The sequence below is a fragment of the Glycine max genome, chromosome 11 (genome assembly GCF_000004515.6).
Source record: "Glycine max cultivar Williams 82 chromosome 11, Glycine_max_v4.0, whole genome shotgun sequence".
Taxonomy (NCBI): Eukaryota; Viridiplantae; Streptophyta; class Magnoliopsida; order Fabales; family Fabaceae; genus Glycine; species Glycine max.
This window is the reverse complement of record NC_038247.2, coordinates 17159529-17210011: the sequence shown is the minus strand read 5'-3', so window position 1 is coordinate 17210011 and position 50483 is coordinate 17159529. Positions and strand designations below refer to the sequence as shown.

The window sequence follows — 50483 nt, the reverse complement described above, 5'->3', positions numbered from 1 at the left end:
TTATCATATTATAATTGAAAAATATTTATTATGACTTTATTGATAATTAATCTTAATAAAAAAAATACACTAGTTGTTTTTAATTAGTAGAGTTTGTATATATTCAATCATATTAAGATCCTTGTATAAGAGATTTGAGTCTAATTCTATTAAAATCTATATATATATATATATATATATATATATATATATATATATATTACTGGTATCTAAAGTTATATTTATATATGTATATGAATATTTTAAAACTCATTATTAATTTTATATCAAATCATTATTTTTATTTTGTGACTTATATGTATTGATTTATTATCTATAAATATTATAAAGGAAATAATCTCATTTACTGTCATATTTGTTTTTAACGTTTTCATCCTTAACTTTTATAGCTACTATATCATTTTATTTTAATTTCTAACAACTGTTAAACTTTTAAAACAAGTTACGCTCAATTACCTGTATAAGTAACTTTTAAATAGTGCTTTTTTGCACAAGTACATATAAATTTGAAAATCAAATAAATTTATACAAATAATTATTTTTTTTATTAAAACTTAAATAAATTTGCATTAAAAAAAATTAAAACTGATTATTTTTTTTAAAAGAGACGAATGTTTTTGGTCTTAACAAATACACTAGTTGTTTTTAATTAGTAGAGTTTGTATATATTCAATCATATTTTTTAGTCACTGAGATTTGAACCTAAGATCCTTGTATAAGAGATTTGAGTCTAATTCTATTAAAATCAATATATATATATATATATATATATATATATATATATATATATATATATATATATATATATTACTGGTATCTAAAGTTATATTTATATATGTATATGAATATTTTAAAACAATTTTTTATGCAAGCTTATATATGACCAAAATCTAATTGTCCAAATCTTAATATTTCCAAAAGCTTAGTTAAGTTTTTTTTTTATGTACAAGAAAAATTGAAATAAATTAAAATGATAAATTTATTCAATATAATATTTATATTGAACATGACTCACAAAAATTAAGTCATAATTTATGATATAAAGAGAGATGAGTTGCTCTTATCCCCATCATTCATTTTTTTTTTTGTAATTTAATTAATTATACGAAAATGAAAAGTGATCGAAGATAGAAAGTAACTCATTTAAAGATACTCTTGAGTTGTTATTTTCAATTCTGTAGATCTTGAATTTAGTGTATGTTTGGACTGAAGATGAAAAGAAATTGAAGAATATTATGAATGTGCATGTTATTTTTTAAGGGGGAGATGTTGGTGCTGGTCTTCAGAAATTTACTGTTCTATACCAGTAGTAGTTTTAACGATGTAAAAATTAAAATGTTCTTTTTCTGTATCGTGGGATTTACATTGATTCTATATATGACCAATGTAATAAAAATCCTGAAAATAACTTATGTTAAATAGTGCTTCTGCAATACTGATTGTTGTATTCCTCTGACATTTCTATGAGCTTCTCATTTTCAAGGCAGCATGACATTTATCTAGGTTGACCTTATAAATACCTCACTCTACAAAAGTATAGCCAAGAATTTTTTCGGCTTTCACCCCAAATGTGCACTTGGCCAGATTGAAGCTCATATTAATTGTTCTTATGAAACGGCCTGAACTTCGGTCAAGTCCAACATGTGAGACTCAATCGTGCACTTTTCATGATCATATCATAGTCATAGACTTCCAGATTTATCTTTTTCTGAGCTTCAAAAACTTTATTCATTGTCCTCTAGTAAATATGCACCAACAATTCTTCAAGCTAAAGGTCATGATAGCAGCAGAGGTTCGAGGGGAGAGGAGAGAGGTTCAAGAGAAAAGAGAAAAGCTGTCCTTGCTTCGAGGGAAGGTACCTCCTAGGGTAAGAGTTTTCTTACGTAAACTTTGCATATCCTTTTTATTATGTGCGTTGATGTATTTATACATTGCAAGGTCTGGTACATGAGTTCATCGTTATGAGCTAACAGCTTCGTAACTACCCTAACGAACTCGTAACTACTAACTGACAAGCATGGGTGGCATTATTACAGTTACAACACGTAATCTTTCAAGTAACTGGGCTTGGAGTTTGTTCGTTTGGGTCTTGCCTCTGCATGTTCTAGTGTTACGCTGTTCGCAGTGTTAGCTTTTGAATCGTGAAGGCTATCAATACCCTCGCCCGTGAAATGCACCTTGTCCTCAAGGTGATGAAGATCGCGGATCTCTGACCAAGTCTCCCATGTGGTATCTTCTAGGGGTTGTCCCTCCCACTGGACCAACACAAGGCGTGTCGGGGGTTGTGATGATGTGTCTAGTTTTGAATCCAAGATACAGAGAGGACGAGCAACTGGTTTCTGAGCCATGAACTGTAGAGGAGAGGTGTCCGTTGGAGATGGAGGTGGGCCGTGGTGTTCTCGGAGCAACGAGCAATGGAAGACGGGATGGATCCGTGCTTCCTTGGGTAACTCTAGTCGATAAGAGACCTTTCCCACGCGCTCAGTGACACGAAAAGGTCCAAAGTATCTTTTTGATAGCTTAGGGTGGATATTGCCGGTGACGGAACGTTGCCGGAATGGCCGTAACTTGATGTAAACCCATTGTCCGATGGTAAAATGGACGTCACGACGCTTAATATCTGCCATTCTTTTCATGGTTTCTTGTGCCTTATGGAGTCGTTTATGTAGTTTCTGATGAATCTCCTGTCGTGAAGACAAGATCGAGTCCACAGCTTCATTTGCGGTTGCACCCTGAAGGTATTGAGGTAATGCTGGAGGTGGTTTACCATAGATAACTTCAAATGGTGTTAACCCAGAGCTTGAATGTAGAGATGTGTTGTAGCACCATTCTACCAAGGTGAGGTAGCGATACCAGGTGGCCGGTTGCGCGTGGACGAAGGCCCTGAGGTATTGTTCCAAGATCCTGTTCATAACTTCGGTTTGCTCGTCAGTTTGAGGGTGATACGCTGTACTCATACGGAGACGCATCCCGCTTAACCGGAAGAGTTCTCGCCAGAAAGAGCTGAGGAAGAGGGGGTCTCTATCGGAGATGATGCTCTTTGGAAACCCGTGATGCTTACAAACAATATCGATGAAGAGAGATGCTACCTTGAAGGCTGAGTGGTTTGTAGGTAAGGCTCCAAGGTGGGTTCCCTTGGAGTATCTATCTACAACAACAAGGATTGCTGTGTAGCCGTGAGATGGCGGTAGTTGGGTAATGAAGTCCATGGAAATGTCTTCCCAAACTCCGGTAGGTGGCGGAATGGGTTGAAGGAGGCCGGCGGGACGCTGGGTATCAGCCTTGGTTTGTTGACAGACAGCGCATTCCTTGATGAAGCGCTCGGTATCCTTTGGCAGGGAGGCCCAGAAGAAACTTGATTCCAATCTGTGGGTTGTTTTAGCCACGCCCAAGTGTCCACCTAATGGAGTTGCGTGAAACTCGAGCAGAAGAGCGGGTATAGAGGGGTTGTCATCGTTTAACCAGATACGATTCTTAAACAGGAGCAGTCCTTGGTGAATACGATAATCAGGGTGATTCTGAGGGTGGTCTTGTACCTTGGAAAGTAGTGCCCGAAATGCCTGACTAGAGTGGAGAGTGCGTCGCAAGTCGTCCATGAAGTCAAAGTTAGGCACTGATAATAAGAGGAGTTCGCCGGAAGAACTTGGTGTTGATCGAGACAAGGCGTCGGCGACGGCGTTGGACGATCCCAGCTTATACTGGATCGTGTAGTCGAAGCCCAAAAGCTTGGAAAGGTAATAGTGTTGTTCAGGGGTTTGTACCACCTGTGACATTAGCTCACGGAGGCTTTTATGATCGGTAAAAATGGTGAAAGATTGGCCCAAAAGGTATTGGCGCCACTTTCGTACTGTTGCAACTATCGCGTGGAGTTCCCTCACGTATGTGGATGCATGAATCATACGGGGCCCGAATTGTTTGCTAAAAAATGCAAGTGGATGGCCCTTCTGCATCAGGACGGCGCCCATGCCGGTGCCGGAAGCATCGGTTTCTAGCGCAAATGGCTCATCGAAATCGGGTAATGCAAGCACGGGAGCATTAGTCATAGCTTTTTTTAATGTTTCAAATGCAGATTGCGCATTCAAAGACCATTCGAATGCATCCTTGGCCAAGAGTGACGTAAGGGGGGCCGCGAGCTTGGCGTAATTCTGGATGAATTTTCTGTAAAACCCAGTAAGGCCCAGAAAGGATCTGAGTTCTTTGGGTGATAATGGCGTGGGCCATTGGACTATGGCTTGAAGCTTGGAGGACTCAGGTTCGACTCCCTTGCCTGATACGATGTGACCGAGGTATTCGATTTGAGTTTGGGCGAGGAGGCACTTTGATCTCTTCAGGTGATATTGACCTTGAAGTAGGGTGTGGAAGATGACCTCGAGGTGTTCCAAGTGAGAAGATAAGGTTGGGCTGTACACTAAAATGTCATCAAAGAACACTGTTGCGAACTTTCGAAGGAACGATGCTAGCAGGGAGTTCATGGCGGCCTGGAAGGTGGAGGGGGCGTTACACAGACCAAAGGGCATTACGCGATATTCGTAGTGCCCTTGATGTGTTCTGAAGGCCGTCTTCTCGACGTTTGGGCCATGCATGAGAATCTGATGAAACCCTTGCCTGAGATCTAACTTTGAGAACCAAGCAGCGTGTCCCAGCTCATCTAATAATTCATCTATCGTCGGTATCGGAAATTGATCGCGTATGGTGACTGAGTTGAGGGCACGGAAGTCAACACACATTCTCCAGGTGCCATCTTTCTTCTTCACGAGGAGCACTGGTGAAGAATATGGACTCATGCTGGGTTGTATTAATCCTACAGAGAGGAGCTCCGATACCTGCCTTTCTATCTCTGATTTCTGAAACTGCGGGTATCGATATGGCCTTACGTTAATGGGATTTATGTTGGGTAAAAGGTTAATGTGGTGGACGATGTTTCGTGGAGGGGGAAGGGAGGATGAAGTTTGGAATAAGAGGTGGAAACGGTTAAGAAGGCACTGGATTGCAGGTATCGGGTGAGGAAGAAGAAGATTTGGGTCGGGTTGTGGGTTTTGAATGAGGTTTAAATGGAATAAAGCTGATGCGGACCCGGTTTGGATTAGACGTTTTACTTGAGGTGCTGTTATTGGCTTTGGTCCAGTAGAAATGTCCGCTTTTAGCTCGATGGGCCGACCCAAGTGGGTAAACTTCATAGAGAATGCGGTGTAATCAGTAGTTACAGGCCCAAACTGTCGTAACCACTCTATGCCCAAAACTGCATCTGCTCCACTGATTGAGAGTAAGTGGAATGTCACCGTGAATTTGTGGCCCTGGAGGGATAAGGTGGTGTCGGGGCAGACTTGGTTGCAGTCAAGGACTGAACCATTTCCTACCAAGACGCGGAGGGGGTTTGTATTTTGGGCTTTGAGGTGAAGAAAGTGGGCTATACGGGGTTGTAGGAAGTTATGGGTACTTCCACTGTCTATGAGTATGGTGAGGGGGGTGTGGTTGATGATGCCTTCAAGGCGGAAGGTTTCGGAGGAGGGAAGGCCTGAAAGGGCATGGAGGCTTACGTGAGGAGGGTTTAAGTCTAATGGAGGGTCATATTCGAGGAGGTTTTCTGGTTCTTGATCTGGTGATGGTGGTGAAGGGAGGTTGGGGAGGTTTTCTTCTGTCGTGAGTGGAGGGTTATCGGCTATGAACAAGAGCACGCGTCCCTTGCAGCGGTGAGTTGAACTCCACTTCTCATCGCAGTTGTAACACAACCCTTTTTCACGCCGGAGAGCCATCTCGTCGGGAGTTCGCTGGACATATGTGGAATGCGGTTTTCTGGGAGGGGGAAGGTATGGGGTTGGCTGGGTATTGTGGGAACGGAGAGGGGTTTGTCGACGATCCCGTAGCTTATCTTCTTGCAGTTTTGCAAGAGCCATAGCCTGCGGTAGTGAGATGGGTTGAAGTGCTAACACTTCCCGACGTATATCTTGAGCTAGCCCTGAAACAAAGCAGCTTAACAGGAAAGGAGGAGGTAAACCGATCACGCGGTTAGCTAACCGTTCAAACTCGGTTAGGTACTCATTTACCGTGCCACGCTGGGTTAACTTGAAAAGTGCTCCTTTCGGGTCTTCATAATAGGCTAGCGTAAACCGTGATTCCAAAGCTTGTAAGAAGCCTGACCAGGATGTTATAAACCCATTTCGAAACATCCATTGATACCAGCTCAATGCAGCTCCGTCGAGATAGAAGGAGGCCACAATGATCCTTTCTTCTTCCGGTGTATGTTGGTATTCGAAAAGCTGTGAGATCTTGAAGATCCAGCCCATGGGGTCACGGCCGTCAAACCTTGGAATATCTAGTTTGATTGTGTTGCGTTGGTGGACTTGGGTGTTGATACCGGCGTGGTCGCGTACTGGAGAGCGTAAGTGGAGGTGATCAAGAATTGAATCAACCTTCCCGGAGATCTCTGAATACTTGTCAACGAGGTCACTGTGTTTGTCTAATAGGGTGGCGTGGCTGTTAGATAGACGAGTGATTGCATCCTCTAATCTGTCAATGGTTGTCTTCCTTGTGGTGTGGTCTGCCATGGTGGTTCGTGACGGCGCCAGGTCGGACCAGTGATAGCAGCAGAGGTTCGAGGGGAGAGGAGAGAGGTTCAAGAGAAAAGAGAAAAGTTGTCCTTGCTTCGAGGGAAGGTACCTCCTAGGGTAAGAGTTTTCTTACGTAAACTTTGCATATCCTTTTTATTATGTGCGTTGATGTATTTATACATTGCAAGGTCTGGTACATGAGTTCATCGTTATGAGCTAACAGCTTCGTAACTACCCTAACGAACTCGTAACTACTAACTGAAAAGCATGGGTGGCGTTATTACAGTTACAACACGTAATCTTTCAAGTAAATGGGCTTGGAGTTTGTTCGTTTGGGTCTTGCCTCTGCATGTTCTAGTGTTACGCTGTTCGCAGTGTTAGCTTTTGAATCGTGAAGGCTATCACATCACCTTATAAAAATAGTGGGAGATATAAGATTGGTTGGTTGAGTTCGACTTCTCCTACTAAATAATACCTTGAACCGCATACGCGCCAAAGCTAATAATACCTTAAATGTGGACAGAACTAGACGATGCAGGAGACTTGGAGTCGAAACATTAACCTTGTTAAGAAAAAGGAATCCCACAAAAAATCACCATTGCCTGCCAAAAATAGAGGAATCCCACACATTAAGTTATTTTTCACCGAGACTATTGTCTCCAACCCTAGTGTTGGAGATTAAGCAGGGAGACAAAATGTTGCTTTGTAGTGGAGATGAAATTTTGACACGACGAATCAAAGTTGTTTTGCTGGAAATAAAACAATTCAGGGATGTTTTGCGCAAAATCAAAATGAGTGAAATGTGTTTTCTGACAGTAGAAAATCCACTTAAATCTTAACATCATTTTTTTAAACTAATAGGAAATAGAGACCCTAAAATATGTTTAATATTCTCTTCTTTCTTAAAACTTAATACTATAAGTTAAATATAACCAACATTAAATATCACAAATTTCTTGTAACCTGAAGGGCTCAATCCATTATTTACACACACCACTTTTAACAAATTATTAAGAAAATCTTAACAGTAAAAGCGCGCGTACTTATTGCTGGTCATTTTTATGAGGTAGATTTGATATGATTATTCTACTTATTGGTGTTTCCCAACATTCGATCAAGTTGGACAGACCACATACATTTTAAAAAAATAGGAAAGAAATCAACGATACAATTAATTCTACCTATATGAACAATGTCCCTTCATTAGGTGGAATTTCCCTATTTGGTCCACATAGAAAAACAGACAACCATATCATCAATAATTTTTTAATTAATAATTTTAATGGGCATCGCACTTAATCTTGGCCTCAGAGTCAACGGTTTCAACCCCACCATGATATTATTTGAAACTGACTTCCCAATTCCCTATCTCACATTTAATTCCATTCCATATGCCCCTAGCTAGCTCGCTCCTATTTAAGCTGCTTGAACCTTCTCCTTTCTTCTCCGTGTATAGGATCACACAGAAAGGTACATATAGCATCGTCGGGTAAGTTAACTTAACGTGCTGCTTGTTTCTTGAATGATTGTGTTTTTTATTTTTATTGATAAATATTAATTGTTAATTTGTTAATTTTTATTATCAAGAAAGTAAAACCTTTAACATTTTTTCCTTTTTTTTAATCATCTAACTATTCTTATATCTCCTTTTCTTGAATGTGTATATATGCACTACTAAAAAATATGCATATTTAGTTAACATTAGTTTATATGAAAACCAATGTTAACAAATGTATCGCGGTATTTTTGTTAATAACTAAAAATTGTTAATATCGATTTTAAGGGAATCAATGTTAAATGACCCTAAATGTCAAGTGTTCAGTTTTGCTCACATTCAAGCTCTCACGCCCAAACCTCTCACACGGTCTTTCTTTTGTGCCCAAACCTCTCAAGCCCTAGCCTCTTGTTGTTGTTGTTGTTGTCGTCATCACTGTTGCCTCCATCGTCATGTCCAAACCACTCTCAAGCCTTCACCTCTCAGTCATCATTGTCGTTGGTTTCAAGTTCTTTTGTTGTAAATTGTGAAGGTTGTTACCACTTCTGCTGGTCTCCTTTTTCATCTCATTCTCCTTCTTCATTTTCTGCTTGTAGTTACAAAGGTCAAAACATTACTCCCTCGCGGATTTTGGTGATCCTCATTCACCTTGTTGCATTATTGAATTTCATCTTGCAATTGATGTACTTTGGACTATTCTTTCTCAGGAGGCTAGTGCAGCAATTGCAAGAGGCAGTGTCTTCGGGAAACTAAAATTTGAGAGTGGAATTCATAGGGTCCAGGTTTTAGTTACCTCCTCTTAGATATAATCTATATATCTACAACTAAATCTACTTTTGGTAATCACTAACATTCTTTTTTAATAGCGAATTCCTGTGACAGAAAAGTCAAGACAGATTCATACTAGTGTTGTTTCTATTGCAATCCTTCCTCATGCTGATGAGGTAATTAACAATCACACTTTATGAATCAATGGCCTTTGATCAGAATCTTGAATGCTTTTGTTTTTAAGAATATAAAAAAGTGTGTTCAACTGTTGGTTACTCTAAAATAATTATAAAGGATGTCTAACAGGCAAATGTGTTCCTACTTTTTCTCTTGTTGGTGTCTCGTAGATATTATGCATGTGCCCATATGCAGGTGGATGTTCAAATAAAGAATGTGTGGTGATGGAGAATGTTGAAGTCCCACATCGAATAAAAATAATGCCGAGATAAACTATATAAGTGAGGAGTAATCCTTACCTTACAAGCTGGTTTTGTAAGATTGAACTAAACTCATGAAAAACCCACTTTTTGACATGGTATTAGAGCCTATCCATGGATCCCTAGCGTTGTCACACTCTAAGTAGGTAGCCTATCTAGGGATGATGATTACTATACAAGATGAGTGTTTGCAACATATGGTTAGTGATCCAAAATATTTGGCATGATTCACATTTAATATTGTTTTTTTGGAAATGTGTTCCTGAATAAATTTTACCTATACTTAAGAAATTAATTATTTAGGCAATATGTTTTGGTAATTAATATATTTATTGTAAGGGTTACTCTTAGATATTTGATGAAGGAGGCTTGGTTGATTATGATATGTGATAAATTCACAGTTTTATTTCCTTTGTTCTACATTTTTCTTCTTACATTCGATATCTGCCTTTTCATTTTTACTTAGAACAAGGCCAAAGCTCTTATGGTACTGTGTGCAAAACTATATGAAATGGAAAGGCTCAGACTTCGAACTAGTCAATTAAAGCTTTCATTAGAGCTGGAAAAAGATATTCATTAATTAACTCAAGTTATCTAATCTAGTTTTGTGTAATATGCCTTGAATGTATGTCACCTTTAATATGTTGATAGGACCATTTTGTGTGCCTTTTTCTGTGTGTTTTAAGTTATCTATCAGTTATTTATTTGTCATTACTGCTAGGACAATTAAGGCCTGGTGATCCTTAATTGTTTTATCAAACAATCTATTCTCAGCATAACATACAAAGTAACAACTAACACAAGCATGAGGCATTGCCATGACAATCCTAGTCAGCAGAGTCAAAAATTTAATTAAGACTACTTGTTCACATGCTAATTATCCACATGTTAATAATTAAGTTAAGTTTAATACAACGACTTATAAGCTCAAGTTAATTTTATGCTTTCAAAAACAAAAGAAAAGAAAAAACTAGAACAATAGTCTAGACTGAAAATGAAGTCTTTCCTACACAATAATTTAGTTTAATCAACAATATTCTATAATCATATTAGTTGTTTCAATTTACATGCTTTGATAGACACTAACAAGGCATACACATTTTAATTAGAAAATCATGAAGCAAGACATTTACATTGTTCAAGTTGGGAGTGTAACGTAAAAGACAAGATAGGTGTTAGCCAAGTTTTCTAACTTTGTCTATATGTGATGATAATAACTTCCATAATCATCATCATGCAAGCCTGAACTAGTATAAAAGTTGTTGCAAAATCTCTATATAAGATTGTTAACTTTTGTTATTAATTGTTGTAAAGTCACATCTAGAATGTTATTTAATTAATTGACCATAGAAAAATCTTTACACTCACAATGTGTCAAAGCTAAACTATTATTTTTATTCTTAGTTTCTCTTTAGATCAGTTGTAAGAGAATTATCTCTTTTTTTAGGTCCCCTTCTGTGTGTATATATACATGTTATTGAAAATTCAAGTCTAAGTTCTAAGTGGATAAGTGCATAAAAATTCCAAAATTAGGACATTATAAATAAAGTGAGGAGGTGGAAGGATCCAAATACATACTTAAGTTTTTAATTGAAACATAATTTCTATTTGAACATATTGCAAGTGTTGAATCCTGATCATCTAGGTAAATCATCATTTTGCAGGATTTTTGTAGGTTTATGCACACACACATTTACACACCTATAATTGACTTTTGGATAAATCGTCATTTTGTATATAGAAAAACATCTAATCTTCTCTTTTGTAATGATTAGGTACTGCATAAGATCAAGTTTGATACCTAGCAACATTAATGGAATCACTTTCTTAAACTAAAAACATTTAAAAATAGTACCATATATAGTTAATTAATTTTTGAATGCTTGTATTCTTCCCTTCTTTTTCTTTCAACGGATAATTTGTTTACTTAAACCTTGTTTATGTTTTTCAGAGATTCTTCAATCCATAGATTTTTGCTCTTTGAAAGGAATTCTCAGGGATGTATATGTTGCTAAGACATAGGTATCTTGTCCAACATTCATTCAAATGCTCAATTTGCATCAACTATACAACACCTAATGAATATTATTTTCAAAGCTTCACATAGATATAGTAAGCTAATATTTCATTTTTTGTATAAAGCATATACTTAGAATGACACATTTGATAACACACACGCACATGTAACATTAGTAGCAGATTTCCCCTAGGTTCAGATTTTGGCATTTGGCCTCGGCGAAATCGCTTGATTGTGTGTTGGATGAATGTTCCTATCTTGCTGAGCTTCCTATTTGTTGACATATATAGAATCTCTTTTATTAATCTTGAACAACCAATATCAGGAAAGAAAAAATTAAATGAAAATGAATTTAAATTTTTAAAATCTCTCATGTCATGCTATGTAGTGAAGTCATTAATTTTTTATGATCCTTTAATTGTATTGGCGATGCTTTATTTTTCTTTACTCTGTTCCATAGCTCAGGTTTGGCATTGTTGAGGATTAGTTGGGACCTTATTTGTGTAGGAAGCAACATTCCATTGCACTGGTAGATATAAAGTGGATGCATACTTGTATAATTTTGCTGGCAAGCCTAAGACACTAATGACTAGAAAATGGAACGAGGCTATGAATTATCAACTTTATGACTAAGAGGGAGAACCACATACTTCTAGGTATTGAGCTGAAAGAGACGTGTTATTCAACTTTTGTCACTATTACACCAGTTTTTATTGATTATAAATGTTATGCTATGACTTATAACAAGTCACTTTATTCTATTTATTGTCATTTTAACTCTTCCCAAAATTCTAGTAGAGATTAGTGACTTTTCCAAAAATATTTGTGTAAGCATATATATCATCCTTAAAACTATCCTTTTAATAGTTTTGTACACTTATTAGTTTTTATGCATAGAATAAATATTTTTTGTAGTAAGTGTCTATGTTTGTTTTGAATTTGTATGTTGAGTTCATTGTGAAACAAAATAAATATTAAAAAAAAATACACTTAATTTCTACATTGGTTGTATCTACAATCGATGTAAAAAGGTGATTTCAACATCGGTTTTTGAATTGTCGTTGAAAGTTGTCCACTTTTAATGATGGTCGATTCAACATCGATTTTAAATCGATGTTGAAGGCTTTTTCGGTAGTAATGATGGACATGGAATGGATGGACCTGGCAAATGTACAGCCGATGATGATTTTAGTAAATATTATTGACATCACAATCCTCACAAGGACTAAGGCACACCTTAGTAGATGAAGGCATGTGATGTATATATATATATATATATATATATATATATATATATATATATATATATATATATATATATATATATATATATATATATATATGCATCACATGTTGTATATATGCACAAGTCTTGGAGTGTTTGATGAGTTATGAATGCTAAATGTGTGTGTTGGTAAGATATGTATATATGCAAGGAAATAAATTACTGAGATTAGTATTTCAATTTATGTGGAGAAGTATGTGTTAAAAAAAATAAAAGAAATAAATAAGAAAAAGATGCAAAGCCTCAAACTACACAAAAGAACAACAGTAACAATACAACTTTAGAATATGACAAAACATGGATTAACAATGCAATACAACATGCAATAAGCACAAAGGAAAATAAATTTAGAGGAGAAGTTTTAAATAGTCTGGGTTGAAGCGTGCATGTGCTATCCTTAGAGAAAACACCCCTATTGTACTAGTAAGAGAATTTTGATTGCGCTTTTCTCCTAAGATATGACAACCTGTTGATCCCAATCGTGTGCAATGACAAGATCCCTGAATCTTCTAAACACCAATGTTCTTTCTCTCAAAATGTAGTTTTTTATAAGAACAGGAAGAAAATAAATCTAAAGGAAAATATTATTGTTTTTAGTGCCTAGCAAAAATGTTTTTCTGCTTGTGTTTATTGGCTAAAGGAAAGAGATATATATAGGCATAGATCCTTTATGCAACAACACAAAAAATTCAAAGTAAATTTGCCACACCCTTGTGAATGTTGGAAGCCAACATGTAGAATAAAAAAACTTAACAAAACAGAGTTACAACTAACTACTAATGCATGAAGTAAAAAACTTGTAACATTACTAAAAAATATAATAACAAACTATCCTTGATTTGAAAGGCTAATAACACGTAAAGCAAAAAATTGTTCCAATAAAAAGAAAAATCCTAAAAGATAGGAATTTAAACTATTATGGTTTTAGTTTTATGGAACAAATTTAAAAAAAATTACTTTATAAAAACAAAATTGATATAAGTAATATAAATTTTAAATTATAATACAAATATTTACTAACATTCCCCCACATAATTTAAAATTGTAAAACATTTTTAAAAACACAATTTGTATAAAAACATAAAAGAAAGAACATGTGATATTATATTTTACTATAAGAAACTTTCTGGGTTTGAGCCTTATACCTAGTGTTTATGAACTTTCACTCGAGAAAAATGTAGAGACTTAGTTGTTTTGAACTATACCTTTTTTAACCAGGCTTTAGTACACAAACCCTACAATATTGATGTTCGTTTAGGTTTAAATCAATGGTTGTGCGTTACACGGTCTTGCACATGTATCTTGTTTCATGGGTGTCACTTAGAGAGTAACCCATATCTTATAGTGGTGGTCCCACCACCACACTCACTAGGTGAATCATCAAAGGGTGGTTTACGACCCCTACCCTTACAACAATGGTCATCAGATCCATTAAAAGGTATTTTTTTATTAATTTTTTAAATAAAAAATACACATATATAAATACCTCAACCTTAATATTACCATAATTTACTATACACCTCATCTTAGCAATGAGAAACAAAACAACTCCACAAAATAAATATTTTGGTGTACTTTTATCAACAAACAATTTCATTGTTACCCGTTGAACTCCATTCATGGGATCACCAATCACACGGAGACAGGTGTCTATTGTTGTGACTAAATAATGAACTTTAGTATCATTCCCTTCAACGACTCAAGTACTTGTTGGCGTGTCAATCCTTTTGTAAGCGAATCCACAATATTGTATTCTAACTTGACAAAGTCAAGAGAAATAGCACTATAAGAAATCAAATTTCTGATAAATTTTCTCACTCTTAGGTGTCTTCTTTTTTCATTAAATTTTGTGCAAGTAACTTTAGATATAGCAACTTGACTATCACAATGCATTGAAATTGGGGGTATAGGCTCATTCAACAATGGGAAATTACATAGAAAATTTTTAAGAAACTCAACCTCACAAGTAGCAGTATCTAAAGCAATAATTTCTGCTTCCATGGTAGAATGAAACATAATAATTTGCTTAGCAAGTTTCCATGATATTGCACCACCAGCTAAAGTAAAGGCATAATCACTTGTCGATTTTGTTTCATCATAATAAAAAATCCAATTTGCATCACTAAACCCCTCAATTAAAGCAAGAAAACATGTATAATAAATGTCATAATTAATGGTTCTTTTTAGGTATCTAAAAACCCTTTCTATTGCAGTCCACTGAGAATGATCAGGATGATGAGTATACCTTTCTAATCTACCAACTGCATATGCAATGTTAGGCCTAGAGACGTTTGTCAAATGCAACAAAGAACCAATATTTTGAGAATATTTATGACAAGAAATTCCTCTACTCAAATTTTTCTTTAACCTAATGGACGTGTCATAAGGCGTAAAAACATGTATCACATCAAAATAATTAAACTTCTTTAATAGCTTTTCAACATAATGTGATTAGGTTAAAACCATGCCACCGTGTTTCTTTATAATCTTAATACTCAAAATCACATCTATAGGACCGAAGTCCTTCATGTTAAGAAAGACTTCACATTATTTATGACATGCATATTACTACTAAATATCAATATGTCATTCACATACAAACATAAAATGACACATCCACTATCATCAAATAGATTCGCATACACACATTTATCACTATTATTGATTTGAAAATCATATGAAAGAACAACTTGATCAAACTTTTCATGCCATTGCTTTAGAGCTTGTTTCAAATCATATAAAGATTTAACAAGTTTGTGAACTTTTTTTTCTTTACCCGGTTCTACAAAGCCTTTAGGTTAGCTCTTATAGATTTCTTCTTCTAAATCACCATTTAAAAAAGTAGTTTTTACATTCATTTGATGAATTTCCAAATTAAAACCACAAGCAAGTCCAGTTAAAACTCCAATAGTAGTAACTTTAGAAACAAGAGAATATGTATCAAAAGAAATCTACATCTTCTACTTGTTTACAACCAATCACAACAATTTTTGCCTTAAATTTTTCTATAGATTCATCAGTTCTTAATTTCTTTTAGAAAACTCACTTACAACCTATATTCAAGTTTTATTAGTTTTAAGAGAATTCATTTCATCATTAATATTTTTTTTCTAAAAAGGTGCATCAATAGACCTCATGACCTCACTGTAATTTTTAGGATCATCTTAAGAAGAAGAAAACAAAATTCAAAATCAAAATCCTTAACATTTTTAGATCTTTTACTCCTTCTAAGTTTAAAAACAACATCCTTATTAGCAATGCTACAAGATGGTAAATCAGAACAAGAAGTATCACAAACATGTTTAAACAATTTATTTTTCAAAGGAAAGATATTTTCAAAGAAAGTGACAACTCTAGATTTTATAATAGCATTATTAGAAATTTCAGACACTTCAAAATTAACTACCAAGAATTTATAAGTAGTATTATGCAAGGAATATCCAACAAAAACACAGTCAACAGTTTTTGGTCTAATTTTTCTTTTCTTAATAATAGGGATGTTGACCTTTGCAAGATATGCCCACACTTTAAGATATTTCAAATTTGGTTCTCTTTTTCTCTATAACTCATACGAGGTTTTTTCAAAATTTTTATAAGGAACCCTATTAAGAATGTGACATGCAGAATATAAAGATTCACCATATCAAGCAAGGCACGATTTTTTCTTTCTATAATACCATTAGATTGAGGAGCATACGAAGGTGTCACTTCATGAATAATACTATGCATTTCACAAAAATTACTCATATCTAAAGATGTATATTCTCCACCTCTATCAGAACATAGAATTTTAATTTTTCTTTCTAATTGACTTTTTACTTCTGTTTTATATGCTTTGAACTTATCAAATAATTCACTTTTGTGATTAACTAAATACACATAGCAATATTTTGAGAAATCTTCGATAAAAGTAATAAAGTATCTCTTACCACCACGTGTTAACACATCATTACTATAACATACATCACTATGAACATTCAAGCAAGTTAGTTTCTTTTTCAATACATGTAGTAAAACCCTTTCTTGGTTGCTTTTCTTGAATGCATGTTTCACATTTTTGTTTCAAATCAACGCAAGCTTTAAGAATAAGATTAAGAAACATCATCCTTTTGATAGAATTCAAATTCACATGTCCAAGCATACCATGCCACATATCAAAACATTCAACATTTGCAACAAAAGAAGAAATGCTAGATATTTTATTAATAGAAAGAGACATAAGAATTAACTTAAACATAACATCACAAATGTAGCTTTTACCAGTAAAAATACCATGTCTAGTAATAACAACTCTATTGGATTCAAAAACAACCTTGTACCCTTGTTGGACTAACAAAGAAGTACTTATTAAATTTTTCCTGATACTAGAAATGTGATAGATTCCATCTAAAGCAAGAAAATTCTCTGAAGACAACTAGCTTCACTTGACCTTCTCCTAGCACATGTGTCAAACTCCCATTCCGCATGCTCACATTATGTGTGCTTGATTCCTGATATAAAGAAAATATTTTTTTATCAGCACACGTATGAACATTAGCCCCAAAGTCTATAAACCAATCATTTGAGTTAAAAACACAATTTAACTCAAGGCTAGTGACATAGTACTTGTCAGAGAGGGAATCAAAGGCAACACAAATGGTAACAACATTAGCCTAAGGTTTAGGGAAAGACATAGGTTGGCGAAGGCGTTGAAAACAATTGTTGGCCAAATGATTAGCTCACCCACAAAAAAAGCAAAAAACTTCATTCCCTAAATTTTTATCCTTAGGCTTATTGTTGTTATTAAAAGCATTGTTCTTATTTTTAGAAAAAGGAGGATTTCTACCAAACTTATTTTTGTTAAATCCATGCTTCTTGAAGGACTTAAAGAAAGGCTTACTCGAGCTCTCAACAAGATAGGAATTAGAATAAGAATCAGATTTTTGTAAATATTTTTTAGAAAAATGATGTTTATCCTCAATGTGATAACAAGCAAATCATCAAAGGTGAAACCTTCATGTTTATGTTTCAAACTTTGAGCAAAATGAGTCCACGAAGGGGGAAATTTTGAAATCATGAAAGCCACAAGCATAATGTCAGGCAAAACAATTCCTTTCAATTTCATGTCATAAACAATGTTTTCAAATTCATGGGTCTGATCTGAAATAGTTTTGTCATCAACCATTTGAAACTCAATCATTTATTACAAGAGTATCGACTTAAACCTTTTTCAACAGATTCATATTTCAATTCAAGTGCTTCCCATAAATCAATAGAAGTTTTAGTATGGACAAAAATCTTATAAATGTTATTAGCCAAAACACTTAAAATGCGTCCATGAAATAAAATATTTTTATCAAAAACACCATGCTTAGTAGTAGAAGATATGGTAGCTTCAGTTTGAACTATATCAAAAGAGAAAGTTGGAGTTTTTATTTTTGTATTAGAAATCACATAGTATAAATCCAATTCAGTAAGTTAGAATTTCATTTGTTGTTACCAACAAAAAAAAATTTCACCCATAAATTTTTCAGGCTTACTAGAAATGGACCTAATCATATCCATTGGAGACATCTTGATAAAACAAAAATATTACTACAAAAAAGACTATACAAGAAGAAAATAGGTTTTCTCTCTAAGATTGTTAGAAAATAAAATAAATAAGAAGATGCAAAGTCTCAAGCTAAATAAAAGAACAACAATAGCAATACAACTTTTAAATATGACAAAATATGGATTAACAATGTAATATAATATGCAATAAGTACAAATGAAAATAAATTTAGAGAAGTTTAAATAGTATGGGTTGAAGCGTGCAAGCGCTATCCTTAGAGAAAAAATACCCTTCACTGCACTAGTAGGAGAATTTTGATTGCGCTCATCTCCCAAGATACGACAACATATTGGTCTCAATCGTCTGCACCGAATGGATCTTCAAACCTTGTGAACATCAATGCTCTTTATCTCAAAATGTAGTTTTTTTTTATAAGAATAGGAAGAGAAGAAATTTAGAGGAAAATATTATTCTTTGTAGGGCCTAGAAAAAATGTTTTTCTACTTGTGTCTATTGGTTAAAGAATGAGAGAAATATATATAGGCATAGACCCCTTACGCAGGTACACAAAAAACTCGAAGTAAAAAATGTCACACCCGTGTGAACCTTGGAAGCCTACGTGCAAAATAAAAAAAAAAAGAAAAAAAACACTTAACAAACCAAAGTTACAACTAACTATGACGTAAAAAAACTTGAAACATTACTAAAAAAAACAGAATAACAAACTATCATTGATTTGCAAGGCTAATAACGCGTAAAAAAAAAAAATCAACCCAGTAAAAAACAAAATCCTAAAAGATAGAAATTTAAATTATTAAGGTTTTAATTTTATGGAAAAAATTCTAAAAAAATATTTTATTTTATAAAAATAAAATTGTTATAAGTAATATATTTTTATAAATCCTAAATTATAAAATAAATATTTACTTTCACTAGGTACGTTGGGGAAACGTACATTGCAAACCCTAGTGGTATGCAAGAATGTATGAGTTGGTACCCTAAAGCCATGTTTGTCATTCTCTCTCTCTCTCTCTCTCTATATATATATAACAAGACTTGGTTTTATCAATTTTATATTTCTCAGTCTTCCAACCATTTCTTTGAAAAGTTAATTCATTATTATTTCCGTGATTGTAATTTGTGCGTTACGACCATTAATTGAGTTTTAAAAATTTAAAGATCGCAGTATAATGTCATCAGTGAAAACTTTGAAAAGCTAGGCTATGATATATATTCAGATGAGTTTGTAAACTATACATTTCGAGTTTGATTCTTGATAGCGCGCTTAAGGAAAAAAACTGTTTTTTTTTAAAGAAAAAATCGGCAAAAGAAAGATATATATTATATATGAGTTAACAGAAGTACCACTAAAAGCATTACAAAAGCCAAAAGGTGATGTGAACATAAAAGAGGGTTATGAAATATATATATATATATATATATATATATATATATATATATATATATATATATATATATATATATATATATATATATATATATATAAATACTAAATAATCCCTAAGGCAAAGCCACCAATAACATAGTTTTAGAGGTTTGTTATTAATCGAAAGAAATGAAATTTACTTCGTTAATATTTTTAAACCTTCAAAGGAATTAATCTCTTACTCTAAAATAAGAGATATTCTTAATGTGTACATCCACAAAAACTAAACAAAAAATAGGGAGAGAAAAAACTAAAATCAAGATGAAGTTGTTCACGAATCAATAATCTTGTGAAAAACATACTGTTCATTTGGTTTAGTTGATAAACATGAAACTTATTTTAATTCTAGTCAATAAGATTTTCTATATTTTAAAACTATTTTTTGTTTATTAGGGTTAATTATAAATTTTATTACTCAATTTTTATTATTTTACAAATTTTATCATTAAAATTTTATTTTCGTAAATTTTATCATTCAAGTTTTTAATTTTTCATATTTTATCATCGTTGACTGATTATTTTTTTTTTTACCAAACTAAGTCATATTGAAAATTATTTATCAAAAGATAGATGATTTTGACATTGATTATAATTATGTGTGTGTGATGTATAATTATATCTGATATAAAAAATGATTTTTTTTTCATGACTTTTACACTATTATAACCATAATTAATATAAAAAATCACTTTTTTATATCAATTATAATTATATCTGATATACAAAAATCTAAAAAAATAATTTTTTATATTATTTTGTTACTAGTGTAATGATAAAATGTACAAAAAAAAATAGATGGTAAAATTTGTCAATGTGGAAAGTTAGTTGGATAATAAAATTCATGAAAATAACTTGAATGGTAAGATTTATAAAATAATGAAAGTTTAATGATAAAATTTACAATTAATTAAGTCTATGTATTAATTATTAATGATTTTAAGTCATTGAATAAACATAGAGGAACATTCATTTTCAAGACTTTTTTTTTTATCGCTTTTATATTCTCATTTTGTATAGAAAATGTTTATACTATATAACTTAAACTCGCAAAATTTTCTTGTAGGTTTTTATGAAATTCATTTTCTTAAATTTTATGATTTTGATCTTACACAAGCTTTTTCTTCAAATTTTTCTATGATTTTGACAAAAAAATGATTATTCTCCAAATATATTGAAATTTTCAATATTTTCTGCACATTCTTGTATAAATTTTGTTTTGAATTGCTTAAAATAACTTAATTTATCTTACAGATTTTTCACAAATAATTGAAATATAGCTTCTCTATTTTTCTATTTGGCAACTTAAAAAACTGAAGAGTGTTAATAATAAAATAGAAAATAAATATTTTAATAATTTAAATATATTTTTCATACAAATATATCATTTTTTTTACTACCAAAATTTTTTTTTATTTTACTACAGAACCTTTACAAACATTTAATTTTTATACTTATCATTATTCTTTGTCTGTTTATCATTATCCTTTGTTTGTTTAATAGTAACATCACAGACTAACTAACATATATCACATTGATTAAGTATCGATATAGCAAATTAATAAAATATCAAGTTATCATAGATCTAGACTAATGATAGGTACCAAAAATACAAATTTAAAAATGTCATATAATAAAATAAAATAAAAATATTTTTTAGGTAATAAACTAAAAAATAATTATATTATAAGTAAGAAAAATATATTTAAGTCTATTTTAATATCATAAAATAATCAATTAAGAAAATAATTAATATTTACATAATATCATTGAAATTTTAAAGTTATCCATAAGAGACAATATTATAAAAATATAACATTTACTTCATATATTATAAATTTGATTATTTTGGCCCTCCAAAATGTTTGGTCAAATTCCTTCGGTGCTTGATTGTACTTTTTATTGTACAAAAATGACGAGAAAATGTTGTATGGTCTAAACCACCGATCTTCACCCAACTAAATTTTATTAAGGAAACATTAACCTAATTAAAAGAAGGATATTACAAAAAAAAAAAATCATGCAAAATCCCCATTTCCTAAGGTTTGAGCCAACTAAGTGAGACAAAATATTACTTTATAGCAGACTTCACATTCGAATTTTTGTTTTAATTTTAATATTTGTATATATTAGTGTACTTGTCAATCGATTATCAAAAATTTATGTGGAAAATAATTTTAAAATATCTTTCTTGCTAGTGTTTTCATAAACACACTTGATTCGGAGGCAAGTCAGAAGCTGCATATAGTGTTAAAACTTAAAAATGATAATCTTTTCCACAATAAATCATCTAAGGAAAACTCTAATACCATGCTTAAAAAATAATCTTAATATGCTGAAAGTATAGAAATTGAGAATGAATATAAACAAATCATAGAAGGAAAACTTCTCTGCCATGTGGCAGCAGCCGCCCCAAAACTACCCAAATGATTGCCTACCCCAAAACTACACGCAGCCTCTAACTTTACCACAATGCTTTCAACACTTGTTTCCACCTATGTAAGTTTGTTATAGCCTACATAATTCCCTCTCCTACCCTTGCCCATAGAGGAGTGCCTAACAATAAAACTACAAAATTATGGATATTTGGAGCTTTTACTGCATAGGCATATATTTCCATAGTTTAATTTCTTTCCAAACCTCCACTCTCAGCTTCATCTTTCTTTTTTCTCAAGACTCCTAAGCATAGCCAACAAGTCACAAGCAAAAAGTTGAAATATCATTCAATTTGAATTTATAGCCTTTTTCTTTTTCTCCCCTTAATTAAAGGTACAACTACAAGTCTACAACAATAAATGAAACTACAAATTAAACTAAACTGAACAGAGGATTAAAAATGGAATCAGTGAACTCAATAATTGTGATTTGGAGCTAATACTTGATAGAAGAGAACAATTTTTCCACCACGAATATGTGCGCCAAGACAATGGAACTACAAACACAAACCAACAATAAACACTTGAGAGTGAAGAATATCGATTAGAAGTGAAAATCAAGCAAAGAGTTGATTTAGGGAAAACGATTCATGGAATTAATTAGCGAGAAATAAAACCTAATAATTGAAGGTGAGAACAAAGCTAAATGCTGAGATGTGAGAATGTGAGAGTAAAGCATGAACAATTCCGTGAACAATTCTGAATCCGCAAGAAAGAGAATTTCGTGAACATTTCCGAATCTGCGAGGAACAAAGTGTTGTGTGAACAATTTCAGATCTACGAGAAAGAGAATGTGATCATTTTGAACTTCCCAGAAGGAACCCTAAATGCAAAAATAGAAAAGAGAATGTACCTTAGTGTTTTGAGCATTTCAGACTCAATGTGAGACACTAGCGACACTTCTCACATGTTTGTTGAGTTACATTTTTAATTTTTAAAATAAAATTATATTGGTGACACGTGTTAAGTGATTCGATGACACAGTCACAGTTAAGTGACACGAAGCATAACTTGAGACAAGCTCATTGGTCGTGAAGGTCAAATCTCCTGTAAAAAATTATAATATTTCTTGAGACGGCCACAAACAAATTGTCAGACAAATACTATTTCTTTCTAGTGTAAATGGATCTGACTTTTTTATTGTATCTTTCTAAATTATTTTTGTGTTATGTTTGAAACGACATCACATAACAACAGTTGTTTTAATATTTAAATGGATAATTTCAAAGGAATAAAACAAGAACAATTTAAAAAAAGATGCAAGTCAAGTATAAATACATTTTAATTTTAAATATCATCAACATCGATCTCTTACTTATCTTTATGTTTTCTTATCACATTATTTCATTCATCGTATATATTCTTTTCTCTCACTACTACAAATAAAGCTTTTTAAGTCGGTTCTGCAGGCCATTTTACGACGGTTTTGAACCGTCATAACATGCAGCGTCGTAAAATGTACCCACCTCTACAACGACGGTTTTCAAACCGTCTTTAAAGATTAGAGTTTTAAAGACGGTTTTAAGAATAACCGTCTTAAAATTTATTGTTAATTCAAGGCGGTTATCAACTACTAACCGTTATAATACACCACTCTTTCTACGACGATTATTGCAAAAACCTTCTTAGAAAGTGAAACTTACTAAGACGATTTTGTCTGTAACTGTTTTAGAAAGTGAGCCATACTAAGACGGTTTTTGCCTGTAACCATCTTAGTATGTCCTTTTTTTGAAGGCTTTCTAAGACGGTTTTCGTAAAAACCGTCTTAGAAAGTGAGACTTACTATGACGGTTTTGTCTATAACCGTCTTAGAAAGTGAGACATACTAAGACGATTTTCCAACAACCGTCTTAGTATGTCATTTGTTTGTGAGACTTTCTAAAGCGATTGTTACTAAAACCGTCTTAGAATGTCAGACATACTAAGACGGTTCAGGTGGAACAGTCTTAGTATGTTTTTGTTTGTAAAACTTTCTAAGGCGGTTATTCATACAAACGTCTTAGAAAGTGAGACATACTAAGACGGTTTCCGACAACCGTCTTAAAATATATATATATATATTTTTAATTTTTTGGGTGTAGGTATAGTTTTTTAGGTAGTGTTTTAATTATTCTATACATTGATTTGAAGCAAAAGAATTTACATAATAAAAGAATTTACATAATTAATGAAAGAATTTACATCATTTTGAAGAATTATAAAATCGTTTAATCACATAATAAAAGAATTTACATAATTAATGATAGTATATAGTTTTGCAAGAATTTAAAATTACTATGGAATATCTAACATTGCTAACTTCAGTTGTAACTTGTCCACAAATTACAAACTTTGACAACAAAACTTTCATAAAGCAATGCTGAAACCTTCCTCACCATGTAATGAGTCCATAATTAAGGGCAGATGCAATAAATCCCTGAACAAACAAAGGACATTGATTAAAAGTTGATATAAGGATCACCGAGTGTTTATCAGATAAAAATAAAATAAAGATCACTTAGTTCTAAAATGCTAGAACAAACAATTTTTTATTCTTCTCAACAACAGCAAGGAAAGATTACTTACATAAATTGTTTAAAAATCAAAATACATTTAAAAAAATTGTGAGCATAACTACATGATACTTTGACAGATTTCACTGAATGGTAACAGAAATTCATCAATCAAACTATTTTCATAAAAGCATTCACCTCTCACACTTCATTTGCAAGCAGTTCATTACACAGGTATATGCAGTTCATTTGCATAAATACATGATATTATAGATTAAAAGGTAATAAGAAAATGTGAAGTCATATAGGTACTAGATAGCATTGTTTAACCAAACTTGAAGCTTTGGCATAAATGTATTTGTGAAAATGACCTGTGTTGGAGTACAAATGATATCCACTGGTCCACCAATTAGCAGTCATGCACTGCAAGGGTAGTTCTCAATATGTTATATACCAACAGAAGACAAATTGCAAATTTTACACATGGCAAGAATAAGCAGATAATGAATATGACTGCACATTACAAAATGGTATGGAGGGACTGCCTAGGGAATATACTACATTAAATACAGTTAGCATATCAATAATAGTGCACATAAATTATTTTACTTTCAGGTGCTTACCCTGCCCCGCTATCACTTTCTAAAACCAACCAAAGGATCATTTTGCAACTGAGATAATGTTCAACCCAATTTTAATATAATAATAGAGGCTAGATAATCATGTGAAAAAATAAATAATATCAGGCATCCAGTATTTTTTTTAAAGAATTATTTTTTTAATAAATAAAAAACGAGGTTCCATCAACAAGTTGTGTCATACCAATGTTTGACAATTGAAACATGAAATAAGTATGTATGTATATACATGAACTTACTCTAGCTGTTGGAATTGTGTTTCCAAAATGTTCAAGAGAAACTTTTAAAGGAATGTTTGTAAAAAATTTGGTAAAGGCAGGTTAGGAACCAAAACTACCAGAGGTAACAACCTCAGCATTCCATATTCAAGTTCTGCAATTCCCTACACTTCATTCCTCTTAGTTGAAGGAAAATTCAAGTTCAAAGTCCATTTATAGATTTAAAGTTCAAGAAAAAATTAAACTAACGCAACCAGTGTGAATAATTAATTGCCTTTCCATATAAAAACCACTTGGCACATTTAGAAAACAATCTGTTCTTTTATTTCAAATGCCCATATACAGTCTTCCTGACACCATTTCAATGATTGCACAAACTAAGGTTTCCCTTGAAAGGATTGCATCATTTCTTCGTCTAGATGAGTGGAAGACTGATGTAGTAGAGAAGCTTCCACAGGGTAGTTCTGATAAGGCAATTGAATTAGTAGATGGAAATTTCTCTTGGTATTTATCTTCCCCTTATCCAACATTGAAAAACGTAAATCTCACAGTTTTTCATGGTATGAGGGTTGTTGTATGTGGTAATGTTGGGTCAGGCAAGTCCAGTTTACTTTCTTGTATAATAGGGGAAGTACCAAAGATATCTGGGACCCTGAAGATATGTGGTACAAAGGCTTATGTTTATGAATCACCATGGATACAGAGTGGCAAGATAGAAGACAACATATTATTTGGTAAAGAGATGGATAGGGAAAAGTATGATGAGGTGCTAGAAGCATGTTCCTTGACAAAAGACCTTGAGGTTCTACCATTTGGTGATCAGACCACTATCGGAGAGAAGCGAATCAATTTGAGTGGTGGACAGAAGCAAAGAGTGCAAATAGCCCGTGCTCTATACCAAGATTCTGATATATATCTGTTTGATGATCCCTTCAGTGCATTGGATGCTCATACAGGATCCCATCTCTTTAAGGTACTATCTTACCTAAACTCTACTGTTTTGCTACAAAATATTGTTTACAGCTATAGCTTCACAGAAATGGATTCTACTTTCTTTTGTAATAGGCAATATACTTCCAATAGAATTACACTAGTTTTGTTATGTATATGGATGTACAGGATGCCATCTAATTTTCCATTTACACTACATTGTTTCAGGAGTGCTTGCTTGACCTTTTAAAATCAAAATTTGTGATTTATATAACTCATCAAGTAGAGTTCTTATCCGATGTTGATCTAATAGTGGTGAGTGAATCATAGACTTCTCACTAAAGAATTCAAAAATCAGCATTTAGTCAATTTACTATTTTCTCAGTATTTTTCTCTTGCTTACCATTTATTTAGGTCATGAGAGAAGGAAGAATAACTCAATCAGGAAAATACAATGACATTCTCAGGTCAGGCACTGATTTTATGGAACTTGTAGGTGCACACAAAGCAGCTTTGTCTTTAATCAAGTCCTTGGAGAGAAGGCCAACATTTAAAACATCAACTACCACCAAGGAGGACACAAGTTCAGTAAGTTGTTTTGAACTTGACAAAAATGTGGTAAGATCAAATGATACGTCAGATGACATAGTTAAACCCAAAGGGAAACTAGTTCAAGAAGAAGAATGGGAAAAGGGTAGAGTAGGGTTTAATGTCTACTGGAAATACATCACAACAGCTTATGGAGGAGCTCTTGTACCCATATATTACTTTCAACGATACTCACTGTGGCTTTTCAGATTGCTAGCAATTATTGGATGATTTTGGCTACTCTTATGTCTGCAACTGCAGAACCTGATATTGGAAGCTTTAAACTTATGGTTGTCTATGTTGCTTTGTCAATTGGAAGTTCCATTTTCACCTTTGCCAGAGCATTTCTTGCTGTGATAGCTGGATACAAGACAGCCATTGTGATCTTTAATAAAATGCATTTGTGCATTTTTCGAGCACCAATATCATATTTTGATGCCACCCCGAGTGGGCGAATCCTTAATAGAGTATGTCATACTATGTTGACAATTTTCATGGTTTAATTTTAAAAGACACCTTATTTACCTGATATCCTTAACAGGTTATTGCATTGATTTGAAAGTTTGATTCCTCTATTTTTTTATTTTTTTTACAAATGACCTTATTGCTGGCTTCCACAGACCAAAGTGCACTAGATATGAACATTTCAAATCTAGTATGGGCAATTGTCTTCAATCTGGTTCAAATCTTGGGAAATATTGTTGTGATGTCTCAAGCTGCATGGCAGGTGTTTATAGTATTGTTTCCAATCATGGCAGCATGCATATGGTACTAGGTAGCTTTTTGGATAATGTCACCAAATGAATCTAATTTTGACTTTCATTCCTCCTATTTTATTTTCCAAGGCACGTGTTTAACGTGTATTTAAATTTTGTTACATAAGTTTTGAGAGGAATAAAATTGTAGGAACTGGATTAGGGGCAGTTATGACAGTTAGTTCTATACTAGAAACTATAGGATGACCTTTATGTGTAGAAAATAGTTACAGGTAGTTATGTATTAAGGATATATTATCTAATAGTAGGTGTGTAATTAGGAAGTGTGAAATTATTTTCTGTTTGTGGACAAAGAATACTCTCTGTAGAAGAGTATTGTCTCTGGAACAGCAACTGTATTGTTGTATTTGTGTAATAGGAGACTTTTGCCTCTGGGACAACATGTGTATTGCTGCATTGTCTGCGATTTAAGTGTTTGATATTATATTTTATTACTTTATCAACTGGTGTTCTATCAGCAAAATGAAACTCACTGATATTATTATGCCAATAATATCACTATATATGCTAACAGAGTGCTTCAATAAATGCAGCGATACTATTCTGCATCAGCAAGGGAGTTGGCACGATTAGTAGGTACATGCCAAGCTCCAGTAATACAACATTTTTCTGAAACAATTTCTGGATCAACAACCATAAGAAGCTTTGAGCAAGAATCAAGATTTAATGACATAAATATGAAATTGATAGACAGATATTCCCGGCCCAAATTATACAGTGCTACTGCAATTGAATGACTGAATTTCAGATTGGATATTTTATCCACTCTCACATTTGCCTCCTGTTTGGTTTTCTTGATATCTTTTCGAAATTCAATGACTGATCCTGGTGAGTACTTCAAACTACATACATTCACTAGTCATACTTGACTCCTTTTGAAACTAAGCACAAAACTTGATTCCTTTTTTACTTCAAATGTGCTTTTTTTTAAGGTATCGCGAGATTGGCTGTGACATATGGACTTAATCTAAAAACCCATCATTCTCAAAGATGACACAGATACAACTAATAAGAAAATAGGTAATAACACTCCCAAGTCAGAAGAAAATTTGAATAACTTGATACAAAACACACAACAATCTAAATAGGAAGAAATAAGGCACATGAGCACAAGCCTCAAGTTTTTCCATTAGATAAAAACAGTAAAATCACTAGCAACACGAAGAAAGGGTTCAGGGATCAGGATAAACTCACCTTTCAAATTTTGAAGCCGCAAGCAAGCTGCCCTTCGTCCGTGTGTTGCTAATCGAGAAAGGCAAAATAAAAGCCCCTACCTACCAGCGAAACAAAAACCTTGTCTTGACAATGCCATTCATTACACATTTTCAAGCAAGCAACACCAGTGCATGGGTACTTACCAATTCATACAATCGGACTGCGGCACGACACACCTTGAACAGGGCTTAGTGATGGGTCACAGACTTCTGTTCGACAGGGCTTAGTGATGATGGGTCACAAACTTCTCGTCGTGGGTGAAGAGTGGGTGAAGAGTGGAAAGGGATGCTGGTAAAGACCAAAGGGGACGCTAGGTGAAGAATGGAAAGGGATGGCTGTAAAATCCCTAATTTGAGGGAAATAAAACAAAGGCGGTTCCTTATCCAAACCCGTCGTTGAACATTTTTTGATATTTACAAAAATGCCACCCAGCGAGTTACTAAGACGGTTATTTATAACCGCCTTAGAATTTACGTTGTAAAAAATTATTCTCAGCTTTGATAATTACAAGTTTGCCACCGCGCCACTATCTAAGGCGGTTTTGGATAACCGACTTAAATACTACGTCGTAAAAAAACATTATTCTAGTAGTGTCTTTCACTAAATGTAGAACAGGAATTTAGATCTTCAAATATATTTATTCAAATCAAAATGAGTGAAATGGGTTTTCGGGAGTAGAAAATCCACTTAAATCCTAACATCTGTTTTCCAACTAATTAACAGGAAATAGAGACCCTAAATTATCTTCCTTCTCTTCTTTCTTAAGCTTAATATAAGGTAAATATAACCAACACTAAATCACAACTTTCTTGTAACCTCACTCCATTAGTTAGACACATCACTATAACAAATTATTAAAAAAAATCTTAACAGTAAAAGCGTCCTTATTGGTCATTTTTATGAGGTAGATTTGAAATGATTATTCTACTTATTGGTGTTTCCCAACATTCAATCAAGTTGGACAGACCACATACATTTTAGGTGGAATTATTTGATTTAAAATAGAAAAGGAAGAAAGAAAAGAAATCAACGATACAATTCATAACCTATATGCACCCATGCCTCTTCATTATAGGTGGAATTTCCCTATTTAGTCCACATAGAAATACAGACAACCACATCATCATTAAAGTTGTGTATTTAACAACTTTAATGGGCATCGCACTTAATCTTTGCCTCAACGTCAATGGTTTCAACCCCACCATGATATTGCTTGAAACTTACTTCCCAATTGACTCTCACATTTAATTTCATTCCATATATATGCCCCTATCTAGCCCTTATTTAAGCTCCTTGAGCCTCCTCCTTTCTGCTCAGTGTAAGATAACACAAAAAATTAAAGTTCATAGCATCAGCTGGTAAGTTAACTAAACATGCTTATTGTTTCTTGAAAGATCATATCAAATTTATGTGTATCCACAAAATCTGTTCTATCTCATGTCCTTAATATTTAGTACGAGCTAGTGCCTAATTTTACAGTATGAGCTCACTTTTTCTTGTGGCTAAAACATATTAATTCTTGATTCCCCTCTTATATATAGTATGAGCTTACTTTTTCATGGTATGTGGCTAAAGCAAAAATTACTGTTGAAGAGAATGAAGCTTGTGGTGATTGCACTAGTGTTGATGCTGGCAAGCTCTTCTGTGGCTATAAATAGGATGAAATTTGTGCCAAAATTGGACGAGAGATCGGAACTGAGTAATGAATCTGATGATAATGATCACCATCAAATCCCTCGAAAGGAGTATGGAAAACCTGGATCTGGCCAACGTGAAGTGGATGAGGGGTTTCGTCACGTCTACACCGCTGGCAATGACTATGGCACACCTGGCCAGGGAGGAAATTAAATATTAAATGTTATTAATTAGTATATATATTAATTAAGGATGCATTATAAAGCTGTATATATGTATGCATATGTCTTGCAGTGTTTGATGTGATGAGTAATGAATGCTAGCTGATGAGTGGGTGTTGGTAATTAGATATTCATGTAAGTAATAATTAGTTAGAGAATAATTTCACTACTACACATAACATCTTTAGTTACATATTTTTGTCGAATACTTATCAAAGATTTTAAACATATAAACTATAAATAACATTTGATAAAATATCATAAAAATATATTAATAATATTTATTTATATTTGATAATATTTTTTAAATGTTACGAAAACAATATTTTTAATAAAAACATATTAATAATATTTATTCATATTTGATAATATTTTTTTAAATATTATGAAAAATTTTAAACAATATTTTTAATAAGTATTAGACAAAAAATTATTACTAAATATCACATATATTGTAGTGTTTATCAACTTAACTCGAGGAACTATACGTTTGTACGACGCAAACCCTGGTGATTTTATGTACGTGTCCATATTGGTATGTAAGAATGTATGAGTTGGTACCCTAAAGCTTTGTGATTCTACATATGTGTGCAATTACACAATCAGAGTTGTTATTAATAGTAAATAAGAGAAGACTCTTGTTTGATCAATTCTATATTTGTCTGTCTTCCAACCATTTCTTTCAAAAGTCGTTCTTGATTGTTTCTGTGATTGAGTTACGACCATTAATTAATTGCATGAGTGCAAAATTTTTGAGATCGCAGCATAGTTTCATCAGAGAAAACTTTTGAATAGGTATGACATATAAATGTTTTTTTATCATGTTATTGGTACCAATTATTTATCGACTTTATCAATAACTAATCTTTGTTGAAAGATCTGACTGATTATTTTTAATGAAATTTTTCTTTTTTAATCACATTTTTTTTCATTTACAATATTTAAACTTGAAACCTTACAAAATGAGTTTAATATCATTTGAAATAATTACTAGAGTTTGATTTTAGTATATAGATGCATTTGTTAACCATGCAGAGTTTGACTTTTGATAACGCCTAAGGAAAAAGCTTTGTAATCAAAAGAAATAAAGTTTAGTTTGTTGATATTTTTAAACCTTTAGGAATTTTAATTAATTTTTAACTCTCGAATTAGAGATATTCTTAATGTACATGCACAAAAAGAAAAGAAAAAAAACGTGGGGGTGGGGGGATAAAAACTAAAATCAAGATGGAGAAACAAATCAATAATCTTAAGAAAAACATATCGTTTATTTAGTTGATAAACTGTTTTTGGTTGATATAAACTAGAACAAAGAGAGTTAAAACATTGTTTAATTTTAGCTCTGCTGATAAGGTAAGGATTTCCTAATTCTAGTCTATAACATTATAGAAAAAACTAATACTTTTACCAAAAAAAATTATTTACTCTAAAGTGAGGAAATAGATAAAGTACTGAAAGAATATAAGTTGTTAATTTAAAATTAATAAAGATTATAATGTACTTTAATTCAAGTTAGTCGAAAAACATTGGTTCTTATTTAACTTAAACTCTAAATGAGGAAAATTCCCTTCTACTTCATTATTGTCAAAATTTTGGTCATTATGTTAAATTTTGTTAATTTAAATTAGTACACGTGTTAGAGTACACCCTATGCTCTGAATAAATCATTAAATTAAGATTAACAATCAGTATTATTAGGAATCACTACAGCTAGCATCTTGATTAAGAGTTTTTATAAATTAATCTAATGTAATGCAAACCCGAAATCGAACCCAAAAAGCTCAAAATTGAAAATAAAATAAACAAAAAAATCTATATATAAGATGGATTAGATTTTGGATCTAATTAATTTTTAAGGAAAATATAGTTGAATCCAACCTTTTTAAAAAAAAATCAATCCAAATAGATGTTGTACTCATGCGTAAATTTTATTTATGAATTACTATACAATTCATGGCTATGTAAATAGAAGTTTTTGCCTAAAAAAATGGCTGTATAAATATATAGATAAATATGAGAGTATAGTACTAATTTATTTTATTCACGATCCCATCTTGATCAATTATGTATTTTCATGTGGTTATCAGTTTCAGGAATATTATATTGTTACTATTTTTTTACACTAAAATTTTGGGCAAGGAGATGGCGTCTTAATGCAAGACAAAAAAAGATGATGAAAAAGTTCTTATAAAATACTTATATTTACCTCATAAAAAAATAAAAACTTAAACTTATGATTTTTCATATATGAAAATTGTTAAGCTACTTTATTAAGGATTAAATGTCTCTTTTATTACTTATAAAAAAACACTCAAGATAGAACCATCTATATTTATTATTCTTGTGCTTAATTCCCATTCCATAGTTAAGTAGCAAATTCATTATTAATTAATACATGCATAACCAAATACGCTAGCTTTTTGGATGATTCATAGGTGGACCAGTGCCCTTTGCTATATGTCCACTATAGCTTCTCTGATTCACTCTTTCTCTTTTTAATTTATTAGTTTAGATTTGCACTCCTTTCTATTACTTAGCACTCATATTTTTATAATTAATCAGGTCCTAGCTCAGTTATTATGTGTCATGATCAGGTTAGGTCCGATAATGTGAGAACACTTTTAAAATTGATTTGCTAAAAACACATTATCATTGGATTTCCGGTTCACACGGAATTATTAAAGTTGTTTTTATTGAGTACATTTTGTCATGACATTAGATAGACTCTTCAAGAAGGGAATTTAAATTTCCTTTCTATTCAATCTAGTTTATTGGATGAAGGTTAGGATGAATCATTATAAGATGATCCATTGTGAACTATGATTAATGATTTTTAGATTGATATTATATCCGTAATATTACGGTACACCTCCACATCATATATAGTATTGTCTCTCTTTTTCTTTCCAACAATCATCGTCATTGACCACCATTTATCGCCATTAGAGGTAATTTTTGGTTTTTATCTTGTTATTTCCTCCTTTGATCCTAAAACCAAAACCTATAGTCACCAAGATTAGCTAGTTACCTAAGGAGAAGAATAGCACTCCAATATGATATTGTCCTATACACCAGTTTAATCACGAGGGAGTCATAAGGTGGTTTGGTAGTTGGTGGAGAGACATAAGGGTTGGAGTGATAAGAAAGTCATGAGTTCAAATCTCTCCCTACTAACAACATATTAATTGTCAACATTCAGCAATAAAAAAAAAAAAAGTTTAATCATGATAAGGCAAAGGCAGAATATCTAGTAAGGAACATTGGCCGCAACAAGATCAAATCCTGGGAATGAGGCTTTCATTGCATCTCTTTCGATAACTTGCATAAAGCAAAACCCACACGTCATGTTTTCATTCTTTTATTTTCTTGCTTAGGGATTTCATCAAACATTTGAGGTGCGTGGTGAGTTAATTAACACTTACCCTAATCTTATCTTGGAGGCCACGTTTGAGGATGCGGTTCTCGAGAATTTGGGCATACAATAGTCGATCTTGATGGCTACCACGTTGAAGTGCAAGTTGTGGTTTTTGCCCGACACCAAGTTTCAAGGGTGTTGAATCTTAGCTTCAACAACAGTAATTTTGCCTCCTTCTACGAGCATGCACATGCTTGCGCGCGAGTTTTAGTTGGAAGATGTCATCTACTTCAACAACGAGTTTCCTTAGAGCATAGGCATTTCCATCGTTAGGTCTGTTTTTCAAGGATTGTGTCAGTGTGGTGTATTGCGGATTTTCGAACGATGGTCGATCTCAATGGCTACAACTGTGTGGATGGCTTTGAGAAGATTAAGGGGGAAATTTCGAATGTCGGGGCCTATTTTGAGGACTGTGTTGGTAGGGTGTGTTGCATATTTCTAAATGATGGTATCCAACCAGAAAGGTTTGTTTGCGGAGGGAAATTGTTTAGTTCAAACTCCTACGACATGGTGTGAGGAGCGATGATTGCGTGGAAACGATTTTTGGTTTGGGGATGAAAGGAGGAAAGAAAAAGAAAAAGAAAAGTCGTCACCAAAAATCATCTTTCAAGATGAAGAAAAGTGGGGGCTGACAAGGGTTGCTAAGTAGAAGAAGAGAGGTAGTGCTACAATGTCGAGGGTGTATTATAATATTGTAAACATGTGATCAACCTAAGGATCATTATTTATGGTCCACAATAGATCACCTATTAAGGTAATCTCCCATAGTTTTCTATGGAGTATTGGAGATTCCATTAGCAAATTTGTATTATTTAAAGGGTTTTTTTTCTCCAAAGTATACTTGTGTTAACTCGTTGACAAGTATACTAAATTTGTCACAAGTAGTAAAATATTTGGAAGTCCGAGTGTCAAATCCACAGAGACTTTGTTTGTACTTAGATTAATGCAAACACAATCTAAAAGCAATAGATAAAGAATTTAAAATAAAGATAAGAAAATATAGTAGATAAGATAAAGATTTAAAAGAAAGGATAAAAGATTTAAAGATAAATATAGAAGATAAAATATTTAAATTAAGATATGATAAAGATAAGAGAAAATAGAAGATAAAAAATAAGATAAGAAAAGTAAAAGATAAAAATAGGAGATAAAATCAGAATATGATAAGATTGGGACCTGGCCTGCCTTGTTTGCCTATGATGTATGAGTTTATGATTTTACTTTATCAATTTAGGTGACTTTGTTCTACCCACATCTGTTCAATTACTTGCTCCTGATTCCTCACGATGACAGGCCTATTTTATATTTATCTATCTTTCACAACTTCCTTTGCAAAGACTCAACAAATAAGATGGATAAGTATGAATTCTAGATGTTTCCAAGAATGCATGGGCATAAAATAATCATTCTATTCCTAGCAATGACTTCCTTATGGAATCCTTTCTTTTTGTTTTATTAGAAGTTACCATCTTCCGATTGTCTAACCCCTAAAACCAATGCATGCATATCTTCTTTAAATCTTATTTAGAAGTTACCCTCTCCCGAGCGTCTAACACTTTAAATCTTATTTAGAAGTTACCCTCTCCCGAGCGTCTAACCTCTAACAGAATATAAAGATGAATAATGCAAGATAAAAGCAGAAAAGATAATAGAATAGAAAACACATTTGCATTGAATTGATAAATAGTGAGTATATCATACATCGCTTGGCTTTTGGGCCTGCCAGACCCTAGCTAGAGGCTTAGCCACTCATAGTCATTGAGGGCTTTACAATGAGAAAGGGTGAAAGAAAGAGAGGGAGTAAATGAAACCTCTAGGAGAGGGGGTTGTTGTGTGTTGTTCTTTTTTGCTTGGCTTGACTCCCTTTCTATAGTTGTTGTAGTGGACTTGGGCTTATGCTAAAAATTTTCTTTTTTGATATTTTTGATATCTTTTGGATTTGTTTTGCATGTAATCATATCTTCTTGAGATTTCTTGATATTTTGTATATTTTCTAGATCTTTTTCTCCTTTAATCTCTCCTTTTCATATTTGCAAGACATAAATAAGAAAAATATCAAATCTTAATATTTAAGCCAAAGATAACTGCTAAATCAATATTTTTAAATATATTTTCAATATATTTTTACTATCAAAATAACTCATATTTAGCAGTTATCAAAATCCCCCAAATTAAAATTTTGCTTGTCCTCAAGCAAAAATAAAAATGAGAGCAGACTCCGAATGCTCCAACACTTTCAATAGCTACAATTTTTTTCAAATTCTTTCAACTGGTCCCTTCTGTATTTGCCATAATCTCACAATGGAAGCACAAACAACATCGAGATGAAAATAGTTAGTATCGAAAATTAATCAAGTTGGCTTGCCTCACTTTGCTCACAAGGTTAGTGTTTCTTTCTGCGCACAAGTGTCTGGGGTGAGTGTTTGAAATTTTACGACCTGCAATTAAGATTCCCAAATTTGCACTTCATCTCAGTTAAAGTTATTCTTACTTACACTTGGTGGATCACTAAGGACTTTTAATGGCTTGTAACGGGGCCCGTCTAAACAAGAAATTATGGTTTTTCTGGGATTTAAAAAACTTAGGATTATAAGAGAGCATGCATCCTTAGAAAAATTTTCACTTATTTCCTGCCTAGGCTTATTTATTTTTCAGCCTTTATTCCTCTAACAACACTTTTCTTCTTGGCACTTATGACACCTCTCTTTTTCTGCCCTTATTTCAAAGTTTTTTTTTTATCTTAGCACTTATGACACCTCTTTTTTTATGCCCTTATTTGCAATCTTTTTTTTATAAGAATACTTTGGGCTTACAAGCTTCTGAGGGTGCCTTTTTGTGTGCTGCTTTTTTTTGGTAAGAATACTTTGGGCTTACAAGGGTGCCCTATTGTGTGCTGCTTTTTTTTTTAGGCAAATTCCCTTACGAATCCCCCAAATTAAGGGCTTATCATAACTTGAAACCCTTAAGCTCTCTTAGAACCCTAAATCAAGGTCAAGGATATCAAAATTAGGCTCAGGGGTTTATTCAAACAAATCATTATTACTTTTGGCTCAACAGGGGTGCAAGGGATAAATTCAACACAGGTTGGCTTTTTGGCTGAGTGGCTAAAAGAAACATGGCCTTGATCATATCCACCTTATGCAAATAATCTAACAGTCTAAGAATGATGCAAAATTAAGAATTTAAAAACAGACGTTCTCTCATAATTAAGTTCACACAGCTCACCGTGACAAGATAAAGTTATCGGCTTACCGGACCATGATCTCTTTCCATCAAGCTAACCTTTTCTCTCTTTGTGATTCATGTTCCACTGTTTAACTGACTCTTGCTTCTAGGAAACCAGTATTTTCACAATTGTCATGCAGCATTTCAAGTGTTGAATCCTTCAGAAAAAGCCTAAATAGTGACTTCACAAATATCATGCAATTTTTATTCAATGACTAAATTTAAACCACTGAAATTAAATTGCTGAAATTAAAATGCACAAAATCAAAATAAAGAAAGGAAATAACACAACTATCCTAAAAAAAACAAAACACATAATGCAATTAACTAAAAGAAAGATAGGGTAAGAAATCATGGGTTGCCTCCCAGTAAACGCTTCTTTAACGTCATTAGCTTGACGAATCAAATGCCTTCAAGGTGGCATGAAGGTCACATAGAACACATCTTTCTTGCATTTTCGCCTCTTAGCTAGAGACGCCATGAAACTCATGTATGCCGGAAAAACCTTCCATATTGTTGCAAGGAAAATGTTGGTGGTTAAGGAGAGAAGGACACTTAAGGGTTTATCATGTTTTCCATGTCTTCCTTCCTTGACAATCACTTGATGAGGAGTGGTATTGACTTGGAGAATACTTTTTTGTTGAATTTCTACTTGTGAGTACTTCTCCCATTGTTGTGCTTTCTCCTCTTTTCTTTCTATCTCTTCCTTCTTTTCTTCTTCCACATCTTCCTCAGTTAAAATTATCTTGCACTCCTCTTTGGGCTTCATCTCAGTATTGACCGCAAAGGTTTCGGTGGGCCTTTCAACAACTAGCTTAGCTAGTTGTACTTCCAAATTTCTAATTGCTGCATCAATGCTCTTCTAATGTGACCTTGTTTCCTGCATGAACTGTACCAATAATTCTTCTAGCCTAGTGCTTTCTTCCTGTGGGTTGGGCTCTTGGTCGCGTAGAATGACATAATCATTGGCCGTCATATTCTCTATTAGCTCAATAGCTTCTTCTGGAGTCTTTAACTTGATCTTTCCACCGGCTGAGGCGTCGAGGAACTGCTTGGAATGGGGTTGCAAGCCATCAATAAAGATGTTGAGCTGGACTAGCTCGCTAAACCCATGTGTAGGAGTCTTCCAAAGTAACCCATGAAAGCGATCGAGTGTCTCACTGAGGGATTCATCTGGAAATTGATGGAATGAAGAAATTTCCATCTTCCTTTCAGTGGTCTTTGACTCTGGAAATATTTCTTCAAGAACTCCTCCACCACCTCGTCCCATGTCCCTAGGCTATTCTCCTTAAACGAGCGAAGCCCTATTTTTGCTTCACCGGCCAAGGAAAAACAAAATAAGTTGAGGCGGATGGCATCTTCAGGCACTCCTGCTATCTTCACCTTGTTGCAAATGTCAATGTATGTGGCCAGATGTACGTATGGATCTTCACTTGGTAGGCCGTGAAATAGATTCCCTTGAATCAGCTGGATCAAGGAATATGGATATGAGAAGTTGGCCACCTGCACCTCTGGTCTAGTTATGCTGGTGAAGTATTGAGGTATAATAGGACTAGAGTAATCCTCTAGCGTCATCCTCTTTGGACGATCTTCTGCCATGATGTGTTCTTTAAAGAAGGAATGTGCACTATTCACAAAAGAAACAACTACCGTGCACGTTATCACAGAATAAAAATTAATTTTTTTATATATTTTTATTTTTAAAAAGAAAAGAATAAAATAAGAATGAATAAAGACAAAAAATTGAAAAATAAAATGAAGCACAAAAAAAATAGATAAAAACAAGAAAGAAAGTAAAATAAAAAATAGAAAGTGAAAACTAATTGCTTTAAAATTGGAATATGCTAATAATCAAGTACGAAAAACAAAGTCCCCGGCAACGGCGCCAAAAACTTGTTAACTCGTTGGCAAGTGTACCAAATTTGTCACAAGTAATAAAGTACTCGGAAGTCCGAGTGTCGAATCCACAGAGACTTTGTTTGTACTTAGATTAATGCAAACCCAAAAGCAATAGATAAAGAATTTAAAATAAAGATAAGAAAATATAGTAGATAAGATAAAGATTTAAAAGAAAAGATAAAAGATTTAAAGATAAATATAGAAGATAAAATATTTAAATTAAGATATGATAAAGATAAGAGAAAATAAAAGATAAAAATAAAAGATAAAATCAGAATATGATAAGGTTGGGACCTGGCCTGCCTTGTTTGCCTAGGATGTATGAGTTTATGATTTTTCATTATCAATTTAGGTGACTCTGTTCTACCCACATCTGTTCAATTACTTGCCCTTGATTCCTCACGATGACAAGCCTATTTTATTTATCTATCTTTCAAATTCCTTTGCAAAGACTCAACAAATAAAAAGATGAAGTATGAATTCTAGATGTTTGCAAGAATGCATGGGCATAAAATAATCATTCTATTCCTAGCAATGACTTTCTTATGAAATCCTTTTTTTTTGTTCAGTTACCCTCTTCCGAGTGCCTAACTCCTAAAACCAATGCATGCATACATTTTTTAAATCTTATTTAGAAATTACCCTCTCCCGAGCGTCTCAGAATATAAAGATGAATAATGCAAGATAAAAGCAGAAAAGATAATAGAATAGAAAACACATTTGCATTGATTAACAGTGAGTATATCATACATCGCTTGGCTTTTGGGCCTGCCAGACCCTAGCTAGAGGCTTAGCCACTCATAGCCATTGAGAGCTTTACAATGAGAAAGGGGGTGAAAGAAAGAGAGGGAGTAAATGAAACCCCTAAGAGGAGGGTTGTGTGTTGTTCTTTTCTGCTTGGCTTGACTTCCTTTATATAGTTGTTGTAGTGGATTTGGACTTGATGCTAAAAATCTTCTTTTTGATATTTTTGATATCTTTTGGATTTGTTTTGCATGTAATAATATCTTCTTGATATTTTGGATATTTTCTAGATCTTTTTCTCCTTTAATCTCCCCTTTTCATATCTGCAAGACATAAATAAGAAAAATATCAAATCTTAATATTTAAGCCAAAAGATAACTGCTAAATAAATATTTTTAAAGATATTTTCAATATATTTTTACTATCAAAATAACTCATATTTAGCCGTTATCAACTTGCTAGCTATAATGACTTCTGGGCCTTGGCTAAGGATCTTCATTAATTGCTTTTTTTTAGTAGTAAATATTAGTTGTTAGTTTTTGTTAACGGGAAAATTTAAGCCCATAACCTATCCCATACCTCTTTCACCATTTATCATCAAGTCAATCTTATAACTTCCTATTTACATTTTGCTTACTAGTGTTATTGTTGTGCAAAAGGCACCACTAGTAGGGGTGTTAAAAAAAGTTAAATTAAACCAAATTGTGCGAAAACAAAACCGAACTGTACTATGACCAAAACTAAAATGTTTTTGCACGGATTCACAAGAGATTATAAGAGAAATTTTACTCCATTATAAATGGTTCGGTTTTTGTAGTTTGATTCGGTTCTCAAACAGTTCAATTCAATTTTTTACAACAACAATTCAGTTCAATTTTTTTATAAAATTGGTTGAGTTTTTTATGGTTGACTTCAGTGTTGTTAGATTATTTTTTTTAATATCCTTAATGCTAAGGAGATAACATCAAAAGGAGAGGCATTTGACAATTGGCCTACTATTATGAAGATTACGCGACTATAAAACCCCACGTAGTGGGTTTACAAGACTATATACCACTCAATGTCTGCCATCACTTGGCAAAACTTAGTGGGCCTATAATATATTCTAAAATGCATTGTGTATCTCAAAGTGCATGTTTGGGTCTTCACTTCCCAGCTAAATCTGATTCGGTTACTTTGAACCAAATTCTCAATTTAGGAGATAAGCGTCATACTAATTGTAGTAACTGAGTGTAAATTAAAACAGATAATCGATGGTTAACTTTACACCTGACCGATGGGTTTGAGTAAAGATCAATCTCAGTAAGCACACAAAGCCCAAACTAAGTCTCACTGTATGTACCTTAAATTGAGACAAGCTGAATCTCGATCACCTAAACTAAGTTTTGTTTTCTTCTTCCTATTGTCATAAATTGAAAAACTCGATCGAGTCACGTAAAAATTCATCAACACCATGAACACAAGGTGATCCACAGCCATTAAACAATTTCTCCCAAATCACATATCATTTCATAACCCAGCTATTCATGTTTCACACACAATCACCTCTCTGATATTTACTTTTTAAGGTGGAAGAGAGAAAATTGTTTCCCATCACAGTGAAAATATCTTCCACACCACATTCCTTTTAAAAATAATACAATGCCTCAAAGAAAGTATATCCACCAAAGAGGGGAATGAAAATTGCTATTAGACATGAACGAAAGGAAGAGATAAAGGGGCGAGAACAGGTATAGCAAGAGTTGTAGTAGAATTTACGAGTGTATAAATATTGCTGTTCTTTTCTTTTTTACGTGCCCAAAATTGCGTTGAGTTGAATATTACAGAAATGTGAATGCAAGTATTATATACCTAAACTTAAGTTGTCCTTGCCTTTAACCCCATCTTCTCAAGTTTAACACATTGGCCACTCCTTCCAAATACCCTACGGAAGCCTGCCAATGTTGCAAGGATAGCCACCCAATTTCAGTTCACACGCAATTTCTCTGGCACAAAAGCAAAAATTGGAAGGTAAACAGCTTACACAGTATCCCCCGTTTTCCTTCTCAAGCAAATGTAAACAACTATTTTTTGCCACATTCACTAGAGTATGTTTTCAGCTGCAAAAGGGTCCAAATATTTTTCCTTGACCCTTTATTATTCCTTCCCTCGTAACAAAATATCTAACTAGCCCACAAAGTCATAGATCATATGCCCTCCAAATTGACGCCTAAGCTCCTCCTCTTGTTGCAATTGTTGTTGTTGCACACCTTCAACACCATGCCTAAGACCCAAAGTGAGTGACACTGATCCAAGACCCTCAAGTCCACTTCTTCGGTACGGCATAAACCCCATCACAGTCCCATCCATGCTTGGTGTTGTAGTAGTAATCTGGCAGTCCAGTTTTGACCTCTTCTCTTGATTCCATTGGTCTTCTTCCATTCCAATTTGTTCCTCGTTGCATGCAGAAGAGGATGACCCCATTTCCAAACACTGGAATTGCTTTTCAGGGATTGCATGTGAATGTGATGCATGGGCGCCACCGAACCTGTGAGCAGGTTGGTTATCAGATTTGGGCTGGTTGTTGCTGCCTTCAGAAGCAGAAGCTAACTGGTCATTTTTACTAGAGGTTTGGTGGTGTTGGCGGGCTTCTGTTGTCACGCCTTTTGTTTCGAGCATGTGTATTTCCTCAACCATTGGCTTCCACACGCGGACTCGAGCATTTATGAACCAATTTGATACCTATGTTAATCAGTTACATTGTTATTTCCAGGTTTCTTGCAGTAAAAATTTATACCAGCTAGCTTGGAAAGGATATATATATACCTAATTGCATCAAAATAAGGAGAAATTATTATATACATTGTCAAACACCATCTAATCCCAGTCAATCTCTACATGATCGTGTGTAAAAATTATTACATGGTCTGAGTCGATCTCCACCCGACAACTATATTTTTCAATTTACAAAATAGAACTAATAACATGTCGCAAGGAGATTGGTAGTGACCCCATGGTCCATACACAATAATTTCTCCCAAACTAGTCATATTGAATTATCACATCTCTTAAATGGACTATGTGGGAAAAACTAGACTGCTGGTTTTAACAATGTCAACCATAAAATATGCTTAACTCTCGTGGCAAAAACTAATAAGAACCAAAACAAAACAAAAATCCTTAATGTGGGTTTGGCTAGCTGGCTTCATAATTTATTTTCAAATTCACATTATATGCATACCTCTATTACACATTAGAAGGAACAATGTTTAGATAAGGAAATGGGTGAAAACACAAACATGTTATTATTTCACAAATTCCTACAGAAATTTTGCAAATAAAATGAAAGCCAATGCATATTTATAATCATTAATAAAAACATGTCAGCCTAAAAGCTTGAGAATGAAAAACAAAAAAAGAACAAGTTTCCTAATTAGCTAAATTACAACGTCAAATTTTGATGAGTTAGCAAACATTTGACTAAATATTTGACCCACTTATTGGACCCGCTTAGAAGCAGCCAAAAGAGCATGTCAAATACACAAATTCAATCAAACAAATAGATAAAGGACTATAGACATAATAATGAATTCAAAAGGAGTAGACCCTCCAAACCTGGTTTCGTGATAGACCCGTTTGGGTAGCCAACATGTGTTTATCAGTGTCCGTGGGGTACCTGAAATGAAATTGAACAGCAAAAGAAACCCATAATTTAATCTCCTTTTTCTTCTTTTGGGCAAACAGAAGTTTCATAGTTTCACACTAGGTCACAGAGAAAGAGGGCATACGGATGAAGAAAATGTTCAAATAGCCAAGCTTTAAGAATTGCCACTGAGCGTTCTGGTAAGCCCCTCTGGGGCCTCCATACGTGTTGTTGGGGCTCAAGAAAGTTTATGTTAGCTCCTCCAGATTTGTTTTTTTGAAAACTTTGGTCCATGCACCTTAGCCTGGCCATGTTGTTGTCAAATTTACTACCAGTACTTGTGGTTGGTATTGAAAAGTCCTCTCCCAAGACTTCACATGTAAGCTTCAGTTGATCTGAGATTGCATTTTTTAGGCACCTGAAGTGTTTTGACACTGACTTGAGAGCCAAGGAGACGTACGGGGTAGCCAAACTAAGACCTGCCACCGACTCGAATGATTGAACAACCATCTGCATTTGTTGATGGTATTGCTTGTATCTCCTAGTAACCTATCATGACTCAGTGCAACAAAACCAAAACAGCAAGTTTAAAAGCATCTCCATAAATTCTAACTAACAATATTATAATTAAGCACAAGAGAATTGTATTATTCTAAACCCAAAAAATCAGAAACTCATCCCTTAAAAATTTCATAATTATTGGGGAGTTGTAGCAAGCCTTGTAAAGCAGTGGTGTACAACACATGATAACAAGATATTTGTATCTTGTTCTAACAACCACAATTATTCAGGAAAAAAAAAATTATTCAATGTGTGCTGAAGTAGATGACAAAAACTAACCACTAATAACCCACCCAATTTGAACAAGTTAATAGCCTGATAGTCCCTCAAACTCTTTTCTTAGCTAGAGACTTCGGAACAAAGTACTTTCGGAAAGCGGAATATATACACAGTTGAAAGGTTATTATCTACAAGTACTGTTTTTGCATATAGACTTAGGATTTATAAACAGCTTATGACAAGAAGCGAATCCCATCCATCTTGAGCAACAAAGCTTATTCCTACTATTAAAACACAGCATGCACTATCTTCCACTGCCTCAAAACTAGAGCAATTTGCAACAGTAAATACCGCAATTTAACGTAACCTATGTATCACCTCTTTCAACAGCTAAATCAAAATGCTACCAAATAAGGTACAAGAAAAAACAGTAAGATCTATCCTGCTTGATGCATTGAGAATTGAGTTGAGAGCAATTTCTTCAGAATATTTATTTCAAAAAATAACAAAAAAGAATGTCTTTAGAGTACATCTGCATCTAAATCAACGCGGGCGTGAACAGGTGAACATGTGTAGATGCACGTGAATGAAAAATAGTATATTTTAAAACTCTTCAGTAAGCAATAATAATTTATTATGTATCAAACGCAATTATTTTGTAGGGAAAGGATAATTAGCAAGCAAGGAAACAGAGGATGGAATGTTCTCTAATATTCTCTCAAAATATACAAAGAAGGAAAAAAAGCACAAAAAATATCAATGCAAGAGCATTCGAGTCATTTTCATACGATTAACTAGTTCCCTTTACAAAAATGCATTTAATTCCATAATAGTTCCAAATTACGGAGGTAAATTAACTTAATTTGTTTGAGAAAATTACACACACAAAAGAAAAACTTAAAATTACTTCTAATTTCTAATTTTGAAACTATGAACAACTTAACTAGTTAATATATTAAAAAGTTATTAACAAGCAACTATTTATCAACATAGTTCATTATTAATTGGAAAATGTTTACGGAGATTTTCATTGTTGTGACTTCATATTTTTATGGATATGATTATAGATTGAGTCCAGCAAATTAACAAACTTGACTCCTAAAAATGACAAGATATTCAATTAACAAGCAAATATGAGAATATCTATATTTGTACCAAGAAGAGAACAATTATGAGAATATGAATTAATCACTGAACGAGGAAAGAATAACATGACAAATGACATACATATTACTCCACAGTCCACACAATGGAATCTTACACAGAAACAAAAAACAGTAATAACAGGAAGCTCAAAAAGGATCTATTCATCATTCCACAAGAATGTTCTCAACTAATTCAAATTAAATTAAAATATCAAAACTCAAATACTATATGACACCGTCAACGCAAATACTATATGAACACATACCAAAATCAATTCAAATGGGTATTGGACCTTGTCAGTTAACTTCCACTCTTCTTTTTAAGGTGCGGGGCAAGCCACTCTTTCGGTAGTAAATAAATTACACCCCGGAACAATGAAAATTGAAAAACAAAGCAAAAGAACGAGAGCAACAATAACAAAGACACAACAAAAGAAAATTAGAAAGTAAAAAATCAAAACTTAATTTGACCAGAGCTTCTTGAGGAAAGGAAAACAACAGCATTAGCCGAAACCAAAATGTCAAAAGAACAACAGCATTATTACCAACAATTAGGAATATAATATTTTGCATATACCAACAATTCAAACCAATAAGAATAAGAAAACAACAAGCTATAAAATTAGAGACACGTCGAAATTAACTAACTATCCAATTCAACAAAACACACAAATATGCAATTTCATTTTTTTCCCCATATTCTCAGGACGTGAAACCTAGTTGTATACATCTTTGCAACCTAACTTTTCAAGAGCTTTGCATCCACAGTAACCGACACACCAAAAATGACTTCTTGTTGCACACGGAAGTTTTAAAGCATTTGGCCTTTTTTCACCTATGTTACTCGAGTAAAAATCACTGGCAGACATTAAGCCATATACCAAAAACACACTAGACAAAAAAGTAAAATAAATCATAAACAGACCAGAAGGGTTACTATTATATATACTACATGAGCAGTGTGAAAAAAAAAAAAAAAAACACCAACCTCCTCTTGCATGTACAATAGTTTTGCCTTGTTCTTTTGGCACTCTGGTCGAGAAGAAAGACAAAAGCTACTCGCGGCTCCGCCATCAGCGCTATTATTATTATTATTATTATTATTATTATTATTATTATTGTTGTTGTTGTTGTTTTCGATTGAACAATACAACACAGAGGATGAAGCACCCGAATTGCCACCACCTTTTGCAGCACTTTCATCAACATTAAGAGCAGTAGCACAAGTAGAAGCAGAACTGACATCTCGAGAGACCCACTCTGGAACATCACAAATCCCTCTCTTTGCAAATTTTGAACCAGATTGACAGCACCATTCATCTAACAGCTGTTGGCACGGCCTCAAGAACCTTGAACTCTTCAAAATCGTGGCGTAACCAGTGAAAGGACCGAGAGGGCCAACATTTCGATAAACAGTGTTGTTGTTGTTGTTTGAAAGCGCATTCAGCTTCATGGTCGAGGAGGGTGATTTCACAACAGACCCTTCATCAAAACAAGGCTTGGATTGTTGTTGTTGTGAATTTGATGAGAGCGACAATGATAGACCCTGATGAGTATGATTCCTGTCATGTAACTGTTCATCATTATTAATCTTCTTGAAACCCAATGGAATATTATTATTATTATGTGTCCATAAATTAGCACCCCCAATGCGTAACTCGTTGTTTCCATAATGAAGCACAGATTCACCATGATGATTATTCCCTCCCCAAACGCCATAAGCCATGTCCTGCAAGGCATTATGGTAAATTGGAGACGAAGAAGATGAAGAAGGAGGGTATTGCATTTCACCAAACTGCTTCTGAATTTCTCTATTGGCCATTTCACTAGAAACATTGTTATTGAGCTCAGAAGAGTAAAGGGAGTTGTTGCTGTTGTTGTTGTTGCTGCTGCTGCTGTTGTTACAATTCAGCATCCAACTAGCACCCAAGTTGCGTGGTTCACATTGTTGCTCCTTTGGGGATGATGAATGAGGGAACGAAGTTGAACCATACTGAACCATCATAAGCTCTTGACACTCCAAAGGGTTTCTAGGAGCAGATAAAGGGTTTGGAAAAGTGATCATTTCCGATGAATAAAGTGCTTCATCAAGCATGTTGCCATTTCGAACGCTTCTTACTTGAAGAAGATCCAAGTTGAACCCTGGTTGTAACGACAACTGTTCTAGGTTGTTGGGGAACTCTTGCAAGTGTTGTTGTTGGGAACTGTTTTGGATCCTCAATTTGTCGCGCCGAAGTTGCTGCGCAACATGCAATTCGGGCCTTAAGCTGCTCATTCCAACCACCTAATTCCACCACTCCCAAACAATGCCTTAACGATCACCCAGGAAGCCCCATCACAAGTGAATATCTGCATCACGCATAAGAGAGAGAGAAAACAACGAAATTAGAAACAAAAAAAAAATACTAATAATAGTAAAAAAAAAAACCCTCTCCTGCATCGAGGCACAACCATCACCACCTTATTTGTCACGAGTACATATAGTTTAATAATAATAATAATAATAATAATAATAATAATAATAATAGTTTTTATTAACATAATTTCGACGCAAAATTGAAATTAAACTAAAATTATACTACAGACACGCTGCAGCAAATTAGGTTCAAACTTCAAACACGAAATATTTACAAGAATATCATGAAAGAAGAAGAAAAAAAGTGTTAATGAAGAACCCGATTGACATAGAGCTTCGTTTTCGTTTAGTTGTACTAGGAGAAGAGGTAGAGTTGATTAATTTATTATTATTCAATAATATCGTGAAATTAATTAATAAAGCTACTTGTGCTTGTTTTTGTGCAAAAACAAAAGAAAGCACGAGAGATAGCAAGCTTCTAACTATTCCAACCACCAAAACCGAACAGTGCAACCAACACCCTCCCAATCTATGTGTCGGTAAGATTGAAGACGAAGCACCCACTCACATAATATAACTCACCCAACCCGTAAAACCTAAGCAAGTACCCCAAAAAAAAAAAACAAGAACAAGTTAAAGCTCTCACGGGATACGTAAAAGCACACCAGCTAGTGAAACCCTAGCTTTTGATCCACCCCTCCAACTCCAACGGATCTAGTAGGAGTCCAAGTTCCAACAACTCACAACTTCCTTTAAAAAAAGGTAACAAAAGCTTAAGAAGGAAACACCTTGAGAGTGGTGCATACGCTGAAACTAAACAAGGAACAAGAAACAAGAAACACGAGCATGTTTTTTTTTCGACAAATATTAGCCATTAATTATTAGTTTTTTTGTTTGCAGTGATCGAAATCACGATATTTTCCACTTCTCTTCTCCTTTAATCACCCAATTCACTTTATATCTCAAGAAACACAAGCACCTTGAATTTATTTATAGGAAAAGAAAACTACTTACAAAATAATAATAAGGAAAGAATAAGAAAGAAGATTATGTGTGCAAGTGTGGTGGTGAACGAGATAGCATAGTGGGTAGTTTATATTACCGTAGGTGCGATCGAAAAGAGGGGTTGATGAGATTTGGTGGGGAGTGTGAAGATTCCGGTTGAGAAGGTGGTTTTGTTGTTGGTGTTGGTTTGGAATGGGAAGTGAGAAGAAGGGTGAATGAAGCTAAGCAGTGCTACAATGATTGCAAAAGCGATTATGGGCCGTTACATTTAACGTCTAAATTCAACATAAAGTCACTATATTTTTTTATTTATTATTTAATTTAATTTTATATTTTTATTTACTTTTTAGGTTTGAAACTTCAGCGAATGCGAAGAAAAAATATCATAATGTGTGACGCTGGTCTCGTGACTCGTGAGTGGGGTGAAACTCCAACATTTGTGGTCCGTTCTTCTCTCCCTCTTCGTTCCACAGCTTCTTCCTTTTGTCCTTTTTGTTTCTTCGTATTTCCGATTCTGTCACTGTCTCCTCCTCGACCCTCCTAAACCAGAAAATTTGTGGCGACAACAACAACAACATATGAAACATGTATGTATGTAGATATCTTATCTAGGAACGAATGAAATAAAATAACAGTTCGTTCGTTCGTTGTTTCAATAATGGCTTGTAACTATTATCCATAAACTTTAACCTCACTTTTTGGGTTAAAAGTAAGTTATGCAATAATAAAATCCTAAAAAGGAGAGAGGAGTTTTCACTCTGGAAAGGATGGATTTTCCTTTGATCTGGACATACAAATGGAGAGACTAACAAAACAGATATTCAAACCTTGTCTTGTCCCAAACTCTTCACAACCCACACTTTAATTACGACGTAGGTGTAAATTGAAAAACTTTATGAAAACTTATAAAATCTTAAACAGTCAAAATTAACCTTTTATCTTCGATCTCCTACCTAACGTGGGGCCAACATTTTCAAACCAAGAGAGAAAATCTGCAAAATCTATACGCATGCTCCAAAATAAGAAAGTCAATCGAGGGCATTTTTTTTAAAGTAATCAAGCCCATATATTTAAAAAATGACATTTTTTTTCCAGAGATTAATCTTTCTTTTTCAAAAGTTGTCAAGAAAATGAATGGTCATTTGTAGAAATAAATTAATCGAATCATATATTAAAAGGTGCTGTACCTCTGCCGAGTGTCCGTTTTCACCATATACATGCATAAAGAGAGAGACTTGAACAAGATCATTAAATACTATATTTATTAAATGTAATATATGAAATGTTGTGATTTTTAAATATATAAAAGTATTCAATATTGCAGTAAAAAATTCAATATTGATAATTTTAAATGTAATTTATATTTATGAAGTTAATTAAAACAAAATTTATAAAAATATAAATAAATTTAAAAGTAATTTTAAAATTAAAATAATTTATAGAATGTAACAAATTCGTACGCAGTGGATAAATAAAGTTGTTACTACGGATTTGTGACGCAAAACATGAGGTTGAAAATTTTGCAATTTATTTGGCAAAATTTTTGGCATTTTTCGACTCTAATTCAGGGTACAAAAGTAAGTTTATAAATTTTGCAAACGTAAAAGTGAAAATAAG

At 33.4% G+C, this 50483-nt stretch overlaps 3 protein-coding genes and 1 long non-coding RNA gene across 6 annotated transcripts; 3 read left to right on the top strand and 1 right to left on the bottom strand.

Moving 5' to 3' along the window:
* The first annotated feature begins 7981 nt into the window (after positions 1 to 7981).
* LOC121173099 (uncharacterized) lies at positions 7982 to 12131 on the top strand. 2 transcript variants are annotated; one of them, XR_005887298.1, is made up of 5 exons: positions 7982 to 8037; positions 8751 to 8825; positions 8910 to 8987; positions 11200 to 11270; positions 11731 to 12131. It is a non-coding gene; the product is annotated as an uncharacterized lncRNA (long non-coding RNA). The 2 variants fall into 2 exon arrangements; XR_005887297.1 differs by having other exon boundaries at positions 11726 to 12131.
* Positions 12132 to 26002: 13871 nt separating this feature from the next.
* Positions 26003 to 27575, top strand: LOC100811450 (probable non-intrinsic ABC protein 5). Its single transcript, XM_026124294.2, is given in 5 exon segments — positions 26003 to 26283; positions 26469 to 26555; positions 26655 to 26997; positions 27000 to 27295; positions 27449 to 27575. Coding segments are annotated over 5 exon segments (972 nt in total). The 5' UTR covers positions 26003 to 26052; the 3' UTR covers positions 27464 to 27575.
* A 2330-nt stretch (positions 27576 to 29905) lies between these two features.
* LOC106795138 (uncharacterized) lies at positions 29906 to 30849 on the top strand. Of its 2 annotated transcripts, none has more exons than XR_001383379.3 (2): positions 29906 to 30177; positions 30395 to 30849. XR_001383379.3 is itself a non-coding variant. In XM_014763690.3 (2 exons), exons 1-2 carry the CDS (start codon positions 30083 to 30085, stop codon positions 30665 to 30667), a joined length of 402 nt encoding a protein of 133 aa, XP_014619176.1. In that variant the 5' UTR covers positions 30068 to 30082; the 3' UTR covers positions 30668 to 30849. The 2 variants fall into 2 exon arrangements, 1 of the variants encoding a protein (XP_014619176.1); XM_014763690.3 differs by having other exon boundaries at positions 30068 to 30177; positions 30361 to 30849.
* Positions 30850 to 41719: 10870 nt separating this feature from the next.
* Positions 41720 to 49206, bottom strand: LOC100810379 (BEL1-like homeodomain protein 8). Its single transcript, XM_006591067.4, has 5 exons — positions 48964 to 49206; positions 46494 to 47854; positions 43726 to 44129; positions 43553 to 43613; positions 41720 to 42679 (listed from the first exon to the last, which is right to left on the bottom strand). The coding sequence occupies exons 2-5, from the start codon at positions 47778 to 47780 to the stop codon at positions 42125 to 42127; spliced, it is 2307 nt and encodes a 768-aa protein (XP_006591130.1). The 5' UTR covers positions 47781 to 47854; positions 48964 to 49206; the 3' UTR covers positions 41720 to 42124.
* Positions 49207 to 50483: the final 1277 nt, after the last annotated feature.

Bases quoted from the DNA above. Each gene is read 5' to 3' on its own strand.
- LOC106795138 (XM_014763690.3), top strand. From the start codon at position 30,083: ATGCCCCTATCTAGCCCTTATTTAAGCTCCTTGAGCCTCCTCCTTTCT. The intron at 30,178-30,360 runs GTAAGTTAACTA...TCTTATATATAG, and splicing joins AAAGTTCATAGCATCAGCTG to TATGAGCTTACTTTTTCATG.
- LOC100810379 (XM_006591067.4), bottom strand. From the start codon at position 47,780: ATGAGCAGCTTAAGGCCCGAATTGCATGTTGCGCAGCAACTTCGGCGC. The intron at 44,130-46,493 runs GTTGGTGTTTTT...GAGTCATGATAG, and splicing joins TATTGTACATGCAAGAGGAG to GTTACTAGGAGATACAAGCA. The intron at 42,680-43,552 runs GTTTGGAGGGTC...TGATTAACATAG, and splicing joins CGGGTCTATCACGAAACCAG to GTATCAAATTGGTTCATAAA.